The 72,089-nt window shown below is 37.3% G+C and overlaps 4 protein-coding genes across 7 annotated transcripts; 3 read left to right on the top strand and 1 right to left on the bottom strand.

The window, feature by feature from the left end:
* The first annotated feature begins 33,932 nt into the window (after positions 1–33,932).
* Positions 33,933–36,444, top strand: VTC5 (GDP-L-galactose phosphorylase VITAMIN C DEFECTIVE 5 (VTC5)). Its single transcript, XM_078999706.1, has 6 exons — positions 33,933–34,626; positions 34,725–34,828; positions 34,909–34,968; positions 35,062–35,304; positions 35,383–35,817; positions 35,914–36,444. The coding sequence occupies exons 1-6, from the start codon at positions 34,509–34,511 to the stop codon at positions 36,283–36,285; spliced, it is 1,332 nt and encodes a 443-aa protein (XP_078855832.1). The 5' UTR covers positions 33,933–34,508; the 3' UTR covers positions 36,286–36,444.
* A 7,311-nt stretch (positions 36,445–43,755) lies between these two features.
* Positions 43,756–45,041, top strand: LOC145051872 (Ribosomal protein L31). Of its 4 annotated transcripts, none has more exons than XM_078999701.1 (2): positions 43,756–43,882; positions 44,601–45,041. In XM_078999701.1, the coding sequence occupies exon 2, from the start codon at positions 44,613–44,615 to the stop codon at positions 44,823–44,825; it is 213 nt and encodes a 70-aa protein (XP_078855827.1). In that variant the 5' UTR covers positions 43,756–43,882; positions 44,601–44,612; the 3' UTR covers positions 44,826–45,041. The 4 variants fall into 4 exon arrangements, with proteins under 4 accessions (XP_078855827.1, XP_078855830.1, XP_078855828.1 ...); XM_078999704.1 differs by having other exon boundaries at positions 43,768–43,841; XM_078999702.1 differs by having other exon boundaries at positions 43,769–43,882; positions 44,607–45,041.
* Positions 45,042–59,184: 14,143 nt separating this feature from the next.
* On the top strand, positions 59,185–61,997 carry LOC145051871 (aspartate carbamoyltransferase, chloroplastic-like). The gene is made up of 6 exons (XM_078999700.1): positions 59,185–59,442; positions 59,891–60,402; positions 60,466–60,605; positions 61,211–61,384; positions 61,452–61,688; positions 61,790–61,997. The coding sequence occupies exons 2-6, from the start codon at positions 59,910–59,912 to the stop codon at positions 61,895–61,897; spliced, it is 1,152 nt and encodes a 383-aa protein (XP_078855826.1). The 5' UTR covers positions 59,185–59,442; positions 59,891–59,909; the 3' UTR covers positions 61,898–61,997.
* Positions 61,998–62,714: 717 nt separating this feature from the next.
* CNX5 (co-factor for nitrate, reductase and xanthine dehydrogenase 5) lies at positions 62,715–66,205 on the bottom strand. The gene is made up of 11 exons (XM_078999699.1): positions 65,752–66,205; positions 65,402–65,494; positions 65,252–65,307; positions 65,005–65,069; positions 64,809–64,883; positions 64,310–64,388; positions 63,869–63,907; positions 63,675–63,783; positions 63,473–63,591; positions 63,273–63,389; positions 62,715–63,200 (listed from the first exon to the last, which is right to left on the bottom strand). The coding sequence occupies exons 1-11, from the start codon at positions 66,008–66,010 to the stop codon at positions 62,829–62,831; spliced, it is 1,383 nt and encodes a 460-aa protein (XP_078855825.1). The 5' UTR covers positions 66,011–66,205; the 3' UTR covers positions 62,715–62,828.
* Between the last annotated feature and the right edge of the window lie 5,884 nt (positions 66,206–72,089).

Below are 72,089 nucleotides of genomic sequence, written 5' to 3'. Positions count from 1 at the left end.
TATCAGAGCATTAGTTTAAGCGAACTAGGAATATGGATTTATTTCTAGACTTAAACTTAGAATGCTAAGCAATGATTGTGAGTTGAGCGTGTCCATTATATTTTAGGTAGTACACCTAAATTGACACAGGTGCTAGTTTATTTTAGGAAAATTGCCTAAAATGCTATTATGTGCTAATTGTTATATGTTTGCCATATATGATGTTAATTGTTCGAATCTATGGTCTGTTGCCGACCGGATCTGGAAACCTTATGTGTTTAGGATTCTAAGCGTGCGTCTACGATATTAGAACTAGCATGTAAACGTTTCGGAGTGATAAGGATGATTTGAATATCTATCGTGAATAAGGATCTAATTTCACCTTATTCGGTGTATAGATCAAAAATGGTGAGAACGAGGAGTGGAGTTGGAAATGCTGATGAAAACAAGAATCAAATACCAGTGATTGAACAAATACCTGTTGTAGAAGCAGCGCCTGAACCAATGACAATGGTCGGAGTTCAAGTGATGATCCAGGAAATGTTGAATAATCATATGGAAGAAACCAGACACCTGATTAGGCAGAATCGCGAAGAATTGTCAATTCAAGTTGAAGAGCCCGAAGTAAATGGAGGGCAGTCTGAAGGAGGAAACTACAGTGGGACCGTTGGTCAAGCCAACCCACCAATAGTTCGCCAAAACAACCAGGATGGAGGAAATGACGGACGTGGATGCAAGTACAAGGATTTCATGGCATCCAAACCACCATGTCTTTCTGGGAGCCCGACACCGGTGCAAGTCATGGACTGGATCTCCGAAATGGAGACAATGTTTGAAATTTGCGAGTGTAGCAACAGACAGAAGACCGCTCTTGCAATCCCTCTGTTAAAATCTGGAGTACTGAGCTGGTGGAAGTTACTGGCAGGTTCGATGCCCAAGGGGGAAGCTAGCAAGATGTCTTCGGAAGAGTTCGTGGTGCAACTGAAAATGCAATACTGCTCTGAGCAAGATCTTCTGGAAATCAACAATGAGTTCCAGAATTTGAAGAAAGGAAAATTGAGCGTCACTGAATACGCTACAAGCTTTACGGAGAAGATGAAGCTTATTCCATACCTAATTCCAACTGAACTTTCCAAGGTCAACAAGTTTGCCAATGGATTACCAGCGGACTTTGGTCCGATAGTCAAGCAAGCAACCACTCTGAAAGCCGCCATATGGGCAGCCAAGAATGTTGAGACCCAAATAAAAGAAAAGGGTCTGGAAAGAGCTGAAGTTGGAGAGAAAAGGAAGCATGAAGGATCTTCAATAATCGTCAAAGAAAGCAAATTCTCGAAATATGGGGGAAGAGATGAAGCTAAGTGGTGTGAGAAGTGTAAGAAGAAACACTTCGGGAAATGTAGCGAGGAGATGACTTGCTACAAATGTGGGAAGACAGGGCACCACACCAACAAGTGCGCACCCATTAAGAAGGTGTGCTATAGATGTAACGAAGAAGGGCATGTTTCTAAAGACTTCCCAAAGAAAGACACACCTCCACAGCCAAGGGCATTCCACACATTCCTCAACGAAGCAGAAAAGGATGGGAGGATTAAAAGATGAAGACTTCATATTAACATATAAAGTATGTATTAGGAAGCATAGCCTGTTAGAGGCATAGTATAGGGTGAACTTGAACTTTTGTGTAATAGTTTCAAGAATTAATATAAACCCTGGTTTTGTTATCTGATGTGTTGAATGATTATATGATTTATGTATGGTGACTTGGTTAACTGCGAGACAATGCTTGGGACGAGTATGAGTAGGTGTGAATGGTAGTAGAGATCTATACTACCGGAAGCACAGGACTCGCACTTGGATCAGGGAAAGTCGCAAGGTTACCAAGAAGCTAGAAATTGTTTCCGTTTTATTCAAGCATGTCATTACCATTGTTTCGGTAATGACTAGTATGATGATGGTTATTCCGACCCTAGTATTCATATTAAATTGAGTCCGACTATGATGAGAGGTCATCAGGACACGACCCATCGGTTAGTTACAATAGATAAATGAATGTATTTATCTTAAGAAGAAGAAGGAGTCCACAATAAGGATTTATTTTGTAACTTGAAGGTTATGATTTAAAGTCCAACATATTAAGAAGAGAAGATGCAGGATTGAGCATCAAGGTTATTACTTAGGATGGAGAGATAACTTATGGAGTCAGTATATGAATCCTATTTCGTTGATGATTCTGGGACGTAATCATCCTAAGGGGGAGATAATTATAACGCTCGTAGATCAGGGCTAGTCAATTTAGAGATGATAATCGTCAAAAATGACTTGTTGATAAAAGATTATTTAGAACGAATAATCTTAACTAAGTTTTAGTATATGTTACAAGGATTTCGTACATATATAGAACGCCCAAATCTGACTTCGTATGAGGAAGTTATGATTTATTGAAGTTTCGACTTAACAGTATGCAGCCCGAAATACTCGATTTGAGATCAAGTGGTTTTTATTCAAATCAATCTAAACGAGAATCGAAGATCTTGTTGTTGGTATCGAAGCGATGAAAAGTTAGGCGAGAACGGACGTCAAACGAAGAAGTTATGAATTTATAACGAAGTTTTCTGTCCCGGCCTACTAAAAATAATTAATAAAAATAAAAGTCAAAATTAGCCGACGAAGTCTGAACGAAAGTTGTAGAGCGTAGTCTCACCTACGCGTGGATATAAAGAACGTCGAAAACGGAGTTCGTATGAAGAAGATATGAATTTCCGAAGTTTATTAAATATTTAATATTTAAATTTAATTCTAAATCTTGGTATTATCCGAAAGATGAGTCATCGGACTCATCCGAAGTACGCCCAATGACTTCGGATACGTAAGCATGACGCACCTCGCACTCAAGTGACTTCGGATACGTAAGCAATGACGATTTCGGACCAGTACGCCCCGCGTACTCCGAGGCTCCAGCCTCCTATAAATAGGATGCGAGGGCAGCCGACTCAATTGCTCTTTTTCTCTCTTCTCTCTCCTGTTTTGCATCGTTTTGCGTGCCAGAAGTACCCCGAAGCCCCGGTATCTGTCACAACCCCCAAACCAAGGATGGCGGAAACGTCCGGGGGTGGAGGACTTCATGTAGAGTATCACAACAACGAGTATAATAGTACTCAAAGTAAATACAACCATCATAAATATAATTGAAAAAAGTTACACCAAAGTATATGTTTACATGATTCAAATCAATTACATTATGATACAAAATGAACTGTTCGACGATTTATCGTCCCATCCTCAAAACGTGGTTGATTTCCTGTTTTCACTGAATTCCTGAGAATACAAGTAGTTTTGAAAAGTGTCAACACAAAGGTTGGTGAGTTCATAAGAGATGTTGTTGGAGAAGTAAACCGTTTTCCTTGTAAAAGCGATAGAATATGTATCCAGAAAATCCGATATTTTCTTTATAAAAGTTATGTAATGTAGTCTTATAACCGAAGACCAAAATGTATAAGTAACCTCTCTTACTAATAGAAAATGATATGTGTTTAAATTGACATAAACGCGCTTGAATTAAATGAAATTCCCATAAATTCTTATGTTTGTTAATACTTTATGTATATGTAGTCCTAAATCCCAGGACCGAGAAAATAACAAGTATTGTCCATACTTAAAGATATAAATGTGGTTTCAAATGATGTGTAGTCATAAATACCAAAACCGAAAGTGTACAGTAATATCTGTACTTATTGAGATAAAAACAAATGATTTTAAAATCGACATAAAACCCATTTAAGTTTTATAAAAATCCCGTAAACTTTATGTATTGTTATATCCCTATGTGAGTCGCTATAATCATACTATGACTAAATGAACCTGCCACGACGTTTCTCAGGCGTCGTAAAACTGAAATGACATTTGTCACCCGTAGACCTGCAGGTCCCACTGTAGCTAGCAGCAAGGTGTGGGGTGTCAAACCCAATATAGATCTATACACAACTATCACGTTCTCCTTCCAGGAGACTCTGATTATAACTAACAGGAATTATATCCCGCACTCGGACGTACGGAAAGAGATTGTCTCACAATTTAGGTTAACGAGTTTACGAGTTGTGTGCGTGAGTGTAAAAGCTTTCTGTATGAATGTACCCTTTTTGTACGTGTGTGTTATGTGATGTATCATAAACTATACCTATTATAGTTTTATCCAAAATGTTTGTAATATATAAGAACTCTTTTATGAAAAAGCGTTAGTGTTATGAAATCCATTAAACTATGCTTATTATAGCTTATATACGTATTCTAAATGAATGAATAATCTTATCATGAATGACTTATTTTCAGTTTATGATGATAAAATTTACAAAGAAACACATTCAATACTTAGAATTTATTATTATACACTTTGCTCAACATAATACAAAGTGTTATGAAAATTATATGATGTTAACTAAATTAGACCTTCCTGCACTGTTTTAGAAAAGCCATACGAAGTCGAAAACTAAATCCGTAAATTCTGAGAGTTCCCAACATGTGTCTAGTTTACTCATAATTTTTATCATGATTTTTAATGACCTCCAACTTGGGTGAAAAAGTCCATAATCACAGACTGGTCCGGATTGGTGTTTGAAATGATAGGCAGTTTTGTAAAAATCACCATAAATTGTAGAAAAATTGTATGGAGATGTGCAAGTAGTCATTTTAAAGCTAAGAACTGGAACTACTTACACCTAAAACAGTTTTTCAAACAAAAATGTTTAAGTTGTCCAAAACAGTCCGTGAATGGAGTCCAACTTTTCTGATGAAAGCTGTTAGAAAAATTTAGTTATGTTCTTGGTGTTTTAACTTGTATCCCCCCCCCCCCCCTAAAAACTTAAGAAAACATAAAAATGTAGGGGGTATGAACTCACCTTGAGTGATTTCAGTAGGTAAGTGTTGAAGAAGAGAAGTGTTCAACCCAAGAACACTTGAAGAATCACTTGAAGATTCGAAGACCTAACAAGAATGTGATGATGTTTGTGTAAGCAATCTATGATTTTGAGTAGGAGGATGTGTAATAATCATAAGAAAGATGATGATACTTACCAATTGTAGGAGAAAAGTTTTGGAGTATGCCTTGAAATTCTCGAATTAGAGAGAAAAAGATGAGAGAGTTTGGAGTGTGATTCTTGGTAAAAATGAGAGAATGATTAAAGTGTGAGGAGAGAGGATGGATGTTCCAGCCCTAAGAACGTGGGAATAGTTGAAAATAGTGAGAAAGGACCTATGAAGTGACTAGGGATGGGCTGGTGGTGAATAGTGACATGGAGTGGGTGATGGAGGTTGCTTGTGTCATAAAATAAAGGAAAGTCAACACTCCATCTTTGTACTTCACCTACTCCCTTTTGGATAAGGTTTTATCCTTAAAAACGTGATTAATTAATAGTTTAGGGGCCTTATATGTTAAAATAAAGTTTTGGGTGAAAATCCCGTGCTAAAACAATTAAAAACGGGCTTAAAACGCGAATTTAATCGAAAACCGGGAGAAAAAGGCTTCCCAGCGAGGCCTCTCGGTCCTAGGCCGAGGTTCGGTCATGGTGGTTGCTGAGCCGGATGCGAGATGCGAACCAGGAGCGAGAAGCGAAGGGCGAGGGTCCGTCCGAAGGTTCGGTTCGGTTCTTCTTCATCAGAAGGTTCGGTTCGGTTTTTCTTCATCAGAAGGTTCGGTTCGGTTTTTCTTCATCAGAAGGTTCGGTTCGGTTTTTCTTCATCAGAAGGTTCGGTTCGGTTTTTCTTCATCAGAAGGTTCGATTCGGCAGCCTTCTTTATCAGGAGGGTTTCGGTTCCTAAGAGGGGTTTCGGTTCCTAAGAGGGGTTTCGGTTCCTTAAGTCTGTTTTTCGCGTGGACTTCCGTTTTTGGGTTGTTTTTGCCAAATTCGAGGGCCGGGATGCCCCGAGTGATTATAGAAAGTTGGGAGAGATTTCGAGAGAGATTTGAGAAAGATTCCACATACTCAGAGAGATTTGGGAGAGATTTGACATACTTGGGGAGATTTCACATACAAAGAGATATTTGGGAGAGATTTCACATTCTTAGAGAGTTTTGGGAGATATTTGACATTCTTGGAGAGATTTCTCATTCAGAGAGAGATTTGGGAGAGATTTCACATACTTAGAGAGATTTGGGAGAGATTTGACATTCTTGGAGAGATTTCTCATACAAAGAGAGATTTGGGAGAGATTTTACATACTTAGAGAGATTTGGGAGAGATTTGACATTCTTGGAGAGATTTCTCATTCAGAGAGAGATTTGGGAGAGATTTCACATACTTAGAGAGATTTGGGAGAGATTTCACATACTTAGAGAGATTTGGGAGAGATTTGACATTCTTGGAGAGATTTCTCATTCAGAGAGAGATTTGGGAGAGATTTCACATACTTAGAGAGATTTGGGAGAGATTTGACATTCTTGGAGAGATTTCTCATACAAAGAGAGATTTGGGAGAGATTTCACATACTTAGAGAGATTTGGGAGAGATTTCTCATAGAGAGAGATAAAGTGAAAACGATTGAGAGAGGTTTCATTGGTGACCTTTTTGAGTGTTCGGCTTCGCAATGCAGGGTCCGTAAGCCCCGTTAAGCCTTGTTTAAGGATCTTGCATACTCCCGATGAGTATGCAACATTGTTTTATCGGTTTGGCTCGCCACGTACCACAGTTTTAGGTTAAGGAGATCTAGATGTACGCACTTTTCAATTTATGATTTCTCAATAGAATAGAGAGTTGTTTAGAAATTACATAACGTAAACTCTAATACTCATGGCAAATTGAGTTGACCGGTTTGACTTGTTGACTTTAGTTGACTTTGACTTGACCGAAAATTGACGGTTGTCACATCATCCCCCCGTTAGAGGGAATTTCGTCCCGAAATTTGAATTTAGGCAAGGAGTGGGCATGAACAATCGAGCCATGATGTGGGGATACTTCCTAATCGACTGATTCTCGCGCCTCCAAGTGACTCCAGGTCCTTGGTTAGTATGCCTGCGAACTTTCACTAATGGGGAGCAGCGTTGCTACGTTCGCTTAACCTTTCGGTCCATGGTCACTATGGTTCTTTCACGATGGTGAGGCTCTTGTGGAACTCGATCTCGTCGAGGGGGATTACAAGAGTCTCGTCAAATAGATACTTCTGCAAGTTTGGGACATATCGGGTAGAATGTACTTTACTAAGCTCGCGGGAGTAGATTGAAGTTGCGATGACAAGGTTGATTCTTACAAGAATCTCGAAAGGCATAATTATCGGGGGTTTTGACTTTCCACGCTTCCCAAAGCGTACTAAGCCTACCCCGAGTGAGGTTTCCAGAGGAATTTGGTCTCTTATTCTGGAATTCTAACGGTTTCTTCCTTTTGCTTCTCTTCCCAGCCAAGGGTTGCTCCCTTCAGGGTCAAAGTCGTGAGGGGGTTCTGTAATTTACGAGAAGTTCCAAAGGAACTAAGATGGTGGGTCAGCGAGGCCCGGAATTTTGGGGTATTCCTACTGACGCCTTTGGTGCTGATTGTTTCTCAACGGTTTTGATCAATTACAAGGGTCCTTATGGATTTCCACATTGATAATGGTGTGTCTTAGGAATTTGAGTCCTCAATTCCAAAACTCGTATCTAGAGAACTTCGGGTAAAGCTTCTCTGATCGCATTGCTTTCGCGGTTTGTTGTAGCTGCTCTCCCTGGTTTCCTTCTTACTACGAGGGTAGATAAGCAAGTCACTTACAACGACAACGATGAACTGATCCTAGTAAGAATGGCACATCCTATGAATACTGTGAACGGGTTGGTCCTATCCGAGGGATATCACTACGGACTTGCAGCGTCCGCATCGAATTTGGAGGGTTGTCCTCAGACATCCTTTTCCAATACTCGCGACTGATGATATTCAGATCTCAGGTCCGATTCCTAAAGGGTACCTCGTTCCTTGTGGTTGGTCGGCCTATTCGTCTATATGAGGCAGATAGTAAAGGTTTCCACTGGAGATATTGTCAGGGCCTCTGAAGTTAATGGAACTATGAGCAATTTGCCTTTCTATTTGAAGAATAAGAACAGAGCTTTCCAGGGTGAGAAGCTTGGTTCTTCAATTTCATTGTTGAGTAGTTCGACAGGTTTGACCTAAGAGTTCTTGTAGCTCGGTAGGAAGCATGAGGGTTTGGTTTACACGATTAGGCCTTCTTAGATGGTAGGACATTTACTCGCCCTCCTGGGTAACCTTGGCCCGAAGTTCATGGAAGAACTTGTACCATATCTTTCCCAAGCTTCTGTGCTTGGACCTTGTCTGCTACATGCGTGACATTCCCAAAGGTCTCCTGTAAGTACTTGTGATAAGGTTTCGGGAAGTATAACACTCCTCTGATGCGTGTTTTGGGGTTCCATAGCAAAAGATGATCCGTAGGTTCGTGCTGGATGTTTATGAGAGACGAAGGTTTCGATGTTGGGGGGGGGGGTTAGGTGAAAGGTCCTTTTGTAGACGTTAAATCGGGAAGATGAGGGCTATATCAATGAAAATTGGATGATGACAGCAATATCTTTTTAGATAAAACGAGTTAAGTTGTATTCGCAAGAAGAGATCACTAGAGTGATAGAGTATCTTGTGTTTCTTTTTAGGGTGATCCATTTTGTTTGATGTTATCATTACTGTAGATGATTCATACCATAGTGTCTAGCACTGGTAATGGGTGTGTTTCGAGAATTAGTAATGATATTTGACATCATGATCCTTGACAGGTCTCCTTATGATCGAACGGTATATGAACGTCGTATGTGATCTGATGTTGGGGAATCGTCGAGTGGGTGGCCCCACTCAATTCTTACTACTAGACACGGATTAGGAGTCGAGATGAAATTATTTGTTTCAAGACTTCAGTATTTTGATTATAATTAACCCCGATGTATGTACAAAGTCATCACATCTTACAGGTAATGATCTTAAGATCATATATGAATGTATTTGGTTCGATTTAAACGAGAGAGTATTTTAACTACTTTTAGAAAGACGGTGACTTTAGCAAGCATAACAATTTCATTACAAACATATGGTACTTAAACGTTTTTGTCGTTGGAAACATTACAAAAGTCCTAATATGGTTTCCTACTGTTCCTGCCGGTTCGTTTGTTACATTCCTCCGGCTCCTCCGTCATTCTTCTCGGTTGGACACTCTCTCTTGAAGTGTCCCATTTCACCGCATAAGTAGCATACTGGGTCCGCCCTGGTGCTGGTGATTGAAGGGAGATGCTGGGTCGGGGCCTTACAGAAACGGGAGGTATGTCATTTCCTATTGCAGTTATCACATTGTAAAATTCGGCAAGCTTCTGTGTGATGGTAATTACACTTGTTACACTTCGGGAGTGACCCCTTATATGGTCTGGCCGACGTTTGGGTGGCAGACCCCATGGCTAGTGTCGAGGCATGTGTCATGATTGTTGTTGTAATGGTAGGGGTGGCCATAGGTTGATGTCTTTTAGTGAATCTTTGAGATTGGTGGCGCTCTTTCATGTTCCAAAACTTTCTCTTCTTGTTCGTAGGTTTGTGACCTAAGGTATTTTCGCTGGCGGACACCCGTTGGTGTTCCTGAATATTACCACTATCTGTATTGTCAGTACCGCTTCCATTTCTGCTGGTGTTGTTAGCATTGAACTGTGCCATGACGGCTGCCACGGCTGCCGTGACTGCAGCCTGAAAAGTAGCAGCGTCTATCTGCAGAGTTGGCGCCTTGCTAGTTGGTTGGTTGCCTCTTGGTGAAGACATAGCTCTGTTTCACAATGAAAAACATCTTCGTTAGTGGAAATGATTATCTTAAGTGCATCCTAACTATTTATATTTACGCATATAAATTTTTGCACATTACTGTACTATTCCTAGTGTTTCCGCTAACATTCTTGAAATGGAGTTACAGCAGTGGGTAGGGGTAAGTTTCATACGGGCGTTAAGCTTTACTCATCTTAGAATCATGTGTGTCCAAACACGCTTGGCTGAGGAGTTTTGATGGGACCCGGTGTATTAGTGCTGGTATGATTGCACCCATAAGTCTATGAAGAAGGAACTTCTCAACAAAATGATTAAGGGTGAGATGATAATGAGTTTTTAGAATGGCTATACGTCGCGAGTTTCTAACTAAGTTTTATCTTATATCGATTTGTAACGTCATTCGGTCGTTAAGGGCGTTCTGAAAACAATTCATAACGGGAGTCTTTATATGGTAAACCCATGAATTTTTAGTAGTTCTGTATCCAAGTGAACCCTTATACTTGACCCAAGCTAGGTCCTTACTATGACCAATTGATGTATGCTTAGTTATATAATTAAGGCTAAGTAGTCCTTCGAGTCTGTTAGGTGTGTCCTAAGCCCATCTTGTTAATATGACTGTAGTAATTTGGGTTTTGGTGAGAATTTTTGACCTAGATGTAGGTTTACCTCACATCTGTGCATGGAAAAGTTTTGATAGCAACTAGATCCCTCGTTTAGTATGACCGCTTAAACCCCAGTGTCGTGCTTACGCCTAGAATAGAGTAGCACCAACGCATACTCACGAATCTAATTTACAAGGTCTTGTGAGAGGTATGAACTCTACTTACGACGATCTGTCCCTTGCGATGCATGAGGCAAAGTCGATGCACCTTGCAAATCGATGCTTGGCTGCAATCCTCCTCTCTTTGAATGTTATGTGTCTACCCCGTTACTCTCTTGCCTCTGCCTGAGTGGTGATAAGGTCCTAAATAGAGAGTTGGTTTCCGATATAGTAGTCTCTTTTCGAATCTTGGGTATGTGAGCAGTAGGGCCTCTGGTAGCGTGCAATTTCCGAACTCGGGTTATAGTTTACCTGCTTTAATCCCCGATGTTTGCGATCTGCCAGGTCTTCGCCGGGAGGGCTCTGTCAGTCGGTCCCCCGTGGTTGAGGTCATAGCACCCTCGTTGGTCTCCACGTGGTGGTTGTTGCCATTGCTATCGACATTCAACCCTCGATCACGATTTCCCAACGGGGCACAGGTTCGATGTAATCGAAACGGTTCGCGGAAACCCTTGCTATGCATGGAGGATTGATTACCTCCGGTTCCGCTTCTGATTTTCCTCATAATCATTCACCACTTCTTGGGTTCGGATTGGGAAAGTATGGGTCGTCCGGTAAGTAGGATCTTGCTATGTTGTACTTGCGAGAATAAGAGTGGAAGAGATAATTACTAGGCGTCTAACTCTATAATTAATTGCTTGTAGGGGTGATCCTTATTAGTTACTTCTATAATGACATAGTTCATACTAATTACATATAACAAGATATGATAGACCTTCGAATAAGTGATCCTACCCTAGATCCACATCCAAACAAGGAAAAGGAAGTAAGGCAATGACCACAAATTCTAAGTCTATGATTTCTAAGTTATATAATATCATAGGGAATCCACTTAGGGCTATAGATCTATTATTAAGGATCTATTTAGTTTTCATATAAGTTATGATATTACAAAATACTCCTATAGTATTTTAAACTCGTGTTCTGTTCTAATGATCTCATTGTGGTAGTGTTGGTAAGTATTTAGACTTGTTGCCATATCACAACCATTCTTGGGCATGTGCTAATCACTCCTCGGACTAGCATAGTTGATCAGGCTATGCCACTCCCAAGACTGACCATACATCCCCGAGCTTACCTGTGATATCCAAAAATAATTACTTTTGTTTTGTTCTAGAATGATGCTAAACTTAGTATGTATGCATGCCTGTATACTTTTAATAAGAAATTACTTATTTCTAAAAGTGTAGTTGTTTTGAAAACTTTAAATCAGAGACTCTAGTCCCAATGCATTTATAGTTTGTATATCTTATGTGGTTCGATATACTGAGTTCACTATAAACAATGCTCTGATACCAATCTGTCACAACCCCCAAACCAAGGATGGCGGAAACGTCCGGGGGTAGAGGACTTCATGTAGAGTATCACAACAACGAGTATAATAGTACTCAAAGTAAATACAACCATCATAAATATAATTGAAAAGGTTACACCAAAGTATATGTTTACATGATTCAAATCAATTACATTATGATACGAAATGAACTGTTCGACGATTTCTCGTCCCATCCTCAAAACGTGGTTGATTTCCTGTTTTCACTGAATTCCTGAGAATACAAGTAGTTTTGAAAAGTGTCAACACAAAGGTTGGTGAGTTCATAAGAGATGTTGTTGGAGAAGTAAACCGTTTTCCTTGTAAAAGCGATAGAATATGTATCCAGAAAATCCGATATTTTCTTTATAAAAGTTATGTAATGTAGTCTTATAACCGAAGACCAAAATGTATAAGTAACCTCTCTTACTAATAGAAAATGATATGTGTTTAAATTGACATAAATGCGCTTGAATTAAATGAAATTCCCGTAAATTCTTATGTTTGTTAATACTTTATGTATATGTAGTCCTAAATCCCAGGACCGAGAAAATAACAAGTATTGTCCATACTTAAAGATATAAATGTGGTTTCAAATGATGTGTAGTCATAAATACCAAAACCGAAAGTGTACAGTAATATCTGTACTTATTGAGATAAAAACAAATGATTTTAAAATCGACATAAAACCCATTTAAGTTTTATAAAAATCCCGTAAACTTTATGTATTGTTATATCCCTATGTGAGTCGCTATAATCATACTATGACTAAATGAACCTGCCACGACGTTTCTCAGGCGTCGTAAAACTGAAATGACATTTGTCACCCGTAGACCTGCAGGTCCCACTGTAGCTAGCAGCAAGGTGTGGGGTGTCAAACCCAATATAGATCTATACACAACTATCACGTTCTCCTTCCAGGAGACTCTGATTATAACTAACAGGAATTATATCCCGCACTCGGACGTACGGAAAGAGATTGTCTCACAATTTAGGTTAACGAGTTTACGAGTTGTGTGCGTGAGTGTAAAACCTTTCTGTATGAATGTACCCTTTTTGTACGTGTGTGTTATGTGATGTATCATAAACTATACCTATTATAGTTTTATCCAAAATGTTTGTAATATATAAGAACTCTTTTATGAAAAAGCGTTAGTGTTATGAAATCCATTAAACTATGCTTATTATAGCTTATATACGTGTTCTAAATGAATGAATAATCTTATCATGAATGACTTATTTTCAGTTTATGATGATAAAATTTACAAAGAAACACATTCAATACTTAGAATTTATTATTATACACTTTGCTCAACATAATACAAAGTGTTATGAAAATTATATGATGTTAACTAAATTAGACCTTCCTGCACTGTTTTAGAAAAGCCATACGAAGTCAAAAACTAAATCCGTAAATTCTGAGAGTTCCCAACATGTGTCTAGTTTACTCATAATTTTTATCATGATTTTTAATGACCTCCAACTTGGGTGAAAAAGTCCATAATCACAGACTGGTCCGGATTGGTGTTTGAAATGATAGACAGTTTTGTAAAAATCACCATAAATTGTAGAAAAATTGTATGGAGATGTGCAAGTAGTCATTTTAAAGCTAAGAACTGGAACTACTTACACCTAAAACAGTTTTTCAAACAAAAATGTTTAAGTTGTCCAAAACAGTCCGTGAATGGAGTCCAACTTTTCTGATGAAAGCTGTTAGAAAAATTTAGTTATGTTCTTGGTGTTTTAACTTGTATCCCCCCCCCCCCTAAAAACTTAAGAAAACATAAAAATGTAGGGGGTATGAACTCACCTTGAGTGATTTCAGTAGGTAAGTGTTGAAGAAGAGAAGTGTTCAACCCAAGAACACTTGAAGAATCACTTGAAGATTCGAAGACCTAACAAGAATGTGATGATGTTTGTGTAAGCAATCTATGATTTTGAGTAGGAGGATGTGTAATAATCATAAGAAAGATGATGATACTTACCAATTGTAGGAGAAAAGTTTTGGAGTATGCCTTGAAATTCTCGAATTAGAGAGAAAAAGATGAGAGAGTTTGGAGTGTGATTCTTGGTAAAAATGAGAGAATGATTAAAGTGTGAGGAGAGAGGATGGATGTTCCAGCCCTAAGAACGTGGGAATAGTTGAAAATAGTGAGAAAGGACCTATGAAGTGACTAGGGATGGGCTGGTGGTGAATAGTGACATGGAGTGGGTGATGGAGGTTGCTTGTGTCATAAAATAAAGGAAAGTCAACACTCCATCTTTGTACTTCACCTACTCCCTTTTGGATAAGGTTTTATCCTTAAAAACGTGATTAATTAATAGTTTAGGGGCCTTATATGTTAAAATAAAGTTTTGGGTGAAAATCCCGTGCTAAAACAATTAAAAACGGGCTTAAAACGCGAATTTAATCGAAAACCGGGAGAAAAAGGCTTCCCAGCGAGGCCTCTCGGTCCTAGGCCGAGGTTCGGTCATGGTGGTTGCTGAGCCGGATGCGAGATGCGAACCAGGAGCGAGAAGCGAAGGGCGAGGGTCCGTCCGAAGGTTCGGTTCGGTTCTTCTTCATCAGAAGGTTCGGTTCGGTTTTTCTTCATCAGAAGGTTCGGTTCAGTTCTTCTTCATCAGAAGGTTCGGTTCGGTTTTTCTTCATCAGAAGGTTCGATTCGGCAGCCTTCTTTATCAGGAGGGTTTCGGTTCCTAAGAGGGGTTTCGGTTCCTAAGAGGGGTTTCGGTTCCTTAAGTCTGTTTTTCGCGTGGACTTCCGTTTTTGGGTTGTTTTTGCCAAATTCGAGGGCCGGGATGCCCCGAGTGATTATAGAAAGTTGGGAGAGATTTCGAGAGAGATTTGAGAAAGATTCCACATACTCAGAGAGATTTGGGAGAGATTTGACATACTTGGGGAGATTTCACATACAAAGAGATATTTGGGAGAGATTTCACATTCTTAGAGAGTTTTGGGAGATATTTGACATTCTTGGAGAGATTTCTCATTCAGAGAGAGATTTGGGAGAGATTTCACATACTTAGAGAGATTTAGGAGAGATTTGACATTCTTGGAGAGATTTCTCATACAAAGAGAGATTTGGGAGAGATTTCACATACTTAGAGAGATTTGGGAGAGATTTGACATTCTTGGAGAGATTTCTCATTCAGAGAGAGATTTGGGAGAGATTTCACATACTTAGAGAGATTTGGGAGAGATTTCACATACTTAGAGAGATTTGGGAGAGATTTGACATTCTTGGAGAGATTTCTCATTCAGAGAGAGATTTGGGAGAGATTTCACATACTTAGAGAGATTTGGGAGAGATTTGACATTCTTGGAGAGATTTCTCATACAAAGAGAGATTTGGGAGAGATTTCACATACTTAGAGAGATTTGGGAGAGATTTCTCATAGAGAGAGATAAAGTGAAAACGATTGAGAGAGGTTTCATTGGTGACCTTTTTGAGTGTTCGGCTTCGCAATGCAGGATCCGTAAGCCCCGTTAAGCCTTGTTTAAGGATCTTGCATACTCCCGATGAGTATGCAACATTGTTTTATCGGTTTGGCTCGCCACGTACCACAGTTTTAGGTTAAGGAGATCTAGATGTACGCACTTTTCAATTTATGATTTCTCAATAGAATAGAGAGTTGTTTAGAAATTACATAACGTAAACTCTAATACTCATGGCAAATCGGTCTTTTCTGGCCGTGAAATTGGGGATGTCACAGTCTCTCTCTCCCCATCATCTTTTTCATCTCATTTTATTCCTTTCAAACTCAAACCATACATAGTTCACATGTAACACCCGAGATCAGAAAGGTCAAGAAAAGAAAGGAGAAACCCTAAGTTGGAGAAGGTTGACTCGTCGAGTCCAGGGAGGAACTCGGCGAGTCGGAGCAGGATCTGGGTGTAAAGCAATTGACCGACTCGGCGAGTCGGCAAGTGGACTCGGCGAGTCAGGTCTGGGTTTGGAAACCCTAATTTCGGGACTTGGTACCCTATTTAAGCATCTTATTCTCTTTCCTAGGGCTCAGTTGCGGCCCTATAGTCCAGAACCAGAAACCCTAAGCCTCCATTGTTGCTCATTCAAGTTTCTTGCCATTTTGGGTGATTTGAAGGAAGAAGGAAGAAGGCACACATTGGGGATTCAAGAATTGGCAGTAGATCCAGAGTTTGTGAGGTCTTCCAGAGCATTTGAAGGTAATGAGTCGTTACCTTCCCTCTTTTGCATATAGATCAACCTTTATCATGGGATTTGGGGCTTTTAGGACAAGTTCATGAACCATTTCGAGTTAGAAGCCCAGATCTGAAGTTGCTACTTCAGATCTATGTGTATCTTGGCCAAGAGAATCATAAAGCATCAGTCTATGGGTTGATTGTTGAGCCCCTTTGTCTTAAACCCTAGTTTATGGTGAATGGTGCCTAGATCTCCTTCTCTACACGTAAAGTTTGCAACTTTACGTGGGGAATAGGCTTGGGAAGGGTAGATCTACAGTATGGAGTCCATGCATGGCTCAAAAGTCCTTTGCATGTATGGAGATCTGAATAGACTCGGCGAGTCCTTCGAGTGGACTCGGCGAGTAGCTTGAAGATGAGGAGGAACTCGACGAGTGGGATGAACAGTCGTCGAGTCGGATGAAGTTAAGCATGAACTCGACGAGTTGGAAGAACAACTCGACGAGTTGGCTGAAGGTTGCCTTGGACTCGGTGAGTCTATTAGTGGACTCGGCGAGTCAGGTCGCGAAACCCCAAACCCTTCGAGTTGAGACTCGAATCAATGAGTCGGGTGGTGACTCAGCAAGTTGGTCAGGACAGGACTTGGAACTAGATGGACTCGGCGAGTCATAGACTGACTCGGCGAGTCGAGTCGCGAATAGAAAGACCCTGAGCATATGAACTCGGCGAGTCATTAGGAGGACTCGGCGAGTAGGGTTGACCTGGAAGGTTGACTTTGACCAGGATTTTGACCTTGACCAAATTTGACCTAGTTGACCTTTGGAGGTCAGTTAGACTAAGTGTTATATGGATATTGACAGCTCGGAGAGCTAGAGGAACAGCGGTTCAGGAGATTGTCGAGTAGCAGCCAGAGGTTTATCAGCAGAGCTTAGCAGTTCAGGTGAGTTTCCTTCCAGTAGGAACGGGTCTAAGGCCACAATGCCGACCCGTTCAGTTAGCCGTAGTTTCTGGGCTTCGGTCCGATGCAGTAGTTAGCATGTTTGATGCCTTCGTGGCTCAGACAGGATTTATGTGTTATGTGAGCCGGGCTACGGCCCGATGTAGTATATGTGTGTTCATGCTAGTGGATATGTTTATGCTATGTTCAGTCAGCTTCGGACTTCGGTCCAATGTAGGGGACAAGGTCCCAGTCAGCTTCGGACTTCGGTCCGATGTAGGGGACAAGGTCCCAGTCAGCTTCGGACTTCGGTCTGATGTAGGGGGGCAAGGCCCCAATTAGTCCGGACTTCGGTCTGATGCAGTGGGCAAGGCCCAGTATGTGCTTTATATGTTATGGTGTGGTATGTGGTAGATTGGGGGAGCTCACTAAGTTTCGTGCTTACGGTTTTCAGTTTTGGTTTCAGGTACTCGGTTTTCAAAAGAGGAGCTCGGGAAGATTGCAGTGCACACACAATAGTCAGTTAGCCTGGGGATGTTTGACTTTGATAATGAGATTATGTTTTGAATTAATACTCGATAAATTATGTTATGACTTATGATACAGTTTTTATAAATATAAATTTAGTAATGTTTTAAAAGAAATTTTTAGTCGTGATTTTTGGGTCGTTACATCACACATAGATACTGAAAATCAAAAACACATAAAATTGAGTATCGATACTTGCAATCAAAAGTATACAAAATTGATACACCCCCATAAATGTTTCCAGATATGAAGCTTCAGAAGAAGAGGAAACAAGATTTTGATGTTTTTTCTCATTCGACGGTGGAGGTAATTGGAAGAGGGGTCCCGATCTTGAAACTGGTAGAGAGTACATGTGAGGAACAAGAAAAAGAAGAAGAAAGGTGGAGGAAGTCGATTCGATTCAAGTGAGGGATTCATTTTGAGGATTTAAATTTTTTAGAGGAGTCACTACCACCATTGCTCGCGTCCCCATATTTTAGATGCCAGGATCTACACCACCACCGTGCCCTGGAGAATAAAGAGGAAGAAATCGATGTCGGTTCAGGAAGGTGATGAACAAGCTAATCTGGGTCTAAAGTCATCGGCGCCGGAAAAATATGACCCGATTTGTTGTCATCTTATGCAACCGAACTCCCACCATTGAAGCTATTTGAAGAGCCATCGACAACCATATCAAGATCGCCTTACCCTTCTTCTTGTGCTTCTCATCCGGTGAACTATCACTACTGCCATACTCTTCTCCAACAAGACAACCGCCAACAATGCTTTGAGTGTGATTCCAACATCCTGCTACTCTTCTATCCTTCCAATTTAACGCATGTGAAATCAAAATCCGTAAATTCATGTATTATGCTTTTATGTTGGGTTCAAATCGTTTGGCCTATGTGGTGTAGATATGTTTTGGTTGTTTTCTATTCTTTCTGGATTTGTTTACAACAACAGATCATGTGGGTTTCGCTTTGTTCATATGGATCTATTCACTTCTTCATCTAGAAAGTTGTAGGTTTGCATAGTGATTTGGTTTTATTGGTTCTTTTTTGTATTTATTTGAATGTTGTGTTTAAGAATCGGTGAATTGAGGCAATATAGAAACAATCGGGTATGGAGTTTAAAGCTTCATAGTTTACATATGGAGAGAAAGAAAGAGGGTGGGACCCCCCTTTGCATATTATTTCATTTTTTTAATAAGTGAAAACATCATAAATGGTCCATGTGGTAGTGAAATGACGAAAATGTCTTTCAATTAACGGACAAAACTTAATGGAGTTATCAATAAGGACCAATCGTCAAAAGTTTTAAAAACAAATGAATCATCAATGAAAATTTTAAACTCTGGGGACTAAACTTCAGATCTGGAGAAACCACATTGACCATTATATATATATATATATATATATATATATATATATATATATATATATATATATATATATATATATATATATATATACACACATACACAAGTAGGTTCATGCGAAACATAAATATTTCGCGAAAACACGAAAACAAATTTTATCTTAAAAAAAATCAAACAAAAGTACGATAAAAGTTAAATTTATTAACAATAAATTAAAGATAATAAGTTTACATTGAATTGTGTCATGATAATATAGATTTAAAGGTTGTTTTAACAACTATTTTTTTTTCACGTCCTTAACCACTTTTAAAGTTATGTTTTCATAATAAAAATGTCAAAATCATGCTTTGTTAATATGAAACAATTTTTCATGTATTATCGATAATCATCATGTAGTTTAAAGTTTGAATGAATTATTGTCCAAAATATAAGGTTGAAGTGACACAATTTCATAGTTTTTTATTGTTTTTGCGTTTTGACAAATTAGATATAAGTTTTTGGTTTTATGAATAAAGTTTTAGTGAAGAAAAAAAAAAACTTTTATCACCATGTATAAAGCAATTAAATTAATAACCGAATAAAGTTTGTCATGAAGATCCGTTTGATGACATTTAGAGGCTTTTTATTTACTTTAATAATATTTTACCAACCAACCAATCAAATTATTTAACAACAAGGGTGGCCTCGTGGCTTAAAAAACAATAATGGTTTCTTTAAAAATTAAAGTCGAAGGCAATAAGGTGACAATTCTCAACACGATACGAAAAATAAACGAGTTTGTGTCGAGATTTCTGATCCTTCAAACCATCAAATAAACAGGTCGTGTTCGGGTTAGTAATTGGGTTCACGGGCCAACCTGTATAATTTTTTATTTTTAAAGGGTATTACCGTTTTAAAGCAAGCTTATCGGAGGTGGTTCATTGGGTTAACCCACCAACACGTGAACTCGACAACGCTATCAGCCTATATGTATTGCATGCCCTAAATCAAATAGTTCTTATTATTATGCAAATAATATATGGGTTCATGGGTCAACCCATCAACTCGTGAACTCGAATCTAACCCGCAAAGTCGTATAATTAAACATGTTAGATTGGTCGTGTCCGGGTTGATGTTTCCAACTAGCCAACCCACGACACGAATAATTATATGAGTAATATATGCCACATCATTTGTCCGAGGATGGTGGCCAGGAATGAGGCCATCATATCCTTTATATAGGGACACGCCCCAAATTAGGGTTTTCAGTTTGGGCCTAGTACGCCCAACGTACTAGGTGGCCTCCGTGTCAAAAACACGCATATGAGTACGCTAAGCGTACACTCGCGTACACCCCGTGTACTCATTTACCACTTTTTTCTCAATAAGGGCTAAACTTGATAATTTACCAAAAGAACAAGGGCTTATTGATGGGTTTTGGTCATAAGAACATCCTATGTGCTCATACAAACCCTAATGCTTGGATCTAGGTTTCTCTATTGTACATGCAATTCATCCAAGACTATAAACCCTAGAATTAGTGTATGATAATCAATATAACATATAAATAAGGGTTTAGATCATACCTTGATTGTTATGTAGCAATAACAATCTCAAATCCTTCTTGTATTGACTTTAGAAAGCTTAGAGTCACAAATGTCACTCCTCTAATGGTTCACAAACACCAAGAGCAAGAGGATGAAGAGGAGAAGAGAAGGGGGCTCTCAAAAACGTGTGGAAACCCTAGACCATTAGTTCACCACGTTTTTTGAGGCATAAGGTTTCTATATATAGTGAGGCTATTAGGGTTATCTAACAAGGAAACCCTAATTTGGATGCTTAAGCCCTAAGCAACCCATGGACTCCTTTCCTTAAAGGCCTTGGACGATTTCTAATGGGTTTCCCCAAAGAATTCGTCCACTCCTTAATATAAGGCAATCCATAACCCAAATTGCAATTATCTTATAATTACAATTCCAGTCCCTTAAGTTTAATTAATCTCTTTTAGTCACAAACTTAATTCTTATTAATTCTTGACTAATATTAATTAAACAATATGATTTCTCCTTTAATATATTATTCCCATAATATATTAATAAATCATGTTTTAATCATTTCTCTCCATAATTCATCCTATCAAGTTGCTTTGGTGAAGGCAACCCAAAAGGACCATGCACCATTGGGTCAAGTACATACCAAAATAGTTATGGACTTAGACACTAATCCAACACTTATAAGGTATACATGTTCTTGGGATGTTACATAACTCATGCATGAGGTCAAAACAACCATCAAGTTTGTATTTTTATGGTAAGAACAAGCTAAACGACCTCATATCTACTTTTCCTAAGCTTTGGAGTTGCTCAACTCCCAAGAGGTGACTTATGGGCTCAAAAGGGGACAATATAGCAAAGCCTAACTCAATCTAATGAATAAGATGTCAAGATTAAGACTTTATACCTCCAGAAGCTCTTCAAGGTGAACTAGAAGCAGATTCTTGAAGCACAATGCCACACCAAGTTTGCTCGCTAACTTCTTCTTCTTAAATAAGCTCCAAAATGGCCACCGACACACTTCTATGCTCCAAAATCACACTCTTAAAGGAAAACTGAGGTAGAGGGATGAAATGAGGCTCTAGAGGCGGATTAGGGTTTAGTCCCAATGACTTTAGGAGGTTTAAATAGGTGTCAAGTCCGAATTTTACCAGTCTGACCCTCATACGCCCAACGTACCTTCTCGTACACCCTGCGTACGAGGCCGCGCACCCCAATCCAGTCCTTGCATATACGTTGTGCGTTCTATAACACCCAAATTTTCAAATAATTTTTCACATTTATAAAACACCTTTTCATTCATAATTGTCATAAAAACATCATTGTATCACATAATCAATTCATAACATCACATCCCAAGATCAAAATATGTAAAAGCTCCTTGAGTGTGTACTGATCAAACCGGCGCCTTCCCGCGATCCTCACTGGTACCTGAAACACATAACACAACACTGTAAACATAATTGCTTAGTGAGTTCCCCAAAATACCATACACAACACATATTAGCCACTCGAGGCTATAACTCTGTTTGACCCTCTGGTCAATGTGTCTCAGTGGGACCCTCCAGTCCCATAACTCTGTGGACCTTCCGGTCCTAACTCTGAAAACTCTGGTACATACATGGCATAAATCACATAGAAATCACATCATGCAAAAGTATACAAAACACTCTGTCACATAACTGTAATTACCACTCTAGGTAAAGTATAGTGAAAAGACTCACCTCGGGTAACTCGGTAAAATCTCGAACTCTGTAAAATCCGATCTAGCCTCCACCTAATCATATGAAATAAACACTCTAAATCAATACATCCCTTAAGGCTAGGCTATTCCCTCTCTTAGTACTCTCAGAAGGGTAAAAGACCGTTTTACCCCTCTCATGGCTCAAAGACCCTAAAGTTGACCAAACCCTAAAAGTCAACAAAAGTCAACTCCCCGGGTTACGCTGTACGTACCACACATGTACGTTGGGCGTACCCGGTGTCTTCACAGAAAACGGGGTGCGCAACCCCTTACGCCGTGCGTATTGGGATTACGCCCCGCGTAACTCCCAGTTCCAGACTCTAAGCATTTTGGGGTCTTAATCAGTTAAGACCCACGTCCAACTTCTAGATCTGACCATTTCTAACCCTCTTAATCCATAAAGATGGTGACTTTAAGCCTTTGCATGGCTGGATAAGTCACTAACACCCATAACATTCCATTTCCCAACTCTAGAAAGCTCATAACTCAAGCATAACCTCATAACAACGACCAAGATGGAAACTTTATGGATCTATAACACAAATATCACCAAAATGGGATAGATCTAGGTCAAATATTAGGGTTTCACTCACTCTCAATCTAAGGACGATGGGATGCTCTCTTAGGGTTTCACTTACTAATATGGAGGCTGAGAAATGAGCCTTAGCATCCATTATATAGTGCACAAGTCAAATATTAGGGTTTGCGTCTAGACCCATTATGCCCAGCATAACCCTGGGTATGCCCAGCGTACCCAGGCGAGTCCGCGTCCAAAATAAGCGCATGAGTACGCGCGGCGTACTCCCCAGTATGCCCAACGTACTCATTTGCTACAAGAACTCCTTCAAGGGACCACTTTTGACAACTTGACAACATGGAAGGATATAATAGCTTTACCTAGATTTCGGGATGTTACACGTTCCTAGCCGCGCCTCGCGTAATTCCTTTCTCTTCGGTGTACCCTGCGTACCACCTTGGTACCCCTGCGTACTATGGCTTTTTCCCAAAACCCCAATTCTTCCAAAAACCATAACTCACTCGATACAACCACGATCCAGGCCATCCATATATTTGTAGAAAGGTATCGAGACACTCAACACTAATATCAACTCCTGCCTGCCCTACAACATCCCGAACTAACATCTACTTTCCATAAAATCCAAGCTGATAAATTACCGAAATACCCCTTTGGTCCCAAACTCCAACTAATACCCGAGCAACCAAGATACATTATCTAACTCCAATTGGGTCCAAACTCAAACCCTCGAGTTTCCGAAGCCTGATAACACCCAACCCTCTGATCACCAATTCAAATTGGGAACAATTCGAATAGGATGTTACATTATCAAATTCCACTCATTATCAAATTGAGAAACAAAAATGTTACAATAGAGGAAATTACATGTGTAGGTCGGCGACTGGAGAAAGGAAGGGAGAACAACTGTGACATCCCCATTTTTACGGCCAGAAAAGACCAATTTTGTTTATGTTTTATAAAAATCAGAGTATCTCTTTTAATAAAAATGTTGCGGAATTTGTTCCCAGAAAAACATGATAATCGCGTTATCAAAGCATTTCTAAAGAAATATATTTTTATTCACTTTTAAAACATTTGGGATGTCATCGTCAATACAGAAACATAAGCATAAACAGAACTTACATTCATTTACTCTAGTGATCTACATCTCTTTTAAATCTCTCAGTGTAATGTGACTTCATATCAACACCTGTGATATAAATAAACTGAGTGGGTCATGGTGGGAAACCTGGTGAGTACATAGGGTTTTCAACCCACAATAATATAATTATTATGTTTAAACAATCAAACAATCAACCCAATTACCCATCCTCATTATCTTCTTTATTCTTAAGGATCTACCCTAAGAATCAGCTATTTCTCATTCATTCATTCCTAAGGAAACAACATGAAGTCCATTGTTGCCAATGACACATTGGTCAAGCGCAGCTGCTAATCTTGTCACTTAGGCGCAGCTGCCAGAATTGGGACATTTTCTATGAGGCTCTTCTGCCGGTATTGACCTTTAAACGCTACTGTCATGGTCATAAGGCTCCCTATTAGGCGCAGCTGCCGATACTGTCCTTAGAACACAGCTGCTAGGACGTTTACCGTAGATCTAAAACATCTACGGGTTGTGGCGCAGCTGCCAGTGCTCATCTATAGGGTACTAGGTCCACTGCTGCCAATGTATACCTATAGGGCACTAGGTCCATGCTACTAATGTTCCTCTATTTCAGCTTTTATCCCTCATCATTCATCTACCCATTTTTACCCAACATATTTTGTAGATATAAAATACTTTATACAATTTACATCATTTAAAACATGTATAAAAATCTTTCACCAGCATAGACAACAAGTATTCAGACGATATGCACACATAGCACGTAATTTATAATAAAATACTTCATATCTATGTGTAAGATGAAAGGGACCATGCACTCACCTAAAAGGTGGTGACTCAGCACTCAGACAACGCTTTGATACTCTTAAAACAATTTCTCTTCGATAAAACCTAATACCAATACCACTAGGGTTTAGTCTAACAATAACCGTGACAAATTAATAGTCAAGCTATTATTATTATTATATAAGCGTTAAATAACACTAAATATTACTCATAATAATAGCCCAAATACTCATTATAAGTTCCTAATAACATTACTATATTAAAACATAAGCTATACTAAAGATAGGGTAGACATAGCTCACTTACAACGGGTTTTCTCGAAAACCGGGGCTTAGCTGGAGCAGCGTTCCCGAGCCGAAAGGCTCTTTTCTTGGGACTCCGGGAGCCTCGGGGCTTCCTTTAGGTGCTAGGGGGTTTACCTAGGCTTTAGGGGGGGGGGGGGGGGGTTGGGAGGCTAGAGAGAAAACTAGAGAGAGAAAGTGAGTTTGGGAGGTGTGAAGAAGAGGCTAGACCCGACACCTCTATTTATAGTGAAAATATCTGATGAACTCGCTGAGTAGGGGGACCTACTCACCGAGTTGGTGCATGTGGTGGCCTTCTGGTGGTGCCACGTGTCCAATTATGGTGGTGCCACGTCACCCCCTATCGCGTATCAACCTTCAAACTTAGAAAAATCATAACTCTCGCATACGAGCTCCGTTTTCGACGTTTTTTTCAACGCGTAGGTAAAATCAAGATCTACAACTTTAATTTAGACTCCGTCGGCTAATTATCGACCGATCTCAAATTTAACAGTAGGAGGCGTTTAGACTGTTAAATGACCGCGAAGAATTCGTAACTCCCTCATACAAACTCTGTTTTTGTCTATCTGTTTACCATTGAGTTCCTATTAATGAGATCTTAAACTCTCATTTAGGTTGCGTAAGCCAAAAACCGCTCGAACTAAAATTCGAGTTTCGGGGCGTGCACTGCTAAGCCGGATCTTAGAAAAATCATAAGTTCTTCATACGAAGTCAGATTTGGGCGTTCTTTTTATGGATTTTATCGGTTTAACATATTCTACGACTTTCGTTTAGATCACTAAGGCTAAAAATTCCTTCATCATAAATTCACTATTTACGCTTCCCGGGGTCGTGCCGATTCTGTCGCGAAACTTTTACGGGCCATAACTTCTTTGTTATAACTCGGAATTCGGTGTTTTTTATATGTACGGAAACCTTGTGACATATTATACAAATTGGTTAAGATTATTTATTCTAAATAATATTTTGTCGAAAAGTCGTTTTCGACCCCTATTGCCTCTAAATTGACTAGCCCGGATCTGCGGGCGTTACAACAACCATTTGATGGAGGCAGGTGGCGTCAATATGGCTGGAGGGAAAACTTCACCTTCAATTCTTTGTGGAAGAAAGGAGGGAGGCACAACAACGATGAATAAAGCTGAAGAAAGTTGTGTGCGTTCTTTTCTTCCTTTAGGGCATATTAGTTAACTAGTTGTGTGACTCATGTATTACATGTGTTATATATATATATACACACACACACACACACACACACACATGAAGGTCTAAATAATTGAGAACATTGAATTTATAAAAAACAATGAATTATTAAAATTGAAATGTTTTTTATCTTTTAAATTTAAACAAATAATTTAAATAGACAAACAAAAGAAACTAATAAACCTTAATTTAAAATTTTTGAAATTAGGAAGTAAACTAATTAATGAAATTGATATCAGTTTATTACAATATTTATTGCAATTATTACATTAAAATATTATATATAATTTAATAAAATTGGAAAACCCATAAAATGACATGTGGAAAAAAAAGTTAATTCAAAATTATCACAAATTGACATTTGTCAAATTAAAGGACAACATACCGTGTGGCAAGAAAGTTATTTATTTATTAAGGAAGATTTTTTAAGTTAGCTACTAACAATTATTGGACCGGGTAAGCCGTTAGGTTAGTCACAACTGATTGAGTTGGGCTTTTTTTATTTTACATAATGGGCTGACCGGACCGTGTTGAATCTTAGATTTTATGGGTCTCGATGAAGGTCTCGAACCCGATGATGCTAAGGAGATCCGAAACTTAGTACCTGAAATACAACACAACCAATTAGGAGTTTTTCGGGAATGGGTCCAAGGAGAACTCTATGATGGTTAAATTAGTCGATGATCGTAATTTGAGTTCGATTAAAATGAGAGAGAGAGAGAGAGAGAGAGAAGCTTACCCTCGAGATGTATGTTTTTTCTTGAAGAAGAAGCTTAATGGTTGTACTTGAGATGACTAGTGTACCTTTTGTCTTGGGAAGGAGCAACCCAAATGGATGAAGTTGATCCTGATTTGTAACACCGTAAATTTCAAAACAATTTTTCGCATTTTATACAAAACACAATTCATTCAATATTCATAAAAACATCATTGTTTGAAACTCGAATTAGCAGCATATAAAAATCCCAAGATCTCATAACATAAAAATCCCGTTTGTGTACTGATCAAGCCGGCGCCTTCCCGCGATCCTCACTAGTACCTGAAACAAATAACACCAAACACTGTAAGCACAAAGCTTAGTGAGTTCCCCAAAATACCACACATAGCACATATTAGCCACTCGAGGCTATAACTCTGTGGGTCCGTGGACCCTACTCTGTGAACCCTCTGGTTTCTAACTCTGTGAACCTTCCGGTTCCAACTCTATAAACATGCACCGCATAAATCACATAGAAATAATGCAGTACAACACATAACATACATATAGCATACAAATACTCTCTGATTACCTACTCAAGGTAAGGTATAGTGAGAAGACTCACCTTGCGTATCTAGGTAACTCGTAAATCCCTGAAATCACTAGTGCTCGATCTGCCGAGCTATAGTCCTCCTATAACACAATACATCTCTTTAACACTTTCCCAACTAAGGTTGACTAACCCTATCAAGTCAACATCGGTCAACTCTGGTCAATGGTCAACGGTCAACTCAACTCGCCGAGTCTGGCGTGGACTCGACGAGTCTCTACGGGGACCCGATTCCTCTGAGTCCCTTCTGACTCACCGAGTCACTCACCCGACTCGGTTACTCAACCCCTGGTTCGAAATCACTGAACAACCCGCACCAACTCGTCGAGTCTGGAAATGGACTCGGCGAGTGCATTCCATGTACAACCCCAAACGACCTTCTGAGGTCAGATCTGCTCCACTAACTCATAGATCCAGTCCTTCCAAGCTTATTTATCACGTAAAGTTCATGTCTTGGCGCTCATAACACGCCTAATGACTCATAAATGGTGTTTTGACCTCAAGCACAAAGATCCCAAACCAAAACCTCCATGGATTCATAAAAAGCTTGGACAAAGGGACACTCTGGACCTCCAAGGGTCCATATCCAAAACCTAACTCGCTTAAGGGACCAAGGAAGCACTAGATCTAGCCACAAAAGGGCTCAATAAGCCCTAAATCAACATGAACATCACCTTAACAGAAAATGGTTCGAAAATAGTACCTCAAACGTGATGTTCTGGACCTCAGATCTTCAGGAAGTTGATCCTCTTGTTTCCCCTTGGCTATAACTTCCTTTCCCTTGCTAGATAACACCTCCAAGGTCAACAATGGCTCCTTCCCTCACTCCAAACGCTCAAGCTCACTAGGATTTCGCTCTGGGGACTGGTGAGCACAAATGACGGCCATAAGGCCCTTTAAATAGGCCCCAAACCCGAGAAATTAGGGTTTCATTAAACAGTGCAGACTCGCCGAGTCCACCAATGCGACTCGTCGAGTCCGGTCATTAATCCGGGTGAGAAATCGTGTATCTACTCGGCGAGTCTACGCACCAACTTGCCGAGTTCTTCCACAAAACTCAAAATAAAAAGAATAAATATAATACCTGAAATTCCGGATGTTACATGATTGGCCGAGACCGAACCTGAATGGCAGAGGCCGAACATAATTGGCTGATGTTGAACCTGAATGGTTGAGGCCGAACTTGATTGGTTGAGGCTGAACTTGCACGACCGAAGTCGAACCTGATTGGCCAAAGCTGAACATGAATGGTCTAGGCCGAACCTGATTGGCCGAGGCTGAACCTAAAAGGTCGAGGCCGAACTTGATTGGTCGAGGCTGAAACTGAATGTTCGTGGTCGCACCTGAATGATTTAGGTTGAACCTGATTAGCTGAGATTGAACTTGATTGGCTGAATAACATATGCCCAAACTCGAAGAAAATGTCCGATTAGATATATATATCATCAGACCGAGTCCGCCCGAAATTGCTGATCGAATCTAGTCCGCATTATATCAAACATCCCCTTAGTAATACATGGTGGTAAAGGGGCTTATACCTACAAATTGTTGGGAAATCGAAATAGGGTTATGGAAATCTGGATAACAAAACAGGAATCATGTAATCACTTTCTGTAACGACCATAAAATTCCAACTAATTTTAAACTTTTCAAAAACAACCCGATTTCATAAAATTATTACAAAAAGGTTTTCAATACAATTATTTCAGAGTATTCCCAGAATCACATCACAAAACATAATCATAAGGAGCGGTACGATCACGCCTTTGCCTTGCCACGGTCTCCTGAAGAACCTGAAAAACATTAAACCACAACTGTAAGCCCGAAAGCTTAGTGAGATATCCCCAAAATACCAACCACATATCCCATACATGCATAACATGCCATAACATAACAGAACATAGAACAACCATGCACTTCGGGTCTACTGTGTGACTGGTCCGCCGCACCGGCCAACAGTCCACCTAGTCCACCCTCTGAGTCTAGCCATATACATCGAGTCTACAGTGTGATTGGTCCGCCCGCACCGGGCCTTCAATCCACCTGGTCCACTCTCTGAGTCTACAGTATGACTGGTCCGCCCGCACCAGGCCTTCAGTCGGTCTGGTCCACTCTCCGAGCCTCGGCACGTCTGGTCCGCCCTCTTGGGGCCTACAGCCTATCCGGACCGCTCGCTGGGCCTTCAGGATAACCGGTCCGCCCTGGGTATGTTGGCCTACAGCACAAAGCAGGTCCCGCCTCAACCCAACCCCAATCCAACAACCATGTGCACATAAACATTCAATCATATAACATATCGCATCCAATCAAGCCGATCTAACATATCACATAGCATAACATCATCCTAACCAGGATACCGACCTAACCGGTCACTAGCATGGCATCATCCTATATACCAGGATTCCGACCTCAACCAGGTCTCTAACATATACTATCCTAACTACTAGGATGCAACATAGCAAAGCAATAACATAACAACGATACCCGGATCACAATCCGATAAAGGGTTGGCCTTGGTGTCGTAGACCCTGTTGATATAGTGAGGATAACTCACCTCGCAACTGCCGACTGAACAGATAAACCCAAGCTGCTCCGACCACTGATACGATCTCCAACAATGGCCAACACCAAAACTCTGAACTCAAAACAAAAGCCAACAATTACCAAAATGCCCCAGGAAATCAACTGGTCAACCCTTGGTCAAAGTCAATGTCAAAGTCAACCCCTGACCGACTTTACTCGCCGAGTTAACCCGATGACTCGCCGAGTCCCCATGCACAAAACTTCCCCAATCCGCGACTCAACTCGCCGAGTCCAACAACTCTGAGTCCTTTCACACTCGACTCACCGAGTCATCCTTTGACTCACCGATTCACAGCTCAACCAGAAGAAAGGTTAGGACCTCACGACCAGACTCGCCGAGTCCAAGGCTATCTGCAACCAACTCGCCGAGTTGTTCTTCCAACTCGCTGAGTTCCAGCCTATCTTCAAGCAACTCGCTGAGTACACCCTTGTGACTCGCCGAGTACCCCTAGATCTGAAACCATACAGAGGCTTTCCAAGCCATGCAGAAGCTCTAAACCATAGATCTACTCTTTTACAAGCCATCCATCACGTAAAGTGGCAAACTTTACGTGGATCCAAAGAGATCTAGGCATTTTACACTCTAGGGCTAGGGTTTGGGACAAAAGAGCTTCACCAAACACTCAAGAATCGGGACTTTATGACATATAAGACCATCACAAGCTTAGATCTGAAGTAGCATCCTCAGATCGAAGCTTCTATCTCAATTTAGATGTCATATCAACCACCACACATGAACCCATGAAGAAAATATCTTAAGGAAATGGTTCCTTACCCCTCGAATGAGCCCAACCAACTGTAGATTCCTGATCTCCCCAAGCTTCATGATACAAGCCTCCCATCTTCAAGCTTAAAGCACTAAAGATCCTTCTCCAAGCTCTAATTCACTCAACAATGGGGTCTCCTCATGAATTTAGGGCTTCTGGAACTCAAGGAATGGTAAAGAGGCTGGGGAGAAGATATGATGTTCTTTATATAGGGCTCTACCCTCGAAATTAGGGTTTTCTCCACTCAGCACCAACTCGCCGAGTTGGTCACTTAACACGCGACCAGAGTCGCGACCCTACTCGCCGAGTCCACTCGTGGACTCGCCGAGTTGCCCTCTCACACTAACACTTTTAGCCCTTCAACTCTATTTCTGATATTCCGGGATGTTACACTTTCCTTGTTTGATATTTCGACCCTATATGCCTTGGGTATCACGAAATCCAAACTTAGGATAATTCCTTATGCAACAATTCTGATTTTAGGCACAAAATCATAATCAATTTTAGAAGAAGATGAAGAAGGAAGTGTTTTCCCGGATTTATCCACTCAACGGATAATGAGAACAGTTTACATCTTTTAGAATAACAAATTAGTCCTTGAACTTGCATCTTTCAAGAATGACAGATTAGTTCTTGTATTGTTCTAACAATGTTTAGTAAATACAAATGTGCACTCATACACCTCCTAACTTGTATTATAACTAAAACATTATTCTTGAAACACTTGTTAACTCCATTACACTAAAATATATTTGGTGATAAAATCACCAACACAAATAAAAGTAATGCACGATCATAACATGTTATAAATGTACTTTCACAAAGGTAATGAATATCGCGAACAATCTAGAGATTCACTTTATGTCAAAGAAAAATGGTCTTGTGCATTCATAATATATTTTTTTATTATATATAACTGTCCATGTCAATTTGTTATCATATGGGAAATTTTGTTAATGTTGTTGTTGTTGTTGTTGTTGTTGTGTGACGAATTACGAGTTTTAATCTTTTCTGGTCATTTAGTTTTGCTTTAGACAAAAATACTATAAAAACGATTATTTTTAGTAGAAGAAAAAAACTATTTTCATAATAGATATTCTTTGAAAAATAAAAAAAACATTGTAAAATTAATATAAGATAATACCACCGTTAGAAATAAAAAATATACTAAGATAATAAGATAATATAAAAAAGTTAAAAATAATATAGTTTTCAAAAAATCATTATATTTTGATTTATTTGCAAAAATACTCACATTCTTTGGTGATCAGTTTATTGGGTAAAAATGTCAATCTACAAATAATTGTTGGTTTTAAGACTTAATTACGATGATTAAATCGTTAATGGGGTCAAAATATAAATATTTTTTTTCCTAAAATTTAACCTTATCTTTATATTGAACATGATGACACAGTTCCCGTTAGCTATACAAAATAATATTATCATTGTATGTTTCGCGTTTCATAAATTTTTAAGGAAATAAGATTTGAATGATTAGTTCTTACTTAATACAAGCAATCCAATACATCGTTTCAAATTATATGGAATGAATAGCTTAAAAAATTTATCAATGTAGTTGTTTGAATTAAGTTTCAATAAACTAAAACTATTTAAATTTCAAAGTTAGAAAAAAATAATTTAAAAAGTTAGTTTAATTAGAAGTCTGTTAAAAAACATAAAATATTATTCTTACAAGTTGCATACATTTGTTCTTCTTCTGTCTATATATACAAATATATTTCACGAACAAATCTTTTATATTTTAAAAGCAAACAAAAGATAAACTCATATTTGTTGGCAGCAATTACATCAACTCAAATACAAAATATGATGATACATTATTTATTTATAGTCATTTTAGCTAATGCCTCTTATGTGTTTTTTATATTTAAAACGGGTGTCACTTTAGATTAGATCATAAAACATAAATAATAAATAATTAAAATATTAATTGACGTTTAATGAACACTTAAAAAAATATTTAATTTTATGAGTTGATGTCGTCTTCTAGAAGGTGATTGATTCCTTTTCTATTTTGATATATATATATATATATATATATATATATATATATATATATATATATATATATATATATATATATATATATATATATATATATATATATATATATATATATTACTTATGTTTAGCATACAAACTGTTAAATAAAAAAATAGCTGATAAAAAATATTGTTTAGTAAAAGTAGGTGTAAAATATAAAATGACTTAAAGGGGCATTGAAAGGAATGCGTTTTTATAATTAATTAAAGAGTATTTTTGGTTTTTTTTTAAAACACCTAAAAAGCTAGTGTATATAGTTTTAAAAAAAATTAGCTTAGCTTATTAGCTATTTTTTGGTTTGTCAAACATAACAATTTAAAAAAAACTCGAAAAATAAACTAGTAATGGCGTACCAAACAAAACTTAGGTGTTGTTTGTTTTTTTTAAGCAAAAATCCATAAAGTCTGCGGATCACCTCTTCAACCCTCTGGAGTAGAAGAGGTGGACCAAACGACTACACACTGTAATAAGAAGTGTGTTTGTTTTTTTAATATCTAAATGTTGCTGCAAATATTAAAAAATTAAAGTAAACTGATTTTATAATCCGAATTTTTTTTAATATCGAAAATTTAATAATGTATAACATTTCGGCAATATTTTATGAAATTTCAACAAAAAATAATGACATTTAAACAAAAAATAAAGATTTTTTAGTATAAAATAATGATATTTCATCAAGAAATTATTATTATTCAATATAAAAAAACGAAAAAAAAAATTCAACAAGAATACATAAAAAAAACGAAGAAAAAAACTGAAATAAGATTTCAACAATATGTAATCAATATTACAACAAGAAAAAAAAATAGGTTGGAAGAGACAATACAAGTGCCGCGTTAAACAAAATACGCGCAACGGTTTTTCACTCCGAAGACTTTTAAAAAACAAACAACTGCTGCGGGATAAAAGTGTTGCGCGTGTACTACGCCGCAACAACAATAAAATGTCTAAAAAGTTTTTTCCATAAAAAAAAATGAACTTAATAGTAATAAATTAAGAAAACATTTGAGTAAAAAATAATATTATGCGATCCATTATCCAGATTCCAGGTAGTGAATAAAAATTAAAAATTAATTTGGAAAAGACGACGTCAAATGGTGCTGTGTGTTCTTTTCCCCTCCTCGAATTAATTTGCGACTAGCAATTTTAGTCCCACAAAACGAGAGCAAAATCACTCAAAGCCACTCAAACACTCCTCTCGTCACGGCCGAACCTCAGCCATAGAAACTCCTCGGACAACCTTCAACAGTTCAACTGGCGTTATCCGGCATAATCCCTATATAATCTAATCTCCTTCCCACCCATTCAATCCCATCCCCAACTCCAACAATTGTCTCCTGTGTCTACGATTCTCTCTTCCGGCTTTCTAATTCACTCCTTGGTAACACAGAGAATTGTCGTGTTGGGGTAAAACCCGGGATCATCAAGTTGTAGACACCACGGCTATACACGGAGCACAGCGGCCACTTGCACATGCCCAATCAGTACGAGGGAAGGGAGCTATAACTATTGAGAGTAACCCTTCTACGCACGGCGGACGTGGGGCTTTGCCTTCTGAAGGCGGCAGTCCCTCTGACCTCCTCTTCCTCGCCGGCGGTGGTTTTTACTCCTTCTTCGTTCCCATCGTAGCCTAGGTGCATTTTATTTAGTTTTGGGGTTTTTCGTATATACATATATACACAATTCGTATCAAGATCTGTTTGCTTGCCTTGCGTCCCAATTAATCGAAGAAGATGTTGAGGATCAAGAGGGTTCCCACTGTTCTTTCCAATTACCAAAAGGAAGAGTCAGAGGACGCCGGTGCGACCGGTGGTTGTGGTCGTAATTGCATGAGAGACTGTTGCCTACCAGGTGTTTGTTATAATGCTTTTCCTCGAGCTCTTTTTTCTTCATCTTGCTACAATTTCACTCCGTTGTTCATTCTAACGTATTGTTGCTATTTTATTCAGGGGCAAAGCTACCTTTGTATGCTTTCAGAAAATCCGATAAGGTTGAATCCAGTGACAAAAAGGAGCCTCCTTTTGCTTTCTTGGATTCCCTCCTCCTTGGAGAGGTAATACTGAAAGCCGATGATTTACTTTTTTGGGTTTTAGATCTCTTTCATTTTATGCTAAGATTCTTAGTTTGTTTCAGTGGGAGGATCGTGTCGAGAGGGGCCTGTTTCGCTATGATGTTACTGCCTGTGAAACAAAGGTAGACAGACATCAAGTTGTTTGTTTTTTTTGCATACAAATACAATAGTTATCATCTTCCCTAAATCTAATTATATATGCAATTGATTAACAGGTGATTCCAGGAGATTACGGATTTGTTGCTCAACTAAACGAGGGTCGCCACCTAAAGAAAAGACCAACTGAGTTTCGAGTGGATAAAGTTCTTCAGCCGTTTGATGGGAGCAAGTTCAACTTCACTAAAGTTGGGCAAGAGGAAATCCTCTTCCAGTTTGAATCAAGTGAAGACGATGAAGTCAAATTCTACCCAAATGCTCCTGTTAACATCAATAACTCCCCCAGTGTAGTTGCCATAAATGTAAGTTACTTTCATCTTCTTGTAATTGTCTAACAAACATATATGGTTTTTTTTTAATAAATCTATGTTAATCAATAGGTGAGTCCAATCGAATACGGACACGTGCTTCTAATTCCTCGAATTCTTGAGTGTTTACCCCAAAGGATCGACCATGAAAGCTTCCTGCTTGCACTTTACATGGCATCAGAAGCTGGGAATCCATACTTCCGTGTAGGTTACAATAGTCTTGGTGCCTTTGCCACTATCAATCACCTTCACTTTCAGGCTTACTATTTAGCTGTAACCTTTCCAATTGAAAAAGCTCCAACCAGAAAGATCACCGACTTCAATGGCGGAGTTGTAATTTCGGAGATTCTCAAGTACCCAGTTAGAGGTCTTGTATTCGAAGGTGGATATTCACTTGAAGATTTATCAAACGTTGTTTCTGATTCATGCATGTGCCTTCAAGACAACAATATACCTTACAATGTCCTCATATCAGATTCCGGAAGACGCATCTTCCTCCTCCCTCAGGTATAAAAGCTTAACAAACTATATATATATTTTTTTCCTGTGTTATGTTAAGTCATATTCTTTCTAATGGGAAAAAAAATATAAAATGAAAAACAGTGTTATGCGGAGAAACAAGCTTTGGGAGAAGTGAGCAGTGAGCTTTTAGACACACAAGTGAATCCAGCAGTTTGGGAGATAAGTGGACACATGGTGTTGAAAAGGAAGGAGGACTATGATGGTGCATCTGAGGAAAATGCTTGGAGGCTTTTAGCAGAGGTTTCTCTCTCTGAAGAAAGGTTTCAGGAAGTGATAGCAATCATCTTTGAAGCCATCTCGTGTGCTGTTGTTGTTACAGAGGCTGGAAGTTTGGGTGATGAAGATGAGCTTCGGGATGTTGAAGATGTTGATCAAGTTAGGGATGTGGATGGGTCCGGGTCCCACAAGGCGGGAATCGTAGCTGGGAAGCAAGAGTGCATGGTTCAGCACTAGGCATATGTTTGGTGTTTTTTATGTAATTTGGAGTGTTTGAAAGTTTAGGTTCACATTGAATAAAGGCCCTGCATGGGTTTGATTTGATTTGTTGTTCATGTGTTGGCTAGAGCTATTGTTGTATAATAATTTTGAGTTGTGGAAAATCTCTTTTACGGATTTTTTGTTTACCATGTGGAAAAGATGTTTTAACATATGTATTTCATGTGTGGGACGTCTGGTTTCACGTTTGGCTAGGTTTCAACATGCAAAACATGAATGACTTGACAATATTGGTTGTCATAAATGAGCCAAGGGTGTGTTTTCCTATAATATAACGACCTCTAATATTGTAGATGTTATGTACACATTCTCAACAAGTGGACCTTGAAATGTAAATCTTATTAAGAACGACAACCTTGAAATGTAAATCTTATGTCTGGAAGGCCGATGCTCTATTATACCATGTGGTCATGCGATAGCGGTTATAAACTTACTAGGTTTTACACACCTTCACCATTTTGTTAAATTTTCATATCAGTGGCCACTTCCACCGATGAAGCACGATTATATGTTTGAATCCCTATAGATATGTATAGAAAACGGAAAGAGGGACTCAAATAGGTGTTATGAAATTTCAGCACTTAGAGTCGCTATTGTGGAAGAGATCCAAAAAAGAATAAATGATTTACTGATATGAAAAAAAAAACTTGTAGAAAAGTGGCTATTTAATGCCAATATAAATAATTGTGAATTTCGCCAAGCGATGAACCACCACCACCGTCTTCGCCACCATCATTTCCATCACCTCCACTGGCGCTAACACCGCCTTTACCACCACTACCTCAACTCCACCACCACCACCACCACTTCTGCCTCCATTGCCGCCGCTATCACCACCTCCTCCGCTACCACCATCTCTGCTACCTCTGCCGTCACCACCATCATTGCCACCATCATCACCACCTCTTTTACCGCTACCAAAACTACCACCGCCACCACCATCGCCACATTCACTACCTCTATCACCACCAACATTTTAGTCATCGCCACTACTAGCACCACCATTGTCGTCGCCGTCGTGTTTTACTATCATTTATAAATCAACATGGTTTGTGGTGTATCTACATCTACTTTATTTGTTTAGTATCATCTATGATAAATGTGGTTTAACTAGTATTTGAGCCCGCGCTCTGCCGCGGGTTCTTACGTGTTTTTACTGCGTATTAGACATAGAATTGATTAAACCAGTATATCATATTACATATAAAACGTAAAAAGTATTAAAAATGTGAGCATAAAAAAACTTTTCATAAATCTAATACCAAAACAAAACAGTGAAAAATTTAAAATTAAGAAAAAAGTCTATGTTTGGACAAAGAAGCAAAGAAGAAAATCATATTGTTGAAAATTATAAATAAAACAAAACATTTGGTTGGATTTTGATTTGTGACGGACTTGGTTTGTAAAACAATAAGTAATAGGTTTTTTTTTTTTTTTTTTTTTTTTTTTTTTTTTTTTTTTTTTTCTCAAAATGTCAAAGTATTAAAATTCTTGTGTTGTTTGATAATGTTTGTTTTTTTTTAAGTCAAGAGACTACTTTTGTAATTTATATGGATTGAGAATTAAAAAAAAAATGAATGAAGGGTCATTTCAGTAAATTTATATTCACCATTCAACGAATTCAATATAATGAGGGTAACACCGTAACAGTAGCAGCTCATTTTAACGGCTTCAGATAGTAAAACCCTCTTAATTACAAATTCTCTCACAAACAAAAGTTCACATTTTGTATATATATTTATAACTAAGCGAATGTCCGCGCGTTGCGCAGAAACACCTATATAGTTGAAGTCTTTACAAATATATGTTTTTTTAAATATAACAATAACGATGTTGTTAAATTTGATATAATAATTTGTATACTAAATTGATATAATATATTGATTATTTTGAATTATATGGTAATATATACATCTATCATAACTTCAGAATCTCAATCGTTTGAATGATTTCTACCTGCAAGTTATACATGAATAAAATTAAATATAATATATTGTTTAATATTATTTGTAATTGTTGTTATTGTTAATTAATTTTTTAAAATTTATCAGCTTAATGTCTTAATCTATCATTATTGATTATTTAAAATATCAAACATTACTTTTGATTTTAAAGGTAACAACATAATCATTTATATAGAGTTATTTTTAACTATTGTTATTGTAAGTTATTTTAAACTACTTATTTAGAAACTTTTAACGATTATAAAAATATATTTAGGAAATATTTTACTTAAATTGATATTATAATTTAGTTTTTGCATTCATCATTACCATTTATCACTTTTAACTCTTTACAAAATATTCTTTCGTTTTTTTAATTGGAACTGAAATTTATATTTATATTCAAGTTCACATTGTAATATGCAGAAACACCTATAAAGTTGAAATCTTTACAATATATATATATATATATATATATATATATATATATATATATATATATATATATATATATATATATATATATATTAAAAATATAACAGTAACGTCGTTGTTAAATTTGATATAATAATTCGTATACTAAATTGATATAATATATTGATTATTTTCAATTATACAATAATATGTATCTATTATAACTTCATAATCTCAATCGTTTGAATGACTTCTACCCGTGGGTTAGACATGAATAAAATTAAATATAATATATGGTTTAATGTTATTTGTAGTTGTTGTTATTGTTAATTAATTTTTTAAAATTTATTTGCTTAGTGTTTTAATTTCTAATTATAATTATTTAAAACATCAAACATTATTTTTTAATTTTAAAGGTAACAATATAATCATTTATATAGAGGTATTTATAACTATTGTTATTGTAAGTTATTTTAAGCTATTTATTTGAAACCTTACTGATTATAAAAATATCTTTAGGAAATATTTTAATTAAGTTGAGATTAGAATTTAGTTTTTGCATTTATCACTACAATTTATCACTTTTAACTATTTACAAAATATTTTTTGATTTTTGAAGTGGAACTAAAATTTATATTAAATTTGACACTGTAATGGTATATTTAAATTAACAATTTAAGTATTTTGTCAAAACTGTTCAAAAGTTGTAGCTTTAAACGGATAATGTTTTGCATAAAACAACATTTTAAATCTAATAAATTAAGTATATTATGTTAAAAGTTGAAGACACAAGTTTATAAGTAGAAGTACAGATTTTATTTTAAAACTGAAATTTAGTTTATTAATGATAACACTTTAGGTTTGATATTTATTTAACCTTATTAATCAACTTATAATCATTATTAGAAAGACAATATAATTTATCACTTTTAAGTATGTACAAAATATTCTTTGGGTTGTTTAAGTTAAACTAAAACTGATATTTAAGTTGATTCAGTAATGTTATATTTAAATTAATAATTTATTTTTATACAAATTGTTCCAAAATTGTATCTTTAAAATGATAATGGTTTACATTCAACAATATATTAAAACTAATAAATTAAATATAACTTTTTTTAAAAGTTAAAAACATAACTTTATAAGTAGAAGTAAAGATATTATTTTAATATTAAAATTTAGTTTATATATGATTAGACTTTAGGCTTGATATTTATTTAACCTAATTAACCAAATTATAATTATAATTATTATTATAAAGAAATTGAAAAGTCATAAGGGTTTCAAATGAATGTGGTGAAAGAAAAAATGATATGGGGGTTTCAAATGAATGTGGTGCTTGGAAAAATGCTTCTTTTATAAGTATATAATGATAATGATATTATTTATACAGCCAGTAGATTTATATATATATATATATATATATATATATATATATATATATATATATATATATATATATATATATATATTTTGGAGATTGCAAACTTTTGATATTATTATTATTATTATTATTATTATTATTATTTTGTAGATATAGTGAAAAAAATGCAAACACTTATACTTCTTAGAAAACAAATAACACCTTGCTAAAGACACATTATATTGTGATATAAGAAAATAAACATCGCTGGCACACAACAAAAGAAGAGCTTTTTATTTATTTATTACTTTCTAAAGCGTAAGATGAAAATGAAAATGAAACACAAGTATATACCACGTAAAATAGAAATGACTTTATTTCCGATAAACTCTTTTACAAAAAATTGGATCAACCACACATATTATACAATATCATGATATCTAGTCATTTTCTTAAGGATAATGACTTAAAAGGGTAATGTATTTTTTTTTTTGTATATATTTAATCACTAAACATTTTTTGTCTACATTTGACCATTTAATTTTTTTTTTGTCCCTATTCAGTCATTATAATCAGATACTCCAGGCTAAGCAGGAAAATTGACTTAATAAGGTAATATAATTTTTAGGTTGTACAACTTTAGTCCTTAATATTTTTGTACAAATTTAGTCCTTATGATCAGTTTCTTCAGATTTTGCTCACTACAACCTACGTGAGACAACCATTAATGAGGTGTTATTATACGCGACTCGTCATTCACTTATATTGGTAACCTAATTTACGAATTGGTCAAATAATGTTTATTCCTTAGTTTTCTCCAAAAGGAAGATGTCTTCGGCTTCGGTTTCATCGATCTCCATAGCAGACAACGAGATTGTAACATTCGCGATTTTTCCAGGTATTACGATTAATTATCTAAATTAAATTATGGGATTGTTTGGTTGGGCTTTGACCTTTGGGCCTTACAAGTGGGCTGAGGAAACTACGTACGCGGGGCGTACATTGCCACGTACGCTCAGCGCATTCGTGAGAATGAACCGCGAAGGCCATGCACGTACGCCCAACGTACGTGTGCAACTCTTTAAACACTAAAATTTAGGGTTTACTCCCTATATAAAGAACATTACCCCTGTTTGTTAAGCCTCCCTTCACCCATAGCCAACCACCACGAAAACCCTAGCTCATATTTGTGTGCCTTTGTGATTTGGAAGCCATTTAAGAGTGTTTGGGTGTTGTGTTAGTGAGAAGGGAATAAAGGAACTTGAAGAAGAAGCAAGGATCCACCAAGAGCTTGTAGATCCAGGAGATTGGTATCACTTCTGACCCTTTTGAGGTATCAATTTCCTTACTTGGCCATTGTATGTTTATATTTGTTCATTTGGGTATTTTATGTCACCTTTTGACCCTATTGTTAAGAATGCTTGAGTATTGAGGGTTTCAGAGCATAAGAGCTATCATTTTGGACTCTTAAAAGCATCTATGGTCATAAAAATCGGATCTTGATGGTTAAGCCACAACCATGCAAGTGCTAGTTAGTCTTGAAGTTTCTTAAATATACCAAAATCATGTTTTGACCCCAACCATGCATGCAAGCACATAAAGTTTGTGACTTTATGGGTTAGGAGGTCTTAAAGGACCTGGATCTGCAGTTTGGACGAAAGGACTTACTGGATTAAGTCATGAATGAAGTCCTTAGGAAGCTGACCACTATGTTGGGCGTACTCCCTGGTACGCCGCACGTATTGGGTTAACTCCCCGTTTTAGTCAAGGCCAGCGTACGTTGGGCGTACGTGCCAAGTACGTCGTGCGTACGCATGCAAAGTGGATGTTTTGGGCTTTTAGGCCTTAAGAGAATGGGCCTGGACTTTTGGGCCCCATAGCCCACTATGAAGTATGATTTTGGACTTGGAGATCTGAAACTAGAGTATTGGGCCTATTGGGCCATGATTGGATCCTTTGGAATTATTATATTGGGACTTGGAACTTTTTGGGCCCATTTGGAGGATAAGGCCCAATTCAGAGATTGGGCAATTAGAGGGCCTTTGGGGAGCCTTTGATGGGCCATAAGAGGGCTGGGCTTAATAAGATAGAATTGGGACTTATGAATGTTCTAATTAGACCAAGGGGTAAAATGGTCATTTTCCGTAAATAATGTTATAGACTCTGATTGAGTGTTAATATGATTATGATAGCCGAGAGTCATCGGAGCAGCTGTTAGAGACTACTTTCCGCGAGATTCGACACACAGTTTTACAAGGTGAGTTACTTTCCACTAGAAGTGGGTATAAGGCCACAATGCCGGCCTACTAATATGAGTTCGTAGTTAGACAATTGTCTTTGTGATAATTGTCTGGTATGCTATTGGTTGTTATGTTTTATGTGCCAGTATGTTATGATTCTATGTGGTAGTGTTAGGGGTGAAATAGTCCCCGATATCTAATTGAAATAGATCGAAGGGGAGGCCAACACCCATATATGCTAGACAGTTATCCGGTTGAAATAGACCGAAGGGGAGGCCAACACCCAAATATGCTAGGCAGTTATCCGGTTGAAATAGATCGAATGGGAGCCCGACACCCAGATATGTCTGGCATAATATGTTATTGTATGATATGTGGTATGATGGGGAACTCACTAAGCTTTGTGCTTACAGTTTTCAGTTTTGGTTTTAGGTACCTCTTCGTCGAAGGGGAAGGAGCTGGCACGGTAGCAGCGCATCACACACACATATGATTCTACATTTTGAGATCCATGGGATTGTACTCTGATATTATTATTATTATTATTATTATTATTATTATTATTATTATTATTATTATTATTATTATTATTATTATTATTATTCCACAACATGTTTTATGATGTTTGACTTATGAGATTTCGGGCTGATATGATATGGATGATGTTTTCAGTAAACAATTTTATAATCTACTTAATTTAAAATGAAATTTTTGGTCATGATTTTTGGGGTGTTACAGAGATTCTTTGTTTTGGAAGTGCAAATTCAAGTTGGGAGGAAGCAATCACAATGAATCTCGTTGTCGACTATGGAGATAAATGAAACTTTCTGCTAGCGTATTGTTTTGTCTCGGAAGTGCAAATTCTTTTAGTGTCTCCCTTAATTCTTTTATCATGGAAGTGCAAATTCGAGTTGGGATGATGCAATCCCAAAAGATCTCCTTGTCTGCTATGGCATATAAATGAACCTGAAGCCAAAGACATCTTCTGCTTGGAAAAAACTAGGGTACCAACATTATTTGACCGATTCGTGAATTAAGTACCTGATATAAGTGAAGGACGAGCCAGATATGAGAACAATTCATTAACGATTGTCCCACGTAGGATGTTGTGAGAAAAATCTGAAGAAATCAGTCATAAGGACTAAATGTGTACAAAAACATTAATGACTAAATGTGTACAAACTGAGAAACAGTTATATTACCATATTAAATTATTTTTCCGGCTTAACTTGAAGTAGACGGATATAATGACTAAATGTGAAAAAAAAACAAGCTAAATAGTCAAATATTGACAAAAATATCAATGACTAAATGTATACAAAATGAAAAATACATTATTCTTTAAGTTATTATCCATTTTTTATTAAAAGTGAATTGAGTGATATGAAATTATAATTTTAATTGATTTGATACCAATTACCAAACACCCAAATAAAGATATCTTTTTTTATTAGGGATTATAAGTGTCATTTAAACATAATTCTGGGGGTGTGATGTATATAATTCACTCTTTATCGAAGGGGAGAAGGCGAGGCTGGCGGCGAATTCTTGAAGGTGAGCCTCAGTGATTGCCGAAGTTTCATCGTTTTCAGGAGGTTTGAGCTTCTAGCTTTTTCTTCTTGCACATTGTTGATTAAGATTGCTTACCGGGAATATCTGGTTTAGTTGGTTGACTATTATTGGATGTGGAAATTTTCTCGTTTCGTAATCTCCTGAATTCGATTGTACGCGTTTTTGCTTCACTTTCTTTGTAGGATATCTGATTTGCTATGATTCATTTTTTTTCCTGAAAAATTGTATGTTTTAGCCATAAACGACCAGTACTTTATGTTTTACTGAAAACCCTAATTATTTTTGTTCAGTTTTGGATTCAAATTAGACACCCTTCTACTTTGGCTTATGAAAATCAACGTTTGTTTATCTTCCCAGAACGTAGGAAGTAACATCCTGATAGGGAATTTGAACCCGCGATCTGATATTTTCAAGGGTCCAGGTTTCATTTCATAACGAAATGAGGGTTTTTTATTTTTAATGAGCACCAAGTGTTCGATCTATTACCCCAATGAAGATGGTGTATTTGTTGCTAACTTATTTGTCCTACTGGATATGCTAACTCCTTACCAAGTTAGAACTAGTAGTCTAGTACAAGTGTGGTGAATCCGGTTTCCATAATCACTGCTTGGTTGGATTACTCATCTCAGAGTCATGGTTACTACACCTATGTGATAACGTGTAGCAGTTAGGAAATGTAAACTGTTCACTTATTGTCTGTTCTCTAGGAGCTGTATCAAGTGTTGATTGATTTTGTTTCAGTTGCAGGAAGAAATGAAGAAAGGAATCCACCCTCAGATGCAATGGATCTCATATGTAACCCAAAGTGGGCGATTGATGCATGTTATGATGACCAAAATACACCAAGCTGGAAAAGTTTATCACTTCAGAGCAAGACGCCAGATGGCTGAAAGTGTTGGTCAGGTTGCCAAGTTCAAGCGTCGCTATGGACAAATGGAAGAGGAAAAAGAAGACGAGGCCAAGTAAAACCAATATTTCCCTTTTTGCCCTTACTTTAAATTTTCACCATAAACTTGATCTCGGTTGGGTTACTTGTTTTTACCCGTCAGTTACTTGTTTTTGGTTTACATGATCATTATTTAGAACCACCCATGTTTACCATTACCTAATCTTCACACTTCTCTTTTGTTGAATGTATGTATGTTATAAAGACTAAAGAGGGCCATATGAGGCTTTTAATCATGCTTTACTCACATGAAAATGGATATAGTGAAAAAAAAAAAAAAAACACACCCACATAACCAATAACGTGTTTTCTTTCACACATTACATTAAATAATAATTACCCCCGGCCTTTAAACATGAACTCACCCGTGACTATTAGTTTCGTTTCCTGTTTGTCATGATTTACCTCCTCATCGCCTTATAAATATGTTGAGAATGTTGACACCTTTTCTTTTCAAAGTTATGCATCTTGCAAATGGTTGGAGCAACCCATATTCGAATCAACAACCTCTTGGTTGTTGTATTTCTGTTGTATGTTGGTCAAGGGGAAGGTTATGAGGGGAACCGGACACGGGTCGTGGTGCCATGGGTTAAGCGGGTTAGGAGCCAAGTGTCAGGGTGCAGGGGCCGGCGTTGGGTTTGTGAGGAAGGTGGGTACTCGTACCCATCTCGGGTTAGAAGAAGGTGTTGTGATAACCGTTGTGTTGAGGTGACCTCGGATGTGAACAACTGTGGATTATGCGGGATTCGATGCCCGTTTAATTGGCAATGTTGCAGAGGTGTTTGTGTTGATACCAATATCAACCCGTTTAATTGTGGCCAGTGTTTCAATCGCTGCCCGTTTTTTGTTTTTTGTACCTACGGACTGTGTGGCTACGCGGGGTCCACACCTTTAAAGCCTCCAATTCTGTTTCCGCCTAATCCCCCGAAGCCTCCTAGAGGACCAGAACAACCCGAACCACCTGTTATTGTTGAGCCTCCAGAATTCCTGATGCCGCCTCTATATGATGCTCAACCACCACAACATGATCAACCCGTTTAGTTGCCCTTCTGCTAAATCTATTGCTTCTTGAATTCATAACATATCTCATCTTATGTGGTTAGTGTGTCTTGTTTCATGGCATTATACTATTATATATGAATAAATTTATTTTTTTAAAAAATGAGAGCTAATTTGTCTACGGCTCAGACAAATATTTGTTTATTGATTGAATAACAACATTGATTATTGAAATTGTTTATTATCTTATTATGTTTTGCTTGCTTTTCTCACTTGCGATCCCATGTAACCGTTACCCTTTTTGCGCGTTTGTCGTTGCCCAACATTATTGTTCTTATTGCTTTAAAGAGAAATGGCGTCTGATTATTCGGTTTACTTTTCAGTTGCGTATCTATCATCACGTGTTTTATTGATCAACTTTTTCATATATTTGCTCTTTTATAACTAATTCAAATATGACCAAATCTCATTAAATTTTATCACGAAATTACTATTTTTACTCCATGTTTCAAAGGAGGTCATCGAATTTTATCTTGATTGTTTGAATAATTCATTTCATTCCTTTAAGCCGACAAACCTTAATTATCATGTCATCGCTTTCATTCTATTATCTTGGTTGTTCTGTTCTATTGTGATTTCATCCCAACCTATCAAAGTTTTATGACAATAGTTGGGGTCACAACTCACAACATTCCTATTTGTGATCCATTGGATATATTGAGGAGTTAAACAACTTCTGATTCCTAATATAAACTGAACGTATCAAATGAGACTCCTATAAATATATATGTTGATTATCCATCCATTAACACTTTCTAGTGTTTTGTCCTATTTTTGTGAAAATGACTCTTGAGGGTAATTAACTTTTGCGTTTGTATTCATTTGGTCCTTTTTTTTTTATATTCAATATACCATTGAACTTGTTGTTTGTGTTCACCATAATCCTTTTGATCGACTTTTGACCTGTGATAGCCGGTCAAAGGGTTATGGTGAACATAAACAACAAGTTCAATGATATATTGAGTACAAAAAAAAGGGACCAAATGAGAACAAACTCAACAGTTGGTTGCCCTTCTGAGTCATTTTCCCCAAAAAGTTAAATGAAATTAAAGTTGCAAAATTATCAAAGACTACAACCTTCTTTGGTTATAAAGTATATGAAGAGCGTTTTAGAGGGGTAACTTCGTTAAAACATGCTCTATGCTATGCTTACTGTGGTTAGCTGTCAACACCTCTCTTCAAAATGATATGATTGTGTATGAGAGATATATTTATCAACATAAACGTTTACCTCAAGGTATATTATGGTGATGTGTCTGCAAAAACAATATAATATTGTACATATTGATGTTGTATCTCATCTCATAAATTCGATCTTAAAGGTAAGTAAACTTAAAAATCACAACACTTGTGATTCCACTCGTTTGTAGACTTGTCTAAAATCCATGATACGATAAATCATTCGATTGGAAATGTAAACGTAGTCATGAGATTCCCCTAATAAATATTCAAGTGCATTACAAAGTTGTACATGTATGAATAGTATTCTTTCGTGGGTTATGTTTTGAAGAGAAGCAAGAATGAATCTCATAAAGTCATTAATATCAGTAGGAGATGACGTGAGATTCGCTGTAAATGAGTAAAAGGAAAATGACTAAGGAGGGTAACCAACTGTTAAGTTTGTTCTCATTTGGTCACTTTTTTTTTGTACTCAATATATCATCGAACTTGTTGCTTGTGTTCACCATAACCCTTTGACCGGCTATCACTGGTCAAAAGTCGGTCAAAAGGGTTATGGTGAATACAAACAACAAGTTCGATGGTATATTGAATACAAAAAAAAGGAAATGGACCAAATGAGTACAAATGCAAAAGTTAATTACCCTCAAGAGTCATTTTCCCTCTATTTTTTTGGATGATACAACTTTCAAAGCCTGTCTTTCACACAATGTAAACCCACTCATCGAGCCCGAGAGAAAGGAGACTTTTGTTAGATTTACACACATGTTTCCCTCTTATCCTTTTTTTAACTTTATAAATAATTAATGTGTTAAATAATCAAATAAAACTCAAAATGACCAACTTATATATAAACAAGTCAAAAGTGTTACCTCTTCGTATAAAATATAGTTTCCAAGGCCTGATTAATTAAACATGCATAGACACACATGTATAATCTTTCGATAACTTGTGTTTTAAGTAATAGGTTATCTGATATCAATTATCATCCATGTCGTGTTGCTGGTATCATTAAAAAGTACACAAGATCTAGTTGTAAAGTATTCCTGTTTTCATGAGACGAAAGGGTGAAAACGTTCTTACCATGAAAAAAATAGTACCAAGTTATTATTAGTTGTTGTTAATATATAGACCTGTTTATACTCATGTAATCATATAATTACATAATTTGCGATTTTGATAAGAGAACAATACAATAAATAATTTTTTTTGTTAAGGAACGAATTAACGGAGAAAGGTGTTGATATTTTTTTAATTTACGACGCTTGTTATTAAGCAAATAAAAATAACGGATATTGCAATTTTAAACAATTTTCAAGAATAAACATGAATCTCGAATCATATACATTATTAAAATTGACGAATGGGTTGAAATCACTACTTTACAAAAAGTTTTACATAAACTTTATTACTCAAGTCACTATAACATTATAATATTTTTTCAAAGTTTAATCCGTCTTTAAATAACCTCCCTCCTACTAAAGATGCTTCAAACTATGCATAACATTGATTTATTTTGGGGTATATAATCCATAACTCAATGTTGGGTTAAACTGATTATTTCGGTTTGAACTTGTTGTAATCGGTGTTTTAGTGTTTCAGTACAAATGGTTATTGCCAATTTAAATGTTTTAATAAAAGTGACATTGATCGAAGAGCTGAAACAAGTAGCCAGATAAGTTTATGGATTAGCATGACTTTTGACTTTTAGGTCCCATTTGATAGTTGTTGATTAAGAAAGCATTGACTGACTGAGTAAGAAACCGTATTGTTTGATTGTATATCTGACTGAATGTATTTGATTGATGAAAAATGACTATTTTACTCTACTACTTGAGTGTACATCTGATTAGACACTTGATTTCAAACCAAACACATACGGAAAAATGCAATAGCACCAACAGATGTCTAACATATACAATATATACTTACCACATCAAACTAATATAACCAGACTCTCTACTAAACGAGGGAGCAAAAGGCTTTTCCGGATAAAACTTATGTAGGGGTAAAATCATGCAAAGTAAGAGAATTATCAGCAACCTTGTGAAAGAAACATCCATTGTAGCCACTTAAAACCACCAACAACACATCATTGCCATTTACATATAATGATATATCCCAGGGGCATAATGCATAATCATAACAGAGGGAGCATCCAGACTTGAGTATAAACCAACTTTGACAACACCGATCAACCTTGTTGAGTGAATCAACAATTGTATACATTCTAATCCAAGAGTTACATCCAACTATATCATTTCCACATATGCTTAGAATTCGTCACAGTCGATCAGAAGTGAGACAAATAGTATCTAACTTTCATTGCACACATTAGCGTGCTAGATTGATAATACACCAAGATATACAAGATATCCATCTAATAGCCATTCCAATTAGACCCAACCATACTCATAACTGCATAAATGACTATTAGTATAAGCATAGAACAAACACACTCACACCACCAAGTAGCCACCTTTCTCCCCAACCCAAAATAACACACTTACCACAAAAAAAAAATTGTGATCAATTTAGAAGAAGGGGTAGGGTCTGATTTCTTACTGCTGTCGGAGATATAAACACAAATGAGAAGGGGAAACATACCTGCAATTAAATTTGAACCGAAGTGGAGAGACATTCCATCGATAGATCTAGAGAGAATGAGAGGGTGCAATTCTTGGTAGGGTGTGATCGATTTTAAGAAAGCAAAAGGGGTGTTGGATCGATCGATTCTATGAGTCTATTAATGTAACGCCTATGTTTCTGGGCTTGCCATTTTTAGCAATGTAATAGTCTAGGTTAACCTTTGTAACTAAATTTGAAATAATAAAAATGTATTATTTGTGAATTATGTGAATTATGTGTTTATTTTCTTGATTTTTATAATTTAATGAATTAAGAATAAAATAAGCGTCAAAATTAAAGTGTGAAATAAGCCCGATATCTTTGCATAAAGTTGTAGTGGTCGAAACAAGGATTCCGGAGATATAAGGAATGTCAAAATCCGAGTTATAACGAAGAAGTTATGACCTGTCGAAGTTTCGCGACAGAACCGGCACGACGCCGAGTGACGTAAAATATGAATTTAAGATAGAGCGATATTTAGCCTTAGCAATCTAAATGAAAGTCGTAGATTTCGTTAAACCGAGAGCGTGCATAAAAGGAACGCCCAAATCTGATTTCGTATGAGGAAGTTATGATTTTTCTAAGTTTCGACTTAGCAGTATGTAACCCGAATACTCGATTTGAGATCGAGCGGTTTTTAGCCAAAACAATCTAAATAAGAATCGAAGATCTCGTTGTTAGTAGCGAAACGATGAAAAGATAGGCGAGAACGGACGTCGGACGAAGAAGTTATGATTTTATAACGAAGTTTTCCTGTCCGGGCCTTCTAAAAATAAATAATAAAAAATAAAGTCAAAGTTAGCCGACAGAGTCTAAACGAAAGTTGTAGAGCGTAGTCTCACCTACGCGTGGATATAAAGAACGTCGAAAACGGAGCTCGTATGCGAAAGTTACGGAATTTAGAAGTTTGACGAGTCAAATTACGCCCAGCGTAATTTGAGTACGCCCCGCGTACTCAGGCGGATGCAAGTTGCCTGACCAATACTCGAGTGCCACAGATCGACGCATGTAGTGACGTCAAAGTATGCCCCGCGTAACCAAGTTACACCCCGCGTACTGAGTACGCCCTGCGTAATTTGAGATTACGCCCCGCGTAATCCCAGACCCTCAGCCTATAAATAGAACTCGAAATCAACCATTTTCTCTTGTTCAAACTCTTCATTCTCTCTAAGTTTTGCCTCGATTTGCGTGCCAATCATATCCTGAAGCCCCAGTATCATTCCCAAGCCCCGAAGCAAGATCCGAAGACTCGAGGATCCCGAAGAGCGTTATTCTCGAGCCGAAGCTCTGCCCGCGAGGAGTTCGATTTTGGTGAAGATCTTCCAGATCTATCGAAGTGTACTACTTCTATAAGCCGTAGTGCTGTCGGATCATCTTCTGATCAAGTGAGTGTGTAGTTACCTTCTTCCAACACATTATTATAAAGTATTTTATATAAAATACGTGCTATGTGTATATATTTTGTTGTTATATGTGTGAATGTATATTCACTCTCTTTTATCTCATAGATCTGAGTTATTCTCTATGAAATACATGTTATGTGTGTGTGCCTCATCTGTTATGTGGAATATGTATTGATTAAAGCATGTTATACAGGTTTTAAACTATGTATAAAAATGTATATTTTTATCTACTAATATGTTGGGTAGAACATGGGTAGATAGTTGGTGTGTAATAAACAGATGAGAGGCCTCGATGTTGTTTTGATTTAGTCATCTAGCGGAGTTTAGATGACGACCACAGACTTTTCTAGACAGTCCTGTGGAACACTAGCAGACTCGCCACTTGTAGGTGTTAATGAACTTGGGTGTTCATTCGCTGTACTCCATCCCCCCCCCCCCCCCCCCCCCCCCGGTTGCCTTATTTGACATATATTGCCGGGAAACCCCCGAATGCATGTGTTGTTGCCCCGATGAAATATTCTTAGACTAGGTCCCTTGTGTTAGTTATTTTATGGACATAAAGTGAGAATAACGGGAATGGGTAATTGGGTTATCGTTGGTTGATGAAAAAATTAATTTAATTATTTATTGTGGGTTGAAAACCCTATATGCTCACCAGGCTCCCAAGCCTGATCCACTCAGTTTCTTTGTATTACAGGAAGTGGCGCGAGGGCATAAGATGGATAATCATCAAGTTGTTTTTGTTTACAAGTCTGTATATGTATATATTTGTTGAATGACTTGTAATGTTTATCGTGTATGCTTTATGGTCTGTATCGAAACATGACATCCCAAGTTTTGGTTATATAATGAAAATACATTTCTTTATGAAATGCTTTGGTAAATATTATTTTATCATACTTTGTTTTTGGGAACAAATTCCGCATCTCTTTTAAAATCAAAAGGATTTACTCTGGAAATGTTTAAAAAGCATAAAGGAAACCGGTCTTTTCTGGCCGAGATTTTGGGGATGTCACAGTTGGTATCACAGCATTAGTTTAAGCGAACTAGAAATTTGTAGGATTTCTAGACTTAAACTTAGAATGCTAAGTGAAATTTTGAGATGTGTGTCTGTGATATTTTAGACACGAGCAGTAGTTTATTTTAGGAAAGTTGCCTAAAATGCTTTATGTGCTAAATGTTATATGTTGCCATATATGATATTATTTGTTCGGATCTATGGTCTGTTGCCGACCGGATCTAGAAACTTTATGTGTGTAGGATTCTAAGCGTACGTCTACGATATTAGAACTAGCATGTAAACGTTTCGGAGCGATAAGGATGATTTGAATATCTATCGTGATTGAGGATCTAATATCACCTTATTCGGTGTGTAGATCAAAATGGTGAGAACAAGAAGTGGAGTTGGAAATGCTGACGAAAACAGGAATCAACCACCAGTGATTGAACAAATACCTGTCGTAGCAGCAGCACCTGAGCCAATAACCATGGCTGGTGTGCAAATGATGATTCAGACGATGTTGGATCGTCAGATGGATGAAACTAGACGGTTGCTTCAATAGAATCGTGAAGAACTGTCAATTCGTGTGGAAGAGCCTGAATTAAATGAAGGGCACTCAAAAGGTGGAAACTTCAGTGGGTCTATTGGTCAAGCCAACCCACCGATAGTTAGGCAAGACAACCATGATGGAAGGAATGATGGAATTGGATGCAAGTACAAAGACTTTCTAACTTGCAAACCATCGACCTTCAATGGAAAGGAGGATCCGATCGGAGTTATGGATTGGATCTCAGAGATGGAGTTAGCCTTCTTGACTTGTGGCTGCAGAGGCAAGTTGCGGACTATCTATGCAGTGCGTCAGTTCCGAGGTGGAGCCGTTCGTTGGTGGAACACTCTAGGGAAGACTTTAAGCCCTAATGAGCTACTGCAATTGACATGGGCAGAGTTCTTGGCACAGTTCAAGCGCAAGTTCTGTTCGGCTCAAAATTTGTTGGAGTTGGAGAATAAGTTTTTGGCATTGACGAAAGGCAGCATGTCAGTTGATGAATACACAAACGCTTTTACCGATAAGATGGAGTTTGCTTTACGCATCGTGCCAGATGAGCTGACAAAGGTTGACCGATACGCAAAAGGACTTCCATGGGAGTATGAGGTGCCGGTACGTCAGGCACATACTCTGGAGGCAGCTATCTGGGCTGCCAAGTCTGTTGAGAATATGATCAAGGGAAGAACCGCCGACAAGGTTGAAGTTGGCGAGAAGAGAAAGTTTGAAGGAACTTCAGGTTCCAATAAGAAAAGTAAATTTTCGAAGTCAAATTCGAAGAAGTTTGGAGGAAAGGGAGGCGAAGCAAAATGGTGTGAGAAGTGCAAGAAAAAGCATTTTGGGAAATGTAGTGAGGATGTAACCTGCTATAAGTGTGGAAAAATTGGACATTTTGCCAATGAGTGTCCGAACAACAAAAGGATGTGTTTTGGTTGCAATGAAGAGGGGCACATTTTGAAAGACTGTCCGAAGAAGAAGGAGGCAGCTAGGCCCAACATTCCACCGAAGCCGAAGGCGAGAGCCTTCCAGATGACACTTGAGGCCGCGAAAGATGAAGCTGATGTCGCTTCAGGTACCTTTCTCGTAAACGAATTACCTGCTCAAATTTTGTTTGATTCGGGAGCCAACTACTCCTTTATTTCGCATGAGTTTGGTAGAAAACTCGCTTTGCCTGTTGATAGACTAGATGATGCTTTATTAGTCGAAGTGGCTAGTGTCAAGTTTGTACCTGTTAGTCATCGTATGAAAAACATCTTAATCGACCTTAATGGGAATAAGTTTCACGAGGAATTATTGCCTATCGAACTTAATGGTTTCGACATCGTGTTGGGAATGGATTGGCTTAGCGCCAATGATGCCGAAATTTTATGCAAGAAGAAGATAGTTAAAGTAAACCCGCCAGGGAAGGAATCGTTTATGGTGTACGGGGACAAACGACGAGTGAATTCTAGAATCATTTCCCTAATGAAAGCCAGAAAGTGTTTGACCAAGGGATGTACATCATATTTAGCATTCGTGATTGATGCTAAGAAGGAAAAGAAGGTGATGCAGAATATTCCAGTGGTGTGTGATTATCCGGAAGTATTTCCCGAAGATCTTCCTGGATTACCACCTGATAGACAAGTGGAGTTCAGAATAAACTTGTTACCAGGGACCATGCCAATAGCAAAAGCACCTTATCGATTAGCACCGACGGAGATGAAGGAGCTGATGATGCAACTTCAGGAATTATTGGACAAAGGTTTCATTAGACCTAGTTCATCGCCCTGGGGAGCTCCGATGTTATTCGTGAAGAAGAAAGATGGAAGTATGAGAATGTGCATCGATTACAGAGAGCTGAAAAAGGCAACAATAAAGAATAGATATCCGTTGCCAAGGATTGATGACCTATTTGATCAATTGCAAGGTTCGAGCTATTTCTCGAAGATCGATCTTAGGTCAGGATATCATCAGCTAAAAGTAAGAGAGCAAGATATCGAGAAAACTGCATTCAGAACTAGATATGGACACTACGAGTTCTTAGTTATGTCGTTTGGACTAACCAATGCTCCGGCAGCATTCATGGATTTGATGAATAGGGTTTGTAATCCGTTCCTTGATAAATCTGTGATAGTGTTCATAGACGACATTCTGATTTACTCGAAAAGCCAAGAGGAGCATGGCAGACACTTGTGAGAAGTGTTAGAAGTCTTGAAGAAGGAGAAGTTGTATGCAAAGTTCTCTAAGTGTGATTTTTGGATTCATGAAGTCCAATTCTTGGGTCACGTGGTCAACCAAGAAGGGATAATGGTTGATCCAGCAAAGATTGAAGCTGTAATGAAGTGGGAACAATCGAAAAGTCCCACAGAGATTCGAAGCTTTTTAGGATTAGCCGGATATTACCGAAGGTTTATCCAAGGCTTTTCTTCGATCGCTAGTCCATTAACAGTTTTGACCCACAAAGGAGCTACTTATGCTTGGAGTGATAAGCATAAAGAAGCATTCGAGAAGCTAAAGAAGAAACTATGTGAGGCACCGATACTTTCTCTACCCGATGGAGTCGAAGACTTCGCTGTTTATAGCGATGCGTCTGGGGTTGGATTGGGTTGTGTTTTGACCCAAAGAGAAAAGGTGATAGCATATGCGTCTCAACAGTTGAAGGAGCATGAAAAGAATTACCCGACTCATGATTTGGAGTTGGCAGCGGTAGTTTTCGCTCTGAAAATATGGAGGCATTACCTCTATGGCACGAAGTGTAAACTTTTCATTGATCATAAGAGTCTCCAATATCTCTTTAATCAAAAAGAGTTAAATATGAGGCAACAATGTTGGCTAGAGTTACTCAAGGACTACGACTGTGAGATACTTTACCATCCCGGTAAAGCTAATGTTGTTGCTGATGCTCTTAGTCGGAAAGTCAATCTTGAAAGGAAAAGGCCAAGAGCGTTGAGAATTGAAGTTGTCTCGACTATTTTGGAAAGTACAAAGAAAGCTCAAAGCGAAGCTTCTGAGAAGAATGACCGAAAGGAGGAACATTTGGGCAAAACGTTGGTGTTCGGTGTAAACAGTCATTGACTGAAGGTGTTCCAAGATCGGATTTGGATACCTAAGACAGGAGGAGTCAGAGATCTTCTGATGGAAGAAGCTCACAAAACCATGTACTCGATTCATCCCGGTAGCACTAAAATGTATAGGGACCTAAAACCCTACTACTGGTGGCCGACGATGAAGCTTGATGTTGCAAAGTATGTGGCTGAGTGTGTGACTTGTGCGAGAGTAAAGACACAACATCAGAAACCGTACGGGAGTTTAGAACCATTGCCTGTGCCTATGGGTAAGTGGGAAGACATTGCTATGGATTTTGTCACTAAACTACCCCAAACAAAGAATGGTCACGACATGATTTGGGTGGTCGTTGATCGATTCACTAAGAGTGCGCATTTTATAGCAGCCAAGGAGAAATGGTCTATGGAGAAGCTTGCAAATTCTTACGTGAGGGAAATTGTGAGGCTTCACGGTGTTCCGTTAACGATTGTGTCGGATCGTGATAGCCGTTTCACCTCGAGGTTTTGGAAAAGTCTACAAGAGGAATTGGGTACCAAGTTGTGTTTAAGTACAACTTACCATCCGCAGACTGATGGCCAGAGTGAAAGAACAATACAAACACTTGAAGATATGCTGAGAGCATGTACCCTGGAATTCCTAGGTAACTAGGATGAACATTTACCTTTGGTAGAATTTTCCTACAATAATAGTTTCCACTCGAGCATAAAGATGGCACCTTATCAAGCTTTGTATGGACAGAAGTGTCGTACGCCGTCTTGTTGGCTTGAGGCTGGGGAAAAGCAGTTTATGGGTCCCGAGATGGTCCATCAAACCGCTGAAAAGTTGAAAATAATTAGAGAAAGAATGTTAGCAGCTCAAGATCGTCAAAAGAGCTATGCTGACAAGAAGCGAAGGCCAATGACCTTCGAAGTTGGAGATTCGGTTTTGCTTAAAGTCTCGCCGTGGAAAGGACTTATAAGATTTGGTAAAAGGGGAAAGTTGAGTCCAAGGTTTATTGGACCGTTTAAAGTTCTTCAGAGAGTTGGGAACCAAGCTTACAAGCTCGAACTACCAGAAGAACTGACTGGAATTCATAACACTTTCCATGTGTGTTATTTGAGGAAGTTCGTGGGAGAAGTTCCCGATATAATTCCAATTTCTGAATTGAGAATTGATGAAAACGAGAGGTTAATTGAAGAACCAAAGGCAATCGTTGACCGGAAGACTAAGAAATTGCGACGTAAGATGGTTGAGTTAGTGCTTGTCCGATGGAAACACACGAATGGGTCGAATCTCACCTGGGAGACGGAGAGCGACATGATGAGTCGCTATCCGCATTTGTTTGCTGTTGTGTGATTCCGGGGACGGAATCATTCCAAGGTGGAGAGAATTGTAATGCCTGTGTTTCTGGGCTTGCCATTTTTAGCAATGTAATAGTCTAGGTTAACCTTTGTAACTAAATTTGAAATAATAAAAATGTATTATTTGTGAATTATGTGAATTATGTGTTTATTTTCTTGATTTTTATAATTTAATGAATTAAGAATAAAATAAGCGTCAAAATTAAAGTGTGAGATAAGCCCAATATCTTTGCATAAAGTTGTAGTGGTCGAAACAAGGATTCCGGAGATATAAGGAATGCCAAAATCCGAGTTATAACGAAGAAGTTATGACCTGTCGAAGTTTCGCGACAGAACCGGCACGACGCCGAGTGACGTAAAATATGAATTTAAGATAGAGCGATATTTAGCCTTAGCAATCTAAATGAAAGTCGTAGATTTCGTTAAACTGAGAGCGTGCATAAAAGGAACGCCCAAATCTGACTTCGTATGAGGAAGTTATGATTTTTCTAAGTTTCGACTTAGCAGTATGTAACCCGAATACTCGATTTGAGATCGAGCGGTTTTTAGCCAAAACAATCTAAATGAGAATCAAAGATCTCGTTGTTAGTAGAGAAACGATGAAAAGATAGGCGAGAACGGACGTCGGACGAAGCAGTTATGATTTTATAACGAAGTTTTCCTGTCCGGGCCTTCTAAAAATAAATAATAAAAAATAAAGTCAAAGTTAGCCGACGGAGTCTAAACGAAAGTTGTAGAGCGTAGTCTCACCTACGTGTGGATATAAAGAACGTCGAAAACGGAGCTCGTATGCGAAAGTTACGGAATTTAGAAGTTTGACGAGTCAAATTACGCCCAGCGTAATTTGAGTACGCCCCGTGTTATGTGTGTGTGCCTCATCTGTTATGTGGAATATGTATTGATTAAAGCATGCTATACAGGTTTTAAACTATGTATAAAAATGTATATTTTTATCTACTAATATGTTGGGTAGAACATGGGTAGATAGTTGGTGTGTAATAAACAGATGAGAGGCCTCGATGTTGTTTTGATTTAGTCATCTAGCGGAGTTTAGATGACGACCACAGACTTTTCTAGACAGTCCTGTGGAACACTAGCAGGCTCGCCACCTGTAGGTGTTAATGAACTTGGGTGTTCATTCGTTGTACTCCATCCCCCCCACGGTTGCCTTATTTGACATATATTGCCGGGAAACCCCCGAATGCATGTGTTGTCGCCCCGATGAAATATTCTTAGACTATGTCCCTTGTGTTAGTTATTTTAGGGACATAAAGTGAGAATAACGGGAATGGGTAATTGGGTTATCGTTGGTTGATGAAAAAATTAATTTAATTATTTATTGTGGGTTGAAAACCCTATATGCTCATCAGGCTCCCAAGTCTGACCCACTCAGTTTCTTTGTATTACAGGAAGTGGCGCGAGGGCATAAGATGGATAATCATCAAGTTGTTTTTGTTTACAAGTATGTATATGTATATATTTGATGAATGACTTGTAATGTTTATCGTTTATGCTTTATGGTCTGTATCGGAACATGACATCCCGAGTTTTGGTTATATAATGAAAATACATTTCTTTATGAAATGCTTTGGTAAATATTATTTTATCATACTTTGTTTTTGGGAACAAATTCCGCATCTCTTTTAAAATCAAAAGATTTACTCTGAAAATGTTTAAAAAACATAAATGAAAACCGGTCTTTTCTGCCGAGATTTTGGGGATGTCACAATTAAGAACGAGACACAAAGAGGGTGTTGGATCGATTCTTCCTACTGGGATACGATACACATGCACACGTACAAGGATACACACGCAAGGGCACTAGTGGAATACGATGCCTTCCTTTCTCAGTCAACCGATTCTTTTTTTTCTTACCGGGTCAAACAAAAATGTCTTACCTCATACGCATATCGAAGAGGGTCAGAGTCAAAATGAATGATAACTAGTCCATGAAGAGTTACGAAGCTTACAAGGAACCCATGGAAAAGTCTTGACGATCACGAGCTAGACATTTTTCTGTTTTTTTATAAGATTTTTTTGTTTATTTTTTCCAAATGAAAAATTAAACCAGATAAACAGTATTATATCAAAATGGAAAGCAACCACGATTTTTTTTTCCTGTTTTATATAAATTTGCATCAACACTATTTATTTTAGGTATCGATTCTTGATTTCGTATTTTGATATTTTGATTGAAATTTTGTATAAAAGTTATTATGCAATTGTTACACGCTATAGGCCTCCACTGCCAACGGCTCGCCATGCCCCCAAAGTTGCCGTAGATTCTTATTTTACTGCACAAGAACAAGATCACACCATTTGAGCCAAGCTAAACCTGTTTGGAGCTTATTTCATTTGATTTGATTTTCTATCCATTTTTAAGTTACCGGAGTCCGGAGCTGAGCGCATCGGCAACTGCAAGAGTTTTCATCCTCCAAGGTAATTTCGCATTTTCCATCTCATCGTTGCTCTAATTGTTCCTACATATTTTTATGTGCAATAAGATTGTGTTGATTACTTTTCGAATTTCATCTCAATTTAGGCTTTTCATCAAAAACACTCGCTCACTCTGATACTTTGTATTTCTAACATTTCAAAAACCCTCGTTTGCAGACTCACAATAGAGCCACTTGCAAAGCATTTCTTTCTGAGTATCATTAAGCACTTTGTATATATTTGATATTTGGCAATCTAATTAAGATGGTTTCTGAACATTTTTTAGAATAATTGCTCTCTGCATTAGACTCCTGACTCTGGTGTAATTAGGATTATACCTGTATACCATAACTTGTATCATCTCATTTTGCTTCTTCACTTTGAAAATTCAAACCCAAACACCCCCTGATTAACTGTCTAAACGTTGAGGTTTGTAAAAAACATTATTCAGGTGAAATCCACTTAAGGCAATGTCATCTGCTGCATTTTCAACATGTACATTGCATGAGACTCTGCGAGATCATGAACTCATGTGCAATAAACCGAGTTGCTTCCCTAAGCATTCAGTTCATTTCAAGACAAATCACATATATGTTGACCCTTATAAGTCGATGACCTGGCGCCAACCTGGAAGACTCAAGTGCAGGGCACTAGATATTGAAAGGAACCGTAGTTTCTTGAAAGGGGACGTGTTTCAACTTGATGATGTGATTGAAGCACAACAGTTTGATAGAGACATTCTGAGTGCTATATTTGAAGTGGCACGTGAAATGGAAGCAATTGAGAAGAAGTCACGTGGAAACCAGATTTTAAAAGGTTATCTAATGGCTACTCTTTTTTATGAGCCTTCAACAAGGACCAGACTTTCATTTGAATCAGCAATGAAACGGTTGGGTGGGGAAGTTTTGACTACAGAAAATGCACGAGAGTTTTCATCTGCTGCAAAAGGAGAGACACTCGAAGGTAGTTTTTTGATATAAGTCTATGTTGATTCATTTTGATTTGATAGTTGATGCTGTTTTTCAGACACAATAAGAACAGTTGAAGGGTATTCAGACATAATTGTGATGAGGCATTTTGAAAGTGGTGCTGCTAAAAGAGCAGCCATGACAGCTAACATTCCTGTTATTAATGCTGGTGATGGACCAGGGCAGCATCCTACTCAGGTACGTATACACACTTTGTTTTTTTAATTTATGTGGATTATTACTAAGGGTTTGTTTCTTTCATTATCCCATTAAGTTATGTATGGATAAAGTGGTTGAATGGGTAATGGTGTCGATGACTGTCTTGATAAAGTGCTTTAATCTTTATCAGGTCTGATTATTGTTTTTCTTTGGACCGAATGAATTTCCCCTTTGTGTAGAAATGATGATAAATAACAAAGGTCTGATTATTTAAAAGCTGTCATAAGATATAAACCATACTTTATTTTCTATAAATAATAGTACAAATGTAATAATCTTAAATCTAAAGCTCTTTATCATAAATTTAAATTATTTATGGTTCATAAGTATACCCATAAAAATTTAATATTCATCGAATTGTAAAAGAATCCATGAATATGTAGTTGCACAAGTCAAACTCTTTATGTATATCTCCCTGATTCTGTAATGCTTTCGTAATATTTCACGATAAAAAGATTGTACTTTTTTGTATTATCTTACGGTTCATGCAAAAAAAAAAAAAAAATTTATAAAAAATCGTGTAAAAAATATTTATAAACTTATAAGTGAGTACAAGGGTATGAAGTCATAAGTAAATATAACAGGCTCTTCTTGATGTGTACACTATCGAAAGAGAGATTGGAAAATTGGATGGAATAAAAGTTGGACTGGTTGGTGATCTTGCAAATGGGAGAACCGTTCGTTCCCTTGCATATCTTCTGGCCAAATACAATGATGTCAAGATCTACTTTGTTTCCCCAGATGTTGTAAAAATGAAGGTACACTTGATAATAATAATTATTTAAATGATTTGGTTTGGTAATATTTATAAAATATAATATATAGGATGACATTAAGGAGTACCTGACATCAAAGGGGGTTGAATGGGAAGAAAGTGTGAATCTAAAGGAGGTGGCATCGGAATGTGATGTGGTGTATCAAACTAGGATTCAGAAAGAACGGTTTGGGGAGAGGATTGATCTTTATGAGGAAGCTCGTGGAAAGTACATTGTCGATTCTCATATTTTGAGTGCCATGCAAAACCATGCGGTTGTCATGCATCCTCTCCCAAGGCTTGATGAGGTAAGCAAACCTCTTCTCTCAAGCATAAAGCATGTATGTCTCTAGAATGTTCTACATTTTTTTTTTACCACAATGTTTGATGATTGTCTATCTCTACGTAGATAAGAGTGGAAGTAGATGGAGACCCGAGAGCTGCCTACTTTAGACAAGCCAAAAATGGACTCTTCATTCGAATGGCTTTGTTGAAGCTCTTACTTCTTGGTTGGTGATTATCTTGTCATGATTGGACTTGTTTTTCAACAAACTTGTCATAAATGTTCTTGTTGTTTTTGGTCTTATAATCTTACATATCAAAATTGAAGTTCCATATGTGGTAATCCAAGTTAGTCTTATGATTATAAACTTATAGCATGGACACTTGAATCTTAGATATTAAAATGAGTACCAAATCAACTAAAAATGGGATGGCCATATCATAAAATCAACATCTCTTCAACATGTATCATAAAATAAAATGACCACAGGTTTTGGGGGAAAGAAGATCAATCAATTCGTCAAACTGCTTTTTTTTTTTTACATATAAATTCGCAGGAATGTTGGCACTTCAGAAAAATTAAGTTATGTGAAAATATTCACGAAACAAAACATAAATGGTGAGTTCGCCATGGCAGCTTTTAGGAAAAAGCTGGAAATTTTTTTTTTTTTTTTTTTTTTTGCTCACCGGTAGGAGATTTTAGTTTTTATTTTAAACGAAAAAACTCCTAATCCCAGAGTTATTTGAATTACCTTTTATCATTGGTGTTTTATGTAATAACACTTTTTGTGAAAAAATGTCATTTCACCAAAATATGGCAGTGACTGAAAAACAAAAAGAAGGTAACTGGAAGATTTTTTTCTTTTGTAAAATAAATGATCCACGTTATGTGAAATGGGCTTCTCCTTTTTAGTCGCTTTTATAATAATCATCTCTACTAAAATTATGTTTGCTAGAGTGAAAGTATATTTCATTTGCATGAAAGCATCCTAACTATTCCATACCTTTTGACACATAGCATCTCTTAAAATTCAAGTTTGGTAAATAAATACTTTTAGATAAAAGAAACATACTTATAACTCTTAATTGTTTATATATTTATCCTACCAAAAACACCATTCAAAAGAAAACAAGATGATTTAGTGACACAACATTACAACATACTACTAGTAAGTCGGAAATCTGTGATCAACATCACGTGCCCATGACTCCAATCCACCAACAATATCCTTTGCAGACACAAAACCCTTGTTGTGAAGCAACTCAACTGCCCTCTGAGAATCATTACCTCTTCTACACACAACATAAACACCAGCATTACCATTATCAATAGACTTCAATGCAGATTCTATTTCTGGCAACTTATCTTCCAAACTTGCAAGAGGCACATTCATGGAATTTGGAAGACAGACAATCTTGTAATGCTGAGATGGCCGAACATCAATCAGGACATGTGCATCCCCCTTCTTAACCACCTCCTCATATTCCTTGCTGCTTATTCTACAATCTTCCTTCAACAATTTCAACTTCAAAGGAGCCTGCAAATCCATAAAATTTCACTTTCACAAAAAACAAATATATATATTTTTTGCTAGGTTAAAAACACAAACCGGAGATAAAGGTGACTGAGTGAATTTCTCATAATCAAAATGTTGAAAATTTTCTTGTGTCATTGTTGCATTTTCTCCACAAGCTTCACATTGTAATGACCTTCCTCTAATCTTCACCTAAATTTTAGTATAGTAAAAATATACCCAATAAGTTGTAAATAAATGAAATAATAATAATAATAATAATAATAATAACTCACAATACGAATTCGGGCTGACAAAGCATCAAAAAGAAGCATCCTTCCAGAAAGTGGCTCGCCAACCAAGCTTGCTACTTTAATGGCTTCTAGAGCTTGAAGACAACCAATAACTCCAGGAACTATGATAATAATATATAGCCACATCACAAAATATTATATACTGTAAATCGACTGATATTATTATTATATAAGTTTAGCTTACCTACACCAAGAACTCCACTGTCAGAGCATCTCTGACATGCTGTTGTGGGTGGTGGAGTTGGAAACAGGCATCGGTAACACGGGCCTCCATTGTAATTATAAACCGCAAGCTATAAAAAAAAAAAAAAAAAAGTAAGATAGATACATTATAAATTTATAATCAACAAGTTGTATTTGTAGAAAGAAAAAAGGTACCTGCCCTTCCAAACCCAATGCAGCACCTGATACAAGAGGCTGCAAATATATAATTATTACAAATCAGAACTTGAAAAATATTGATTCATATGAGTTTTAATGTTTCATTTATATGTGGATAAGCATAAGAAAGTACTTTATTTTCATACACATAATAGAAACATACTTACATATCTTTGCTGATAATAGCAATATACTTTATTTTCTTTTTACCTATAATAGCCAAATACTTACATTTACCTACTCATATACTTTATTTGTTATGTATTGCAATTATTGCCTGGTGAAGAAATGTTGCTATTATGTGTAAAACAAATGTAAGTACATTGCTAGTATGGGTAACGAAATGTAAATATATTGTTATTATGGTAAAAAGTAAAGTACATTGAGAGTAAAGTATGTTGCTATTTCCTGAAATTTTCCCTAAAAAGCAACACACACCTTTCCCAGCAAAACACAGCAATCACTGATCAGATATCGGCTCGGAGCATTATCTGTTGCATCTATTACAATGTCGTATCTACGAAATTATAACAGTCAAGGAAATCATGGAACACTTATGCCAGAAAAACATATTAGACTGATTTACAAAAATCGTCCCTATGGTTATCTAAAAACTATGGATTTGGTCCTCATCCTTAATTTTTTTTCCCCTAAAAATAAGCATTTTAACCCGACCCAAAATGACTAATTTTCCCTTACCTGATTCTTTTATTTGATTATTATTTATAATAAACAAATAATTACTAAGGCAGATTAGTCATTTTAGGTCGGCTAGGGACGAGAAGAGTTGACAAGCTTGCTTTCAGGTACGAACAAGGTTAAAAAGTAAGGATGGGGACCAAATCCGTAATTTTAGGATAACCACAGGAACGATAATTGTAATTCACTCAAAATATTTACATACATATATATCTCCAAAGAATTTCATGAAGGATACTTGCTCACAATCTCCAAAGCATTTGATGTGCGTAAAGCTTCTCTGTGTTCAATTATTTCAATGGTGGAATTGATCCTGAGACACAACACTAATAGCATTAACGTAACACAAACTTCAATTTTTTTATAAAACTATACAAACACACTCTTTGCTAGATTTATGAGATAATTAAAAAAAATAAGCAGAAATAACATACGAACGACAAGCTGCAGCAGCAGATTCCACTTTAGATCGACCTATGTATGCTTCACCATGGATGATCTGAAATGTTGACAGACTAATATATCAACATCATGCTTTTTGCTGACATGATTTAAAGAACACGCACCCAGAAAATGATGTATATTAATTATTGAAAGAAAACAATGGTTGATGATGATAAATGCTGATCACTTCATTTTAAATGATAATTAACTGGAATTAACAAGGCATCATCATTATACCTGTCTGTGTAGATTGTTTAGCTCAACAACATCATGATCCACCATCCCTAACCGACCTGTTAAAATTTGGCCACATTCAATTATTTGTTAAGAGATGTAAAAATAAAAATAAATTTTCAAAATCTACAATAAACAAAGCAGATACCTCACCTACACCACAGGCTGCTAGATATAACAGAGCAGGTGATCCCAAACCCCCAGCTCCAATAACTAAAATGGATGACTTTAAGAGATTTGACTGCCCTGCAACCCAGCAAGAAAGTCAATTAGATGAAACCTTTTAAATCAACAGAATTCCGCACACTGATTGTATAACATAATATGAAAACAGAGCTCTTTCTTCACAAAGTAGACTTAGAAACATGGAGCAAAGGGAGTGTATATTGGAGCAAAAACAATCATTTTAATCACCACTTTCTGCACTAGTTTAGATATTGTTGCAAATTGAACGCACACATCTAAACTCAAGGTCAATCCTAATAAACACAGTAGAAACAAACCTTGAACGCCAAAAGAAGGAAGTAAAAGTTGACGGCTGTATCTGTAAATCATATCTGGGGTCAAATCATGTCCAAATTCCGACCCGCCATTGGAACAATCGGACGAGGCCTTGTTATTGAGCTGCTGATTTGATTGAATTTGTCGAAGCTGACCTTCAAGAGCCGATATGCGAGCCTCGATATCTCGCTTGGAATCCTTCAACGACTGGAGTTCCTTGAGCAAGCGGGTCGATTCATCAACTCCTCCGTTGGATTCCATTGGTGAAGTGGACAATGTTCACTATACAGTAATCTAGATGAGAATTTGGAGGCAGAAGTCAAGTGATAAACCCTAAATAAGAAAATGTTGCTGCTGCAAACAGTCAATTTTGGGCTTTCAATACGTCCCTTGGCGCCTTTGGCCACGAAGGTCGTGAACAAACGACTTTTGGGTGTTTGAGGGTTCGTTTCCAACTTCACAAGAAAACACAAATAACGTTTAAGGGTAATTTAGCTCTTAACTCGAAAATATAAGCGACTATCAACCAAGGTTCATGGATAAAAGTAATAATCCACGACTAGGCAAAGGATGCACCACGAAGTAGTCAAGGCCAGCCGAAACGCGCATTCATTTTGGTCCCCACGACGTGGTGTGATGTTAGCCATGATGTGGCGACGATCGGGCCGTATAACCTTAATTTTCTAGCTTTACGCCCTATTTAAAGGATGTGATGGCTAGGGTTTGCACACCCTAAGCCTTCGTCACCTCTCTTTCGACCTAGAAGCACTCATAGCCACTATTGATGAGTTTTTGAAGTTATGTGGTGACTTTTAGTGAGAATAAGAAAAGGCATCCATTGTATGAAGTTCCAGCAAGCAAGCCTCTCCTACACTTTCTAATTCACATTATGGACCATTATGAGTCTTCAAGTTTTGATGTGTCGATAATGCTACGCCTAATTTTACCTACTATCTAACTAGCTATTCGACTAAAGGCAGTGTACCTTTTCGCAAATAGTATAGCACAACAGTCGAGTATCGATCTCAATGAATGATTTTAACTAATTAATTTAATTACTAGTAAATTAACCTAAAAATCTAATCAACGGTTTAATTGGTGTTTTATCTGATTTTGCAAGTTCAGACTAACTTAATCACTCAACTATTAAATCCAATCAATTTCTAAAAACATTTCTGTTTAGTTTGAATCCACTTTACCTCAATGGTTAGTTACTAATTATGGACAATTCATGTTGGTTACCGATTAAAATATTATTAGTAATTTGAGTCCAAATTTACCAATGTTGAATTAATTAATTCATGTAAAGCTATGCATCACCACACATAATTTAACACATAATTAATTATTAATTATGATTTGAGCTATGTGAGATTGATTAAACAAACATAATTATAGTCACAATAGATGTTCTCCAACACAAGCAACTTTAATAGCTTTAGTTACTTATCTAAGATTGATTCAATCCTAGCTCTGGTAATCTAACGGTCACTAAATTACTAGGTGTTAAGTTCATATAAATTAATAATCACTAAGCTACACAGAACATGAATTCAAGCAATTCAAGTATCAAATTTTAGTATGTTAGGTATTAACAATCAAATACAAGCATATAACCAACTAGAAAAAATCCATAACCAAATAACTAATCCATTAGTTTAAGTTTCATCTAGCTAAACAGAAGCAACTAGATTCAACTACTCATGGCGGCAATCAAGCACATAATCTCGATTAATAAAAACATAGTCAATTGTACCAAATTAAAGGTGAAAATTATGATCTTCCACTCCTTCTTCTTCCTTGAGTGTTAAGCTTAATTCATTTGTCTTCTTCTCCTACAGAATCCGTTCTTAGAACCCTCTAATCTCCAGCCAACCTCTAAAATCTATAAGCACCAAGGATATTTATAGTTTTTGAAATTACCCTTCTCACGTCGTGAGATTAGTCCTAATTCGTACCGAACACAGACTTTGGCCTCCAGATGCTTATCTTCTAGAATATTGTTATTCACGTTGTGAGGTCGTCATTTGGCTGAAAAATTCATCTTTTAAGCTTTAGTCCTCAAAAGTCTGATCCTTGTCACTTTTGGTCATTTTTCTTCAAGATTGCTCCATTTGACTGCAAAATATAATTTAATCTTATAAGTACCATTTATCTTTGCAAATAACCAAATTATGTATAAAAATATATTAAAATGTTGCCTAAAAATATATATAAATATGACAATATCAAATACCCCACACTTATCTTTTGCTTGCCCTCAAGCAAAACTAATTAATTTAAATTCAAACTTTCATTACCAGCATCACATAGAACAATCCATTTTAAATTCAGCCATTATACCAAGACCGCAATGCGCTTATTTGTGTCTAAAATCCTAACAACTTACCAATCCTAAATTCTCACAATCCTTATGAACCTTCACCCTTAGCTTATACGACACTCATTCTGCAACCCTCTGAATCAATTCTCATAAATATTTCTTAACCTCGAGGTATTTTTGATTAAGCTACCCAAGCATACATAATCTAGAAAAATTACAACTTTTGATACCACAATTGAGCTCTATGAATTCTTCACTTCTTTGAATAATTGATTTTTGATTTATTTGAATTCACCACCTTTTTGTTTGATTCTTGGTATCTTCAACTTTTTTTTATTCTTCAGAATTTTAATCTTTTGATCCTCATGCTTGATAGCTCCAAAATTCTTACAACTTTTTGGTAATTTCTCTCTCTTTTTTATATATATTTCACTTTTTTTTGCTCAATTCGTACATGCTTAAGCAAGGGAGCTTAACTTCAACCCTTATTGATTAGAGGTGTTAGTCTAAGTGCAATAACTACATAAGCTCTCCTGGATAGATTTCAGGTACAAGCTGCAAAACTTATTATGTCATATAAACTACCAGATTACCTTTCATATCTCATGACTTTTCACTAAGACTTCAAAAGCCACAAATATACTATAACAATGTTGGCTCAGCTAAACATTCGAGCTCGAATTTAATCATCTCATATAACACTAGCAGCTTAAGTTTTCATATTATCACTAGATTTAATTTGTAGATTATTATTTCAAACCTATTACTAAAATTTTTAAATTTTCTATCAATTTACTTTTTCTACCCCCTACCCACACTTATTACATACAATATCCTCATTATATGCATAAAATAATATAAAGCAATAAAAGGGAGAAAAAGGAACAAACTTCCGTTGGATAATAGTGGCGAGATCGATTCTGAACGTGTGAATAACTTGAACATATTGAAATATAGATTATGGAACTTGGATTTTCAGAGACAAGTAAATGTGTCATGAAAATGTGAATCTGAGACTTAAATCTTTAATAAATGCAGCATAGAAAATATTTGAAGCATAGTTCATCAATGTGGGAAAGCATACGCCATAATCGATTGTTGAGAGAAAGAGTAATAACCAGCTTCATGATATCTCTAGTCATGATAACAGTGACCCACGAAATAAGTTCGGAATAAAGGGCTTTAAATTTGAAGAAATATGGGACTCACGGCGTGATGTATTGTATTCACGACGTGACATCGTATAAAATTGATCTCCAAAAAGCGTGGTTAACGGGTTCACGACGTAAGAGGTTGATGCTCACATCGTGAGAACTGGGTCTCACATAATGTGGTTTTTGCAGAAACTTCTATCAAAAAGTGAAATGCAACCATTGTCTTGACAGATTAAGATCTTTCTAAACTCTATAGTACGTGACTCTTTCCTCATCTCTAATCTTGTTCCTCGCATGATTAACCCCGCACTTATTAAAAATTATGGGTCTCGACTCTCGACTCTAATGACTCGGCTTAACTCGTATACACGCTAATCTCTTTTTCTTGTGTTTTCTCTTACAACTTTCTGCAAACAAAGAACCAAAAGTGTGGAAGGAAGAAACATAACAATCACCAAATTTTGTTACATAGATTAGCCAAATAAACACACACACACTAAAAATAAGAAAAACTAAAAATGACAAAAACTAAAATAAAAGGATAAATATCATTATTCGTCATCCTCCTCCTCGTGTGTTCTGTTCACTCCGGCTCCATCTCCACGTGGCATCCATAACTCCTCCTAAGTCAGAATGTAAAGATATTGAGGTGGCATCATTGGCGGCCGCTCCACATGCAAATGCGTAAACAAAATATCGATAGCTTGGTTGTGGTAGTTGACACCCCCTCAGAGATTGTCCAAATAAGTACCGACCAGACTTTGAAATTGGTCGGTTGAAAGATCTAGTATGCTCAAGAGACATATTAAAATGATGTTGCTAAACAACATATGATCCTAAGGGCCACGCTAACAACAACTTTCTACAAATGATTATTTATTAGAAATTGATTTTGATAAATATTCATAAACTCTTATAATAATTGGGAAAATATTTATTTCAAGAAAATATTTATTTTACAATACAAGTAATAAATTATTTCATATGGTATGAATATAATATGTCATGTATATCTTTTTGGACCTAATAAAACTTTTGTCTTTTAGCAAAAAGACAAACTTTATATATTATAACTTTGAGTTTATAAAATATAAACTCTTGAATTGTCTTTTCTTCTTGGAAACATTAGATGAAGAGAAAAGACATTTGCTATCACACCCCCGAACCAGGACGGCGGAAACGTCCGGGGGCGGATGACGTCATTGTACAGTATTATAACAATTGAATATGAATGAAACATAGCATTTCAATCGACATACATTGAAAATACACACTTACATAGTTTACATATTGTACTTATTCATCAGTTACACAAAAGTGAGAAAGGTAAAACTTCATAAGATTTTCCCCCTTGATCTCATAGCAGAGCTGATTACCTGTTATTGGTTCTCTGAGCATACAAATCGTTTTGAAAAGCGTCAACTAAAAAGTTGGTTAGTTCATGAGCATTTTTTATAGAAATGGTATTGCACTTGTTTAGAATAGTTGTAACGACCGAAAAATTCCAACCAATTTAAATTTTTCAAAAACAACCCGATTTCATTAAATTATTACAAAAAGGTTTTCAATACAATTTATTTAGAGTATTCCCAGAATCACATCACAACATAAACATGAGGAGCGGTACGATCACGCCTTCGTCTTGCCACGATGTCCTGAAGAACCTGAAAAACATAACACCACAACTGTAAGCCCGAAAGCTTAGTGAGATATCCCCAAAATACCAACAACATATACCATACACGCATAACATGCCACATCATATCCAATCACAAAACAACCATGCACTTCGGGTCTGTTGTGTGACTGGTCCGCCACATTGGCCAACAGTCCACCTGGTCCACCCTCCGAGTCTAGCCATATACATCGAGTCTACAATGTGATTGGTCCGCCCGCACCGGGCCTTCAATCGACCTGGTCCACTATCTGAGTCTATAGTATGACTGGTCCGCCTGCACCAGGCCTTCAGTCGGCCTGGTCCACTCTCCGAGCCTCGGCACGTCTGGTCCGCCCTCTTGGGGTCTACAGCCTATCCGGACCACTCGCTGGGCCTTCGGGACAACCGGTCCGCCCTGGGTATCTTGGCCTACAGCACAGAGCAGGACCCGCCTCAACCCAACTCCAGTCCAAACAACCATGTGCACATAAACATACAATCATATAACAATTCACAGTCAACAAGCCGATCAAACAGATCACATAACATATCATCATCCTAACCAGGATATCGACCTAACCGGTCACTAGCATAGCATCACCCTACATATCAGGATACCGACCTCAACCAGGTCTCTAACATATACCATCCTAGCTACCAGGATGCGAACATATCAAAGCAATACATAACAACAAATACCCGGATCTCAATCCGATAAAGGGTCGGCCTTGGTGCCTTAGACCCTGTTGATATAGTGAGGATAACTCACCTCGCAACTGCCGACTGAACTGATAAACCCGAGCTGCTCCGACCACTGATAGGATCTCCACCACTCGCCTACCACCAAAACACTGAACTCAAAACAATATCCAACAATTACCAAAATGCCCTTGGAAAATAACTGGTCAACCCTTGGTCAGAGTCAAAGTCAAAGCCAACCCCTGACTGACTCTACTCGCCAAGTCAACCCAATGACTCGCCGAGTCCACATACACAGAAATTCCCCCATCCGCGACTTAACTCGCCGAGTGACCCCAAGACTCGCCGAGTCCAGCAACTCTAAGTCCTTTCTCACTCGACTCACCGAGTCACAGCTCAACTAGAAGAAACTTGGACCTCACAACCAGACTCGCCGAGTCCAAGAACAGAATCGCCGAGTCCAAGGCTATCTTCAACCTACTCGCCGAGTTGTTCTTCGAACTCGCC

The sequence above is a fragment of the Lactuca serriola genome, chromosome 5 (genome assembly GCF_051521515.1).
Source record: "Lactuca serriola cultivar US96UC23 chromosome 5, Lser_US96UC23_V15, whole genome shotgun sequence".
Classification (NCBI taxonomy): domain Eukaryota; kingdom Viridiplantae; phylum Streptophyta; class Magnoliopsida; order Asterales; family Asteraceae; genus Lactuca; species Lactuca serriola.
The sequence above is the reverse complement of the archived record's forward strand: the minus strand, read 5'-3'. Positions and strand labels throughout refer to the sequence as shown.

Excerpts from the sequence above, each read along its gene's own strand:
- LOC145051871 (XM_078999700.1), top strand. The coding sequence starts at position 59,910 with ATGTCATCTGCTGCATTTTCAACATGTACATTGCATGAGACTCTGCGA. Across the intron at positions 60,403-60,465 it reads AAAAGGAGAGACACTCGAAG|ACACAATAAGAACAGTTGAA; the intron begins GTAGTTTTTTGA and ends GCTGTTTTTCAG. Across the intron at positions 60,606-61,210 it reads CAGGGCAGCATCCTACTCAG|GCTCTTCTTGATGTGTACAC; the intron begins GTACGTATACAC and ends TAAATATAACAG.
- LOC145051872 (XM_078999701.1), top strand. The coding sequence starts at position 44,613 with ATGAAGAAAGGAATCCACCCTCAGATGCAATGGATCTCATATGTAACC.
- VTC5 (XM_078999706.1), top strand. The coding sequence starts at position 34,509 with ATGTTGAGGATCAAGAGGGTTCCCACTGTTCTTTCCAATTACCAAAAG. Across the intron at positions 34,969-35,061 it reads TTACTGCCTGTGAAACAAAG|GTGATTCCAGGAGATTACGG; the intron begins GTAGACAGACAT and ends ATTGATTAACAG. Across the intron at positions 35,305-35,382 it reads CCAGTGTAGTTGCCATAAAT|GTGAGTCCAATCGAATACGG; the intron begins GTAAGTTACTTT and ends GTTAATCAATAG.
- CNX5 (XM_078999699.1), bottom strand. The coding sequence starts at position 66,010 with ATGGAATCCAACGGAGGAGTTGATGAATCGACCCGCTTGCTCAAGGAA. Across the intron at positions 64,884-65,004 it reads GCTGCTGCAGCTTGTCGTTC|GATCAATTCCACCATTGAAA; the intron begins GTATGTTATTTC and ends GTTGTGTCTCAG. Across the intron at positions 63,908-64,309 it reads GCTGTGTTTTGCTGGGAAAG|CCTCTTGTATCAGGTGCTGC; the intron begins GTGTGTGTTGCT and ends ATATATTTGCAG.